Genomic DNA, 72,089 nt, shown 5'->3' on the forward strand with positions numbered 1-72,089 from the left:
CCAGTGAGCCTTCTTGCACCAGTGCTGTGCAAGGTCAGGGAGGACGAGGAGCAAGTCACGTTTGTGGCCCCCTACTGGCCCACTCGGACTTGGTTCTCGGAACTCAGGCTTCTCGCGACAGCTCCTCCCTGGCTAATTCCCCTGAGAAAGGACCTCCTCTCTCAGGGATGGGGCATGCTCTGGCACCAGCGCCCAGACCTCTGGAACCTCCACGTCTGGTCCCTGGACGGGATGCGGAAGAGCTAGCCGGCTTACCGGCGACCGTTGTGAATACAATCAACCAAGCCAGAGCCCCCTCTACCAGGCACCTTTACGCCCTAAAGCGGCGTTTGTTCGCAGATTGGTGTTCTTCCCAAACTGAAGACCCGCAGAGATGCGCGATCGAGTCAGTGCTCCTGTTCCTACAGGAGAGGCTGGACAGGAGGCTGTCCCCATCCACCCTCAAGGTGTATGTTGCCACCGTTGCTGCCCACCACGATCCTGTAGACGGCAAGTCTTTGGGTAAGCACAACTTGATCCTCAGGTTCCAGAGAGGCGCCTGGAGGTTGAATCCCTCCCGGCCAGGCCTAGTTCCCTCCTGGGATCTCTCGGTAGTCTTGGCAGGACTCCAGAGACCTCCCTTCGAGCCCCTTGAATAAATTGGACTCAGGGCCCTCTCTCTTAAGACGGCCCTGCTGATCGCGCTCACCTCTATCAAGAGGGTCGGGGACCTGCAAGCGTTCTCTGTCAGCGACACTTGCCTGGAGTTTGGTCCGGCAGATACGTCTGTGATCCTAAGACCGCGACCGGGCTATGTGCCCAAGGTTCCTACCACATCCTTCCGAGATCAGGTAGTGAACCTGCAAGCGCTGCCCCGGGAGGAGGCAGACCCAGCCCTTTCGTTGCTATGTCCAGTGCGCGCCCTGCACATTTACCTGGACCGCACACAGAGCACCAGACGCTCTGAGCAACTCTTTGTCTGCTTTGGGGGACGGCAGAAAGGGAATGCCGTCTCCAAACAGAGGCTCGCCCACTGGGTTGTCGACGCCATCACACTGGCTTATCACACCCAGGCCGTGCCCCTACCCTTGCGGGTCCGAGCTCACTCAACAAGGGGTGTTGCGTCCTCGTGGGCACTGGCCAAGGGCACCTCCCTAGCAGACATCTGTAGAGCCGCGGGTTGGGCAACACCCAACACCTTCGCGAGGTTTTACAACCTCCGCGTTGAGTCGGTTAGCGTCTCGTGTTTTCTCAGGTCCGAGCCCGTGAGAACTCGGTAATACGTGGACCGACCGGCCGGGTGGATCGCTTGCGCCCAGCGCCCTTTTCCTGACGTCAAGGTAAAGTAGTGCACCTTCTTCCCAGGGCGCCCCACTCCAAGTCGGGACCCTGGTCGATTCCTCCCCAGCCCTCCGGGTCCGCGGTTCAGCGGAGGAACTCACCGACCCAAGCCACTGCGGGTACCCTGATGGCTACCCTGTACTGGTATAGGTGCTCCACAGGTAAGGCCTCCTGCTCGGACTCCCCCTGTGTGTAATTCCACGGTTCTGTCCCCCTTACGAGCGGACCCCCGTGTCGCCCTTAGGCAGTTACAGCTGCCCCGGTCGCCGTGCTGTAGCAACTCCCCCCTTTCGAGGCTGGATCTACCACCGCACCATACTTTCCACACGAGCCCTAAGACGGCCGTGTGATGTGTCTACCACTTTTCCTCCCCAAGAAAAAGGGCAGGTGTGGTCTCCGCAGGGTCTGGGTAAGACCCCCTTCCCTATATGCGTGTAAGGGCCCCGGCCGTGATTGCTCTATGCGAGAAACATAGAGAGAAAAGAGGCCCAGCCAGGCTGGCCCGTTCCCATGTTGGCAAACATCGCCTTGTTCCCCTCTCAGGGTAACTAGAAGGATTCCGATGTACTTATGGGGCATTGGGGAAGGGTACGTGCAGCCAGGTACAGACGATGCGCGGCACGGGATGAAATCCCTGCCCGCCTCTTTATCGGCGGTTCACGTACACGGTTCAGCGCATGGCAAGATTGGAATGGGTCCCCTAGTGTCGCTTCTCCGACACAACGTGGAGAGAGCGACAGAAGGGGAACGTTTGGTTACGTATGTAACCTCCGTTCCCCGAGGAAGGGAACGACACGTTGTGTCTTTCCTCCACCATGTCGCTGAACCGAGCCACTGTTGCGGCCGGACCATTTCCGGCTCCTCAGAAAAATCCTGAATGAACTCCCGTATTTGCGCCGTTTAAATACCCGTATGTCCGGGGGCGGGATATGCAAATACCAGCTGCCAACTCTCATTGGCCTTTTTTCATAGATCAGAGGTGGATATCGGCGCTCAAGTGAGACCCCTAGTGTCGCTTCTCCGACACAACGTGTCGTTCCCTCCCTCGGGGAACGGAGGTTACATACGTAACCAAACGATTTCCTCGCCTTTGTACCGGTATGTCCGGGGGCAGGGTATGCAAATACTGGTTGCCAACTTCTCATTGGCCTTTTTTCATAGATCAGAGGTATATTCGGTGCTCAAGAGAGACCCCTAGTGTCGCTTCTCCGACTCAACGTCGAAGAGACCGACAGACGGGGAACAAAGGTTTCTAAGCAGTTGAACACCAAAATGTTCTTTGCATTTAGAATAGGTCCAAATAGACATCAGCCTAATAGCGATACTTCACTGAATGGACAATTTTGTCCCAGGCATTTTCTCTCTAAAAAATAAAGAATAAGAGAAAGAATCTATACTCCTTTAAGAGATATTGAAATCAGAAGCAAAGGCGATAACCACCCTTAACAAACAAATGTTTAACTTAGTAATTAGCGTAGTATTTAAGTGAAAGTTTAATTTGGTGGGACGCAGCTGTGTGGAAGTCTTGTTGGACGTAGTACCTGCGATGAGTTCTAAATAATTTCTGTGATGACACGTGTCTGTTAGTAATTCATTTAATTACAATTTTTTGGATAAAACTTTGATATCTTTATGTATGCAGTGTTTTTATGTATCATGTAAATATGGATATAGCCTATATAGAATATACACAGCTACACATTTTTACACAAAATTTTCAACATTGAAACTTAAAAGTTCAAATACAATTGTAAAATATATACACACACAGTTTTATGAATATGACCTGCAATCAATTATTTAACACTGTGGCCATGTGAAAGTGAACATTTACAGTGACAGCAAAACATTGCAATTCCATTTTCACGTGTTGTGCAAAGAAATAGACCAGCTTCTTTCAACTTGTTGAACATGCATTTTCATTTGGGCATTTCTAATTTGCATTGGATGATGACAGAGAGCAGCAGAGTGCGCCAGCATGTAAGTCACTGTCATGGTAACCAGATTGCTACAAAACTAGAATGAACGCATCGTCAAATCATCGTACAATGCAATAAAATATCTTCCCTTCCCTGCAATCAATACCAGACACAAAACCAAGAAAGACATTGAGGGTATTTAATTTCAAAGAAAAGAACAAAACTGTGAGCTTATCAGCTGAAACCGGGACATTATTAAATTTTTTAGAGAAATGATGGGACACCGGGACACACCTTGTAAATCCGGGACTTCTGGTCACACTAATTTTCTACCTAATTTGCTTCTCTCCATGATGTACTGTAGTGACTTCCCTCCGCTCTGTCTTTGCTAATTTAATAAGGGCATTAGACCATCTGATATTGCCCAAATATTTTTTAAGATTTTTTTTTATTTTATTTTAGATTTGTTAGAGCCATGAAATTTCATTTTAGTTTAGTTTCAGTTTTTCCAATTACGTAAATTTGTATTTTTATTACAGTTTACGAAAATGTTTTTTTTTTAACATTTAGTTTTCGGTTTCGTTTTAGTTTACGATAATAACCTTGGTGCTTGAGTGAAGACACAACGAGTTGAAGTGGTTTTAATATTGTACCATAGCTGTAATGGTGAAAGGTAGCTCATTAACTAGATCTTTGCAGGTAAATATTCCTTTCCCCTTTAAATCCTGTTGAAGGAATCTTCACTCACATTCTAAAATATTAGTCTCTTGTCATGTACAATGAGGCTGAATGAAAGTATGCTGTGCTTGTTCTTGAACTTACCGTACACTTAAAAAAGGCTAACCATGTAATGATTTTGGTAAGTTTGGTAAGTAAATTATTTTTGTTAAGGACATTGTATAGGTAATCAAATATACCAGATATACGGTATCTCACAAAAGTGAGTACACCCTTCACATTTTTGTAAATATTTGATTATATCTTTTCATGTGACAACACTGAAGAAATGACACTTTGATACAATGTAAAGTAGTGAGTGTACAGCTTGTATAACAGTGTAAATTTGCTGTATCCTCAAAATAACTCAACACACAGCCACTAATGTCTAAACCGCTGACAACAAAAGTGAGTACACCCCTAGTGAAAATGTCCAAATTGGGCCAAAAGTGTCAATATTTTGTGTGGCCACCATTATTTTCCAGCACTGCTTTAACCCTCTTGGGCATGGAGTTCACCAGAGCTTCACAGGTTGCCACTGGAGTTCTCTTCCACTCCTCCATGACGACATCACGGAGCTGGTGGAAGTTAGAGACCTTGTGCTCCTCCACCTTCAGTTTGAGGATGCCCCACAGATGCTCAATAGGGTTTAGGTCTGGAGACGTGCTTGGCCAGTCCATCACCTTCACCCTCAGCTTCTTTAGCAAGGCAGTGGTCATCTTGGAGGTGTGTTTAGGGTCATTATCATGCTGGAATACTGCCCTGCAGCCCAGTCTCCGAAGGGAGTGGATCATGCTCTGCTTCAGTATGTCACAGTACATGTTGGCATTCATGGTTCCCTCAATGAACTGTAGCTCCCCAGTGCCGGCAGCACTCATGCAGCCCCAGACCATGACACTCCCACCACCATGCTTGACTGTAGGCAAGACACACTTGTCTTTGTACTCCTCATCTGGTTTCCGCCACACGCTTGACACCATCTGAACCAAGTAAGTTTATCTTGGTCTCATCAGACCACAGGACATGGTTCCAGTAATCCATGTCCTTAGTCTACTTGTCTTCAGCAAACTGTTTGCAGGCTTTTTTGTGCATCATCTTAAGAAGAGGCTTCCTTCTGGGATGACAGCCATGCAGACCAATTTGATGCAGTGTGCAGCGTATGGTCTGAGCACTGACAGGCTGACCCCCCACCCCTTCAACCTCTGCAGCAATGCTGGCAGCACTCATATGTCTATTTCCCAAAGACAACCTCTGGATATGACGCTGAGCACGTGCACTTAACTTCTTTGGTCGACCATGGCGAGGCCTGTTCTGAGTGGAACCTGTCCTGTTAAACCGCTGTATGGTCTTGGCCACCATGCTGCAGCTCAGTGTCAGGGTCTTGGCAATCTTCTTATAACCTAGGCCATCTTTATGTAGAGCAAACTTCTTTTTTTCAGATCCTCAGAGAGATCTTTGCCATGAGGTGCCATGTTGAACTTCCAGTGACCAGTATGAGGGAGTGTGAGAGCGATGACACCAAATTTAACACACCTGCTCCCCATTTACACCTGAGACCTTGTAACACTAACAAGTCACATGACACCGGGGAGGGAAAATGGCTAATTGGGCCTATTTTGGACATTTTCACTTAGGGGTGTACTAACTTTTGTTGCCAGCGGTTTAGACATTAATGGCTGTGTGTTGAGTAATTTTGAGGGGACAGCAAATTAATATCAAATATTTACAAATATGTGATGGGGGTACTCACTTTTGTGAGATACTGTATATGAGTGTCAGATATCTTTTCTGCTGGTTTGAATGCATTGTAATTAGCAGTGTAAAATGTGAGAAAATTTGCTTTTTCAATAAGAATGATACATTGAGTCTGTCATGAATCTTGTACATTGCCTTTTATTAATTGATTATTGATATTAACGCTACACTATGTAACTTTTGGCCCTCTAGTGGTTAAAAAATGAAACTGCATGCGTCTAGCAGAAGAACATTGCTTCGGCTCTGCGCGGATGAATGTGGTTCAAGGCACCGGTGTACACATGGATACAAGACATCTGATCAGAGAGAATGGACAAATAAATAATGAATGAAAGGAAAAGGCGTATTTCCAAAAATATGTCATCTGAGCAGGTAAGAGCCATATCTTATGCTGTTGTTTTGACTTATTGTAAACGTTGATGTTTTGCAATAAATTACGTTACAAAAGTTAGGCAACGTTTGATAACATTATACACAATGATTGCAAGTCTTATAAGATAAAATGTTGTACATTTTTATAACTGCTGGATATTCTGGCCAAACAGACCACAATAGTAACTAATTTATAAATTGTCATTGGTACCAACCAGTGGTCAACATCATTTCAAGACTCACTTGTCCTTGGCAAGCCTAGGACTAAAATATGTATTTATATAAATGATTTCCATTATAAAGAAAAATACAAATGTCTGCTAGCAAGTGAAAAGTTCTGCACCTATTACAGTATAATTATTGTATTTCACTACACACACACAGACGTGTGTGTGTGTTTGTGTGATAATATTTTGCTTGTAGACTCTGCTCTGTTCAGGGTTTCTATGTTTATACAACCGGTGATTCCCCAGAGGTTTGCTATTTTGAATGATCCATGGTCAATTTTTCTTGTTCGTTGTGACAAAAAACTTTCAGGTTCACGCTACTTCCCCCTGAGGAAAGACCTTCTTTCTCAGCGAAGGGGCACCCTCTGGCATCCGCACCCAGACCTCTAGAACCTCCACCTCTGGCCCCTGGATGGGATGTGGAAGATCTGAGTTGTCTACCAACAGCTGTCGTAGACACCATCAACCAAGCCATAGCTCCCTCCACCAGGCAGCTTTACGACCTAAAGTGGTGCCTGTTCGCAAATTGGTGTTCTTCCTGTTCTGAAGGCCTGCAGAGCTGCGCAGTCGGGTCAGTGCTCTCATTCCTACAGGGAAAGCTGGAGGGGTGGCTGTCCCCCTGGTTCACATTAGTCTGTGTATGGATATGATGTCAACATGTACGGTAGAATGACGTATGTATGCAATTTCCCATGAAATCCATCCTGACAGCTCTAAAATATAAATCATTATTATAGGTTTATCAAAGTGTTTTTTTGGGTAAAGACATGGTTTGGAAGTTGGATTTTTGTTGCACTTTCTCATTAATAATTGTTTTTATTTTATTTAAAAAAAAATTGAATTACAAAGTGTATCATTAAAGCCATGCATCCTCGATTGAAACTGTCCTGTGTAAAAGACATTTTAGAAAGACTCCATACTGAGGAAAGAGATGTTCTGAACCAGGGAGAGCTAGCTCTTTTCCCAGTTGACCTGAAGCCCTAGATGGCTGAGGTGCCTGAGCACCTGGTCCTGGACTATGTACTGATATGCTCGGCCCTCGAACACGAATCGTAGAAAGGGTCGGTGTTGGGGCAAAATCGAGACGTGCAAGTACGTGTCCTTCAGGTCTACCGCTGCGAACCAATCTTGATGCCGGACACACGTTAGAATGTGTTTTTACATGAACCAGAGCCCGGTTGAGAACTTGCAGGTCCAAGATTGGTCTCAACCCACCTCCTTTTTTTGGGTACGATGAATTAAGGGCTGTAGAAACCCTTCTCCATCTCAGCTGGAGGGACAGGCTCTATCGTGTCCTTTTGCAATAGGGTCGAATTGAGCACTGAGGTGGGGCATATTCTGCTGAAACGTGGTGGACGCCTGGCGAAATGAATCACATAGCCGAGTCGGATGGTCCTGGCCAGCCAGAGCGATGAGCTGGAAAGCATAAGCCACGCGTCCAAGCTCTGCGCAAGGGGCACTAAAGGGAGGATCGTTTTTGAAATACCCGGTGGGGCTTCGCAGCGGTGCAGAGCAGGTAGTGTTGCATCGGGAGGCAGAGTTGCAACCTGAGGCATGTGTGCTGGGAAAAGTCTCAAAGCACTTCCCTTGCTCCGCGTACCCGGTAGGGGGCGGGTTAGTGGCTGAAGAGGAGATCCTGGTAAGGCGTCCTCTGGACTCGTCAGAACCGGCCGACCGGAGTTGTGAATGCTGTACAGACGCGGACGTGGATGTGAAGTTTCTTTGTCCGGGGTGCCACTTCGCCTGTAAGGTTCTGTTGCCGGGGCGCCAGGAGAACTGCGTTTGCAGCCACCGGCTATGTAACCCAGGGGATGAGGAAATAGCCCGAAGAGGGTGTGGCAAATGAAAATACGGAAACCAAGGATTCTCCACCCAGCCCTCCAACAGGGAAAGGAGTGGTCTGGCTAGCAGCTCATGAGCGAACATCTCGTGCCCTGGGCGGCCCGGGTGGCGTCTGCTTTCTGTGGGTGGCTCTACCCCGCGGCTGAGAGGTGGGCCCTGATTGCGGTGGAGCTACCTACTGGTTTCTTGTTGCCACAGGGGGACGCCCTTGGCGGGCAGACGGAGCTCGGCTGAATGAAGACCGGTGCCGAGGTAAGATATGTTGGATGGCCTCCGTCTGCTTCTTCACTGCTGAAAACTGCTGGGCGAAGTCTTCAACGGTGTCGCCAAATAGGCTGAGCTGGGAGATGAGGGCGTTGAGAAAGCAGGCTGTGTCAGTTTCCCGCATCTCGCAAGTGCAGCCAAAGGTGACGCTCCTGGACCACAAGGGTGACCATCGTCTGTTCGAATGCCCGCGCTGTGACCTTCGTGGCCCAGAGGGCTTGGTCGGTAGCTGAGCGCAGTTCCTGCAGCACATCCGGATCAGGACTATCTATGTGCAGATCTTTTAGTGCCTTGGCCAGGTGGAATTTCAGGAATTTCATTTTGTCCTGTAAATACTGTTGTCATGACAAGAACATATACATTTATATTTAAAGTGCTGTGATTTATTTGCATATCAACAGGATTTCACAGTGTCTAAAAACTCAAATGAAATGTAAAGACAATATAATTTCTAGAAAACATTGCACAACAAGGCTTAACTGCTTTGAGCACAAGCCACTATGTGTCTTGTCATATCTTAGAGGATTGGGCTTTATCCTAAAATTAAGCTAAAAATGCTCCAGATTCTCCATTGCATTTTCCGGATTCCTCTTCACCAGTTGTAACAGTCGATCCTTAAAATAGTTGACCTGTTTTCCTATGTCACTTTACTCTACACATTTGTTGCTGAGTTTTGTGAAGCAGTAACAAATTCCATTAATTCCAACAAATTCTATGTGAGATGCTTCAAATGGTTACAATGAGATGCAGTGTTATAAGTAATTGCATAAGCAGTTTACCAATATTCACCTTTCTTTCAATAAAAGCTCTGACAAATAAATTATTGGAAATAAACTATTTCTTAGCTCATCTCTTTGTGTTACAGATCAAACATGATCTTAAAATGTTCATGCTCTCTCTGCAACAGCAACTATGAGCCGACAGGGTTTTCAGGTGTGTTAGCCCTCCTGATGGCTATCCCAGTTGTTCAGGGTGGGAAAGTTCTTATCTTGTCTGTCTGGATGGCAGCCACTGGGTCCACATGAACATCTTGATTGTGGCACTTCATTCCAAAGGACACAATATTACAGTCATCCGGATGCTTGGCAAATCAAATAAATTTCATCTCTCTACACATCAATCAATCTCAAGACTGCACGAGGATTTGGTGAAGAATTCCTCAAGATGTTTACATCCAAACTTTTGGAAATTCAGAGGGACGGTTCCAACTGGGCTCAGCTGAAGCTGGAGATAGAAATGTGGCAAAGTATTTACGAGATGATTAAAACAGAAAGTGATTTGATAATCAGCATGTTTGAGGACCACCAGCTAATGCAGTACTTATAAGAGGACAAATATAATTTGGTTCCTGCTATGTTTGGAGGTATTATATTGGGTCATTATCTGAAACTGCCCATGTTCTTCAATGCGTGTTGGACGTTGTTCTGATGTTGTGATATACATTATAGCTGAAGCACAAGGTGCTTTCATGTTTGCTCCAACTTCTTATGCACTCTGCAAATTATTATTTGGCCCAGGAGCATTCTACTTTGCCTTAGTTCAGAGTGCTTATTTGTGGCTCCACAGACTTTATTTTTTAATTTCCACAGCCCACTATGCCAAAAATTATGGGTGCATCAATAATCAAAGTAAACATTTATAAGCACTTTGCAGCTATACGTAACACGCACAAAATTCCCTTTTATGAGAAATGCTTAAGGACAATTGTTTTAAAAATGCATATACCTTGTAAAATAAAGGCTCATGCAAATTCCATCCATTTAAAATATATATTCTTGCGATATATTAGTATGTTACATATTCTTGTGATCTATCATGCATTGCAGTTCAGTTTAGCAATAGAAAGCAATTTAGTTTTTTTTTTATTTTACTGCACTGAGTTTTTCATACCACATCAATTGCAAATCATTGCACATCAAGCTTAGTAAAGTACCAATATTAATGCTATCAACACTAATTAAACCTACAAACTTGATTTAGCTGGCATATATATTTGCAAAACTACTATACTGAATTTCAGCATCAGGATTTTCATAACTTTTAAATGAGAGAATTTTTATTTATTCCAGCTGTCCATCCATTTTCTATAGCTATGTGCTTGTCAAATAAAGGGTCATGGTGAGTGCTGAAGCCCACCCCTGCCACCTTTGGCCGAAGGTAGGGAAACAACCTGAACAGTGAGAAAATTTATTGCATAATTTAAACAAAGTAATGAAAACTACTCGTGCAGCTTAATGGACTGTAACTTAATAACATTTTCTATTGAAATGGTTTTTGAAATTATATTCTGCATTACATTTTTCTGGCTTTTGATAGAAATGTTTTCCTTATTTTTAAGTGTAGAAATATATTTTTGGATCATTTGATTTGATTTGATTATGCCGGGCACAACACCCACAGATTTAATGGGATTCCAGTTGTGTAGCATAACTGTAATGTTGAATAGTAGCTCATTAACTAGCTCACTGAAAGTAAATGCCCCTTGCCCCTTTAAAGACTGAATGAACCTTCACTTACATGATCAATTCTATGATCAAATAGCAAAGCCAAAAGAGAGTAATCTGTGCTCTGTAGTTCGCTACACATCTAACAAAAGTTAACCTGGTAATGATTTTAGATGTTACATATTCAAGGGTAAGAATATATTTTTGTTTGTTTTTTTGTTGTTGTTTGTTTACAGATTATAGATAACCCTACATGTTACTTTATATGCTTGATTAGCATTCAGTAAATGTGGATATTTTTTGTCTCTTACTAGGATTATGATTGTTAAATGATTTGAGTGTGCATTGTAATAAATGTTTATATTAATTACTGAATATAATCTGCATATAAAAGTGTTAATACAAAATGAAAATCAATTCAGTAATTTAATCATAGAAACGATAGATTTGGAAGCAAACACATTCCATGTGATCAATAGAATAAGTTCTAACACAATGTCCAAAATTATAAATAATTTTTATGTCAAATGTTTGTCCACAAATTTCAGGCTCAATGTTAAAAGCAACTGAACAAACTTTGTACGGTTTACCAATTGTAACGAACCCCGCTCCTCTAGTTCTCCCTATGCTTTGCCTGCAATAAACGCAGTTTGACTATACATTGTGACTGTCTCTTCTTGCGCGGGTTACACCAATATATTAGTTCTTACATTCAAACTTCTGACCAAAATTGAAGGAAATAAAGTATTTCAGCTAATCTCTTCTCTTTCGTACAGATAAAATGTTGCTATGACAAAAAATTAAATTTGGTGCTTTTAGTGATGAAGATGAGTCACGTACATATCTGATTTGAAAAAGTTTGTCAGTAATCATTCTCTTGCTTTGCAACAGGTACTATGAGTAGACAGGTTATACTGGTGTGTGGTCCAATTTTGATAATCCTCCTCATGATAACTGTCCCAGTTGTTCAGAGTGGGAAAGTTCTTGTCTTTCCTGTTGATGGCAGCCACTGGGTCCATATGAACATCTTGATTGAGACACTTCATGCCAAAGGTCACAATATTACAGTAATCCGGATGCCAGACAGCTGGTACATCAAAGAATTCTCACCTCACTACACAACAATCACTCTGAAGTCACCAGGGGGGTTTGATGAAGAATTCTTTATGGACTTAGCATCCAGACTTTTGGAAACTCAGAGGGAAGGCTCCATTTGGGCTCGTCTGAAACTAGAGATGGAGCGGTGGCAATGTTTTTTAGAGATGCTTAAAGAAGAAAATGAGTTGATAGTCAAGATGTTTGAAGACCTGCAGCTTATGCAGTCCTTAAAAGATGCCAAATATGATTTGATTCTTAGAGATCCAGCCATGTTTGGAGGTATTATATTGGGTCATTATCTGAAACTGCCCATTGTCTACAATGTCTGTTGGACATTGTACAGGGAGGGTCATTTTGCAATAGCTCCTTCACCACTTTCTTACATTCCTTCACCAATGCTGGAGTTACCAGACCGCATGAGCTTCTTTGAAAGAGTAAAGAATGTTGTGATGTACGGCATATTTGAAACACAGGTTGCTCTGATGATCGCTCCAACTTATAATGCACTTTGCAAACGTTTCATTGGGCCAGGAGTTTCCTAATTTACCTTACTTCAGGGTGCTGATTTGTGGCTCCACAGGGTTGACATCATTTTTGAATTTCCTCGACCCACTATGCCAAACATTGTCTACATAGGAGGTTTTCAGTGCAAGCCATCAAAGCCTCTTCCACAAGACCTAGAGGACTTTGTGCAGAGCTCTGGTGAACATGGTGTCATTGTCATGTCACTGGGCACTCTCATTGGTCAGCTTCCGGATGATGTGGCTGAGGAAATTGCTGAAGCTTTTGCAGAACTTCCACAGAAGATCATCTGGAGCTACAAAGGAAAAAGACCATCTGCACTAGGGAACAACACCTTAGTGATGGACTGGATACCTCAAAATGATCTTCTGGGTCATCCTAAAACCAGAGCTTTTGTTGCACATGGTGGAACGAATGGAGTTCAAGAAGCCATATTCCATGGGGTACCAATTGTTGGATTTGGGTTGATCTTTGATCAGCCAGATAATCTTTCAAAAATGAGAGTAAAGGGTGTTGCAAAAACTGTAAACTTTGGCACAGTGGATAAGGACTCCTTCCTTAAAACTGTTAAAGAGGTCCTCTATGAGCCCTCTTATCGTGAGAACATGCAGAGGCTCTCAAGGCTTCACAAGGATGTTCCAGTGAAGCCTCTGGAAAATGCCATCTTCTGGATTGAGTTTGTTATGAGGCACAAAGGTGCAGCTCACCTTCGAACAGAGTCGTACAAAATGCTCTGGTACTCTTATCACTCTGTTGACGTCATACTCTTCCTGCTTTCTGCCATGTTACTCATATTCCTGATCATATACTCAGTTTTCAGATGTTTGTGCTATAGGACATGTATGAGAAAAAAAAATAAGCTAAAAAGATATTTATCAACATTACCTCAACATGATTCTGATGGTAGCACTATCATGGCTCCTTTTTTTGTAATAAAGTCTTTTAAACTCATATGTGGTTTATTATTATAATTATTTATAATTATTTGCTATTATTCCACCATTCCCTTATATATATTTTTCTGTTTTTATTAGTGTTCCTGTTCATATTTTGACAGACCTAAAAGTTTGCATAATATACTTGGATTGAACTACTTAATTGAAATGAAGGGACTGTGAACTGACCTTGTGCATGCTGGCTGAGACTACAGAAGTACAAGTAATTTTTTTAATTACTTTTTTGTTTATGAATACAATAATTTGCAAAAATTCTGTCATTTGCATCTGTAGTAATAAAAGTAATTGTTACTGGGCAACATACTCAAGATCCAAGATTTAGAGTATATGCTGCATAAGGTCAAACCAAATCCATTTAGTTTTATCCTCACATAAATTGAGAACTGATGTCATCACTTATTATCAAATCATCATAGAATGCATTTTCTTATAACCACCAAAATTAAATATGAACACATTGAGATGCAAATTAATAATCTAATAAATATTGCCACTTGTGTATAAATTTGATATCATAGTGAAAGGGTATCACAGTTCTGTTCTGTAATATTTTTCCCAAGCAAAGTAAAAATACTTTTATAACATATTTATTGGCCCAACACCAAACGAGTTATGAGGATTCTGATTGTACCATATCTGTCTAGGTGAATGGTAGCTCATTAACTAGTTCTATGAAGGTAAATGCCCCTTGAACATATAAAGACTGTAGAATGAACCTTCACTCACAAGCTATAGTATAAATCAGTATTCAAAATGAGGCCATAGGGGAAGTTATCTGTTCTTGGAATTGTATGACTTTGGCTACACTCAACAAAAGCTGACCTTTAATGATTTTGTATGCTGCATATTAATGGGTAAGAATATACTGTAGATATACATGTTATACATACAGTACATATATAACAGGGTATTGCTCAAAAGGATGTATAACCCTTAATGTTAGTAGAGCTTTTATTATACAACATTTTATTGTTCGAAGAATGATCTCAAACCAGACTTGTGATTAATGAATGATGATATGGTGTATTGTGATACGTTTACAGTGCTTTGTAATCTATAATTTGAATGTCAAAAGTGTTATGTAAAATGATTATCAATTCAGTTATTTGATCATGCACCGAGATGAGAAGAAATCACATTCCAGATCAAATAATTACATTTTTTTTATTGCATGAAAAGGCTGAAATAAACTACAACATTAAGCACAGTGTTTGTCATGTCTTGGAGTGTTGGACTTGATTCTAAAATGTATCCAAATATACTCCAGTGTATTTTCTTGATTATTTCTCAATATTTTAACAGATGATCCTCAAAATAGTTGAGCTGTCCTTCTGTCCCACTATACTCTACAAACCCATAGATTTTGTGTTTTTTAGAGAATATGTAAAGAAGGAACATAATTTGCTTACGGTCAAACAAATTCTAAGTCTTGTGTCAAATGGTAAAATTGATCAAGCATTTACAATTCACCAATACTGACCAGTCTTATTGTACATTCAAAGCTCTGATCAATAATTGAAGGAGATAATGCACCTATTTGCTGTGGTACAGCTAAAATGTAGCTGTTACTAAAAAGGAGGTGCTATTAATGCTGTAGATGAGTCAAATTCTCAACAGATGTTCTTGTTCTCTTGCTTTGCAACAGGTACTATGAGTAGACAGGTTATGCTGGTGTGTGGTCCAATTTTGATAATCCTCCTCACGACAACTGTCCCAGTTGTTCAGAGTGGGAAAGTTCTTGTCTTTCCTGTTGATGGCAGCCACTGGGTCCATATGAACATCTTGATTGAGACACTTCATGCCAAAGGTCACAATATTACAGTAATCCGGAAGCCAGACAGCTGGTACATCAAAGAATTCTCACCTCACTACACATCAATCAATCTCAACACTGCAGGAGGATTTGGCGAAGAATTCCTTGAGATTTTCATATCCAGACTTTTGGAATTTCAGAGGGAAGGCTCCATTTGGGCTCGTCTGAAACTAGAGATGGAGCTGTGGCAATGTTTTTTAGAGATGCTTAAAGCAGAAAATGAGTTGATAGTCAAGATGTTTGAAGACCTGCAGCTTATGCAGTCCTTAAAAGATGCCAAATATGATTTGATTCTTACAGATCCAGCCATGTTTGGAGGTATTATATTGGGTCATTATCTGAAACTGCCCATTGTCTACAATGTCCGTTGGACATTGTACAGTGAGGGTCATTTTGCAATAGCTCCTTCACCACTTTCTTACGTTCCTTCACCAAAGCTGGAGTTACCAGATCGCATGAGCTTCTTTGAAAGAGTAAAGAATGTTGTGATGTACAGCATATTTGAAACACAGGTTGCTCTGATGATCGCTCCAACTTATAATGCACTTTGCAAACGTTTCATTGGGCCAGGAGTTTCCTACTTTACCTTACTTCAGGGTGCTGATTTGTGGCTCCACAGGGTTGACTTTATTTTTGAATTTCCTCGACCCACTATGCCAAACATTGTCTACATAGGAGGTTTTCAGTGCAAGCCATCAAAGCCTCTTCCACAAGACCTAGAGGACTTTGTGCAGAGCTCTGGTGAACATGGTGTCATTGTCATGTCTCTGGGCACTCTCATTGGTCAGCTTCCTGATGATGTGGCTGAGGCAATTGCTGAAGCTTTTGCAGAATTTCCACAGAAGATCATCTGGAGGTACAAAGGAAAAAGACCATCTGCACTAGGGAACAACACCTTAATGATGGACTGGATACCTCAAAATGATCTTCTGGGTCATCCCAAGACCAGAGCTTTTGTGGCACATGGTGGAACGAATGGAGTTCAAGAAGCCATATTCCATGGGGTACCAATTGTTGGATTTGGGTTGCTCTTTGATCAGCCAGATAATCTTTCAAAAATGAGAGTAAAGGGTGCTGCAAAAACTGTAAACTTTGGCACAGTGGATAAGGAGTCCTTCCTTAAAACTGTTAAAGAGGTCCTCTATGAGCCCTCTTATCGTGAGAACATGCAGAGGCTCTCAAGGCTTCACAAGGATGTTCCAGTGAAGCCTCTGGACAATGCCATCTTCTGGATTGAGTTTGTTATGAGGCACAAAGGTGCAGCTCACCTTCGAACAGAGTCGTACAAAATGCCCTGGTACTCTTATCACTCTGTTGACGTCATACTCTTCCTGCTTTCTGCCATGTTACTCATATTCCTGATCATATACTCAGTTTTCAGATGTTTGTGCTATAGGACATGTATGAGAAAAAAAAAAAAAAGCTAGAATGATATTTATCAACATTACCTCAACATGATTCTGATGGTAGCACTATCATGGCTCCTTTTTTTTGTAATAAAGGCTTTTAAACTCATATGTGGTTTATTATTATAATTATTTATAATTATTTGCTATTATTCCACCATTCCCTTTTATATATTTTTCTGTTTTTATTAATGTTCCTGTTCATATTTTGACAGACCTAAAAGTTTGCATAATATACTTGGATTGAACTACTTAATTGAAGGGACTGTGACCTTGTGCATGCTAGCTGAGACTACATTTATGCATTTGGCAGACGCTTTTATCCAAAGCGACTTAAAGTGCACTTATTACAGGGACAATCCCCCCGGAGCAACCTGGAGTTAAGGGCCTTACTCAAGGGCCCAACAGTGACAGCTTGGTGGTGCTGGGGCTTGAACCCCTGACCTTCTGGTCAGTAACCCTGAGCCTCAACCACTGAGCCACCACTGCCCCACTACAGTACTACAGTAACACAGTACTACAGTAATTACTTGTACTACAGCAGTACAAGTAATTTTTTTAATTCCTTTTTTGTTTATGAATACAATAATTTGCTAAAATTCTGTCATTTGCATCTGTAGTAATAAAAGTAATTGTTACTGGGCAACATACTCAAGATCCAAGATTTAGAGTATATGCTGCATAAGGTCAAACCAAATCCATTTAGTTTTATCCTCACATAAATTGAGAACTGATGTCATCACTTATTATCAAATCATCATAGAATGCATTTTCTTATAACCACCAAAATTAAATATGAACACATTGAGATGCAAATTAATAATCTAATAAATACTTGTCACTTGTGTATACATTTGATATCATAGTGAAAGGGTGTCACAGTTCAGTTCTGTAATATTTTTCCCAAGCAAAGTAAAAATACTTTTATAACATATTTATTGGCCCAACACCAAACGAGTTATGAGGATTCTGATTTGTACCATATCTGTCTAGGTGAATGGTAGCTCATTAACTAGTTCTATGAAGGTAAATGCCCCTTGAACATATAAAGACTGTAGAATGAACCTTCACTCACAAGCTATAGTATAAATCAGTATTCAAAATGAGGCCATAGGGGAAGTTATCTGTTCTTGGAATTGTATGACTTTGGCTACACTCAACAAAAGCTGACCTGTAATGATTTTGTATGCTGCATATTAATAGGTAAGAATATACTGTAGATATACATGTTATACATACAGTACATATATAACAGGGAATTGCTCAAAAGGATGTATAACCCTTAATGTTAGTAGAGCTTTTATTATACAACATTTTATTGTTCGAAGAATGATCTCAAACCAGACTTGTGATTAATGAATGATGATATGGTGTATTGTGATACGTTTACAGTGCTTTGTAATCTATAATTTGAATGTCAAAAGTGTTATGTAAAATGATTATCAATTCAGTTATTTGATCATGCACCGAGATGAGAAGAAATCACATTCCAGATAAAATAATTATTTTATTTTTTTATTGCATGAAAAGGCTGAAATAAACTACAACATTAAGCACAGTGTTTGTCATGTCTTGGAGTGTTGGACTTGATTCTAAAATGTATCCAAATATACTCCAGTGTATTTTCTTGATTATTTCTCAATATTTTTACAGATGATCCTCAAAATAGTTGAGCTGTCCTTCTGTCCCACTATACTCTACAAACCCATAGATTTTGTGTTTTTTAGAGAATATGTAAAGAAGGAACATAATTTGCTTACGGTCAAACAAATTCTAAGTCTTGTGTGAAATGGTAAAATTGATCAAGTATTTACAATTCACCAATACTGACCAGTCTTATTGTACATTCAAAGCTCTGATCAATAATTGAAGGAGATAATGCACCTATTTGCTGTGGTACAGCTAAAATGTAGCTGTTACTAAAAAGGAGGTGCGATTAGTGCTGTAGATGAGTCAATACTCAACAGATGTTCTTGTTCTCTTGCTTTGCAACAGGTACTATGAGTAGACAGGTTATACTGGTGTGTGGTCCAATTTTGATAATCCTCCTCATGACAACTGTCCCAGTTGTTCAGAGTGGGAAAGTTCTTGTCTTTCCTGTTGATGGCAGCCATTGGGTCCATATGAACATCTTGATTGAGACACTTCATGCCAAAGGTCACAATATTACAGTAATCCGGATGCCAGACAGCTGGTACATCAAAGAATTCTCACCTCACTACACATCAATCAATCTCAACACTGCAGGAGGATTTGGCGAAAAATTCCTTGAGATGTTCATATCCAGACTTATGGAAATTTTGAGGGACGGTTCCACCTGGGCTCGTCTTAAGCTTGAGATAGAGATGTGGGAAAGTAGTTTAAAGATGATTGAAACAGGAAATGAGATGATAATCAGTATGCTCGAAGACCAGCAGCTAATGCAGTCCTTAAAAGAGGCCAAATATGATTTGATGCTTACAGATCCAGCTATGTTTGGAGGTATTATATTGGGTTATTATCTGAAACTGCCCATGGTCTACAATGTCCGTTGGACAGTGTTCAGTGAAGCTCATTTTACAATCGCTCCTTCACCACTTTCTTATGTTCCTTTGCCAATGCTAGAGTTACCAGACCACATGAGCTTCTTCGAAAGAGTAAAGAATGTTGTGATGTACATCATAACTAAAGCACAGGTTGCTCTGATGATCGCTCCAACTTTCAATGCACTTTGTGAGCGCTTCATTGGGCCAGGAGTATCTTACATTGATTTAATTCAGAGTGCTGATTTGTGGCTCCACAGGGTTGACTTTATTTTTGAATTTCCACGCCCCACTATGCCAAACATTGTCTACATAGGAGGTTTTCAGTGCAAGCCATCAAAGCCTCTTCCACAAGACCTAGAGGACTTTGTGCAGAGCTCTGGTGAACATGGTGTCATTGTCATGTCTCTGGGCACTCTCATTGGTCAGCTTCCTGATGATGTGGCTGAGGCAATTGCTGAAGCTTTTGCAGAACTTCCACAGAAGATCATCTGGAGGTACAAAGGAAAAAGACCATCTGCACTAGGGAACAACACCTTAATGATGGACTGGATACCTCAAAATGATCTTCTGGGTCATCCCAAGACCAGAGCTTTTGTGGCACATGGTGGAACGAATGGAGTTCAAGAAGCCATATTCCATGGGGTACCAATTGTTGGATTTGGGTTGATCTTTGATCAGCCAGATAATCTTTCAAAAATGAGAGTAAAGGGTGTTGCAAAAACTGTAAACTTTGGCACAGTGGATAAGGACTCCTTCCTTAAAACTGTTAAAGAGGTCCTCTATGAGCCCTCTTATCGTGAGAACATGCAGAGGCTCTCAAGGCTTCACAAGGATGTTCCAGTGAAGCCTCTGGACAATGCCATCTTCTGGATTGAGTTTGTTATGAGGCACAAAGGTGCAGCTCACCTTCGAACAGATTCGTACAAAATGCCCTGGTACTCTTATCACTCTGTTGACGTCATACTGTTCCTGCTTTCTGCTATATCACTTGTAGTCCTGACTACATATGCAGTCATCAGATATTTCTGCATAAGAATATGTATGAGAACAACAAAAAAGAAGCTCCATTGATTTGTGTTGTAATAAATGAATTAATACAGTGTATTTGTTGTTGTTAACTTAACTATTTCTTGTGTTTTTATAGGACTATCTTGTCATTTTTTTACAATATGGTATAAACATGTCCCAAAAGGTATTTTCCATCAATGCAAAAAGAATCAATTTACTCCTTTGATTACTTGATATTCAGCAAACATGGTTTATTTGAAACAACATAAGATGTAGCAATCTGACCCACTAGGTCAACCTGTATTTCTCAAGAGGACAATGGTAGTAGATCATATTCCTTTTCCAGTTTATGATTCACACCTGCCAGAAGGGGCAAACCTTGACCTTTCTGTTATCAGTCCAGATGGGAAGCAAAAAAAAAAAAAAACGACAAGGTATAATCTTAGATCCCCCTAAGGAAAATGATGGATACATTACTTCATGTATATTTTTTGTTATATCAGATAGATACATGCAATACTTTTGGACATGCTATACTCCATCTAAAACTATTTACTAACAGCCTTTAGTTTTTCATTCTTAAATAATGTAATTCTTTCATTATTTTCTTTTTAATTTTATGCATGCAGATTATATGACCTCAAACTAAGATACTACATGGAATATGAAAAAAAAAAAACACTTTATAAAATTAATTTGTCACACCACGAGACCATTAAAAAATAACGAGTAAAGAGTAGAGATTTAAATGGGTGAAAAATTGTTGCTCAGTTGCAGGACCAAATAAATAAACTTTGCCTTATACTTTCATATCGATTTTAATGTAAGCTCTTCATGTTCATTAAAAATCCTCTATGGACAGAATGTCAACTACCCATTATGCTGTACACTCTACCCATTATTTATCTATACTTTCTTCCATTTTGAGCTGATCAGAATGTTTTTCATATTTAACAGAACATTAATAATAAACAATAAAGAAAATATTAAAATTGTGTACATTAGATGGTCTTCTTAATGGGCTGATTGATGCTAAATGTAACACAAAAGGAATGGATTGGATAACATTTGCCTTCTGTGTAATATGCAGCTTCATTTATGTACTATAGTTTTATAGACTGCCTTACTCATCACACTAACCACTGAGCTGAATCTCCATGCATTTTTTTGGCAATATACTTTATCTGTGCCTCTCTCTCTCTCTCTCTCTCTCTCTCTCTCTCTCTCTCTCTCTCTCTCTCTCTCTCTCTCTCTCTCTCTCTCTCTCTCTCTCTCTCTCTCTCTCTCTCACACACACACACACACACACACACACACACAGGCACACAAATGCACTCTTTCTTTTGCACACAATCTGGAACACACATAATCTGTGTGCGTGTTTGAAAATGTTCTGCCTTCATGCTTTGTGCTGCTTTTGTACTTTAAAATGCTGCTGAGCTGCTGAAAATACAGCTGTAACTGAAAGCTTTTATCCAAGCAGAAATAGAAAGCATTTTATTCAATGTTTTTGACATCATTATACAATATAACTAATGTTTTGAATAATATTAGTTTCCATCTAATGCAGTGGGTGTGTGTGCAAACATATTTTTGTGTGTGTTATAATTTAAAATGTATTTTAAGGATTGTTTGTCATCATACCCATTATCCTTCACCTAGACAACATGCAGGCTATTTCTGGCATACATCAGAGAGGGAATGACAATGTCTGAACATTAGCAGTCTCGGCTTGTGCGGTATATATGTTTAGGCATTATGTCAGTGATGTTCACACATTTTTATTATGCTCTCTGATATATATATATATATATATATATATATATATATATATATATATATATATATATATATATAGTTCTCTTTGTACAAACCCTAAAGTCATTTGTTCCTGCTAAAATATTGGCTCATATAGGTGTGTGCTTCTTTAAGGACACCATACTCATTTATTTTTCAAATCACATATTTTTACAACCCAGGAGTCCAACATAATAAGACTATCACAAAATAAAATAATCACACATGCAATGGCCAATGCAAATGTGAAATTTACACTTAAAACAAAGTACCATAGTATTTAAAAGTTTTTCTTCATTCTTTACACAGAGCTTAAAAGAATGTCGAAACAGCTGAGCAAAAGTATACTGTTTATATACTGTATGTTTGGACACCAGCCATACTGCACCCTATCCTGACAACATGTAAAATATTAACCAATGTGACATAGAACTGTGTTCTCAATTACTATATGCCTCGTTCTATTAATAGAATCCAATTGAGATCAGAAAAAGATGCTGTTTTAACTATGCGATGATGATTTAAAGTAGTATGCAGTAGATAACTTGTAATTAGTCATGTTTACACAATACATCAATTGTGCTAAATGCTAACACTAACACACTATATGTGGCCACATGCACCGTTTACCATCTCTCATTGTATTTATTGAATAATTTTGTTAAATTAATCCACATAAATAATGATTTAAAGTAATATGCAGTAGATCATTTGTAATTTGTCATGTTTACATACTGCATTCAAGGTGCTAAATGCTAACGCTATCACACTATATGTCGCCATATGCGCCATTTATTATCTCTTACTGTATATCTTGATTCGTTTTGAAAAATGAATCCACATAAATTATTAAAGTACTACAGTAGATCGTGTGTAATTTGTCATGTTTACATTCTGTATTAATCATGCTAAATGCTAACACATTATGTGTGCCCATTTGCACCATTTAAAATCTCTGATTGTGTTTTTTGAATAATTTTGTAAAAAGAATCCACATAAATTCTAATTTATATTTTACAGTACATAATTTTTATTTTGTCATGTTTACATTCTATATTCATTGTTCTAAATGCTAATGTTAACATGGTATATAATGCCATATGCACCATTTATCATCTCTTACTGCATTTGTTTTTATTAATCTTTTAAAAAGAATCCACGTAAATTATCATTTCAAGTAGCATGCAGTAGATCATTTGTAATTTGTCATGCTTACATACCGCATTCATTGTATTAAATGTTAACGTTAATACGCGATATGTGGCCATAAGCACCATTTTCCATCTCTTATTGTATTTTTTTTTTTTTATGTATTTTGTAAAAAGAATGCATGTTAATGATGATTTTAAGTAGTATACAGTAAATAATTTGTAATTTGTAATGTTTACGTCCTGCATTCATGGTGATAAATGTTAACGCTAACAGGCTATATGTGGCCATATGCAATTTTTTCTGTCTGTTATAGTATTTTTTTATGAATTCTGTAAAAAGAATCCAGGTTAATTATGATTTAAAGTAATATATTGTAGATCATTTGTAATTTGTCATGTTTACATTCTGCATTAGTTGTGCTAAATGCTAATGCTAACACGCTATATGTGGCCATACAGTATGCATCGGTTACCATCTCTTATTATATTTTTTGTGGAATTTTGTAAAATGAATCCATGTAAATGATGATTTAAAGTAGTATGCATTAGTTGTAAGTGTGATTGGCTGCAGACGAAGACATGAACAAAGCAGCTAATCAAACAAAAAGTCCTTTTGTAGACTAATCTAAAATCATGTCATGATCTTGTAAAATGTCTACACTAACATTCGTAAAGATGCAGGTAAGTTTACAACAGTCCAGCAACTCTGTATGCCTGTGTGTTCATGTTGACTGAGTAAAGAAATTAACCAAAAATAAATGTTGCCAGCAAAGTAGGTGGAGCACCATGTTACACTGATCAATTAAGATGACTAATGGCAGTAAGATGGTGTTTAACAGACAGCACAAAATTTTCCTCAAAGTTCATGCTGGCAAGCCACTTCGAACCACCACAACAAACTCACAAACTCCTTCATTTTGGCCAGATTTAGGTTAACAGGGACATCACACCTGTTCATCTTTAAATTTTCCTTGAAGTATATTGGCACCTTAACATAGCTTCTTGGACATGGTACCATGGTAAATCCATGGTATTCTTTGTAGTATCCTGGAGTTCCATGTAAATTTAAGTTCATCATGATATTACCTTCACATCACTGTACTATGATATGGCCACAGTACTCTTTTTAAATGGGATTTACAAAAACATTATAATAAATATGATACAAAAGGCTTTTAGTTAGCTAGCTAAACATTAATTATCTAAAAATAGAGCAAACATTCCTGTATCCCACAAAATAAACTCTTTCAAAATTCTTTATTGAAATCATATCATTATGTGCAATATAGTATGATAATTTCATGTTAATTTGACCAAAAAAACTCAACCACTCCAGACTACAATAAAGCAAAATAATCCAGGTGACCATGACAGCCGAAGAGTAGCAGCTCCTTTAGTGTGTATATGTGTGTTGTCCTTCAAAGGGTGCTCTGTCCACTTTAATAGGACAATCTACCCTTCTCTCTCTCTTTCTCTCTTTCCTTGAAAGGCACCACTTTCACTCCATTACTCATTCAAAAAAATTAGGATGTTATATTTGTGAAAACTAGGCTAAAATATCTGGACACATTAAACTTTCCCCATCGCATGTATGTGTTTGTGTGTGTGTGTGTGTGTGTGTGTGTGTGAGTGTGTGTGTATTTTCAGAAACAAGGCAGCTGCACTGTGTGAAATGCTGCCCTCCAAAGGATGACATGCATTTGTTTATATTCAGTCTCAGAGCTGTTTTTGTATATGCTTGCATGCTTGTTAAAGTGGGTGTGCATCTAAATAATAGCGTCTGCCGGAATATGGATACACAGCATGATATAGCCCTGGGTCTTTGATAAATGGCGTTAAACTACATCGAACCAAGTAATTACAACTGTGTCCCATTCCCCTCAGTTTAAACCATGTCACACACACACACATCATTCAGTTGTTCGTCATGCTTTTCTGACCAACTAAAAAGATTCAGCAAGGGACCAATGAGCACAGGAGTATAATTTAAAATGGGTTAGGAATGGGTTATGGAATATCAAGCTTGAATTGAATAAATTAATGTGTGTATGTGAAGGTAAAGACTAAAGCAATATACTCTAGATATATTTTAATTATTACGACCAATATGTCTAGCCATTAAGCCATTAAGTCTTGTTTTCAGAGAAATCAAACAAAATTTTGTGTGGTTTATGTTTAAAATTAGAAAATGTCTTATTGCTTATAGCTAGAAAAATATATTTTCCAATGGGGTAAATATATTACCCCATTGGCAAATATTTTTTTTCTAGTTATAAGCATAAACATTTTCAGTTTTGTTAGATTTCTATGAAAACAAGACAAAATATCTTGTATCATTTTGCTATTCAATTAAACTTGTCTTGAGGTATGTTTATTTACTGGAAAACAAGACAAAATTAGCCAAAAAGAAAATTTGTTTTTGCTGAGTAGAAATAATAATTATAAATTCTTAAAGGGGTAGAGGGCACTATATTTGAATTGAATGCAAATGTGAACGAGATTTGAGAACAATTATGGTAATTATCACAAAACCTGTCGAGAAAATGCCCTGGTCCTATTTTACTCAAAAGAAAAAAAAAAAATAATAATATATATATATATATATATATATATATATATATATATATATATATATATATACAGTGAGGAAAATAAGTATTTGAACACCCTGCTATTTTGCAAGTTCTTCCACTTAGAAATCATGGAGGGGTCTGAAATTGTCATCGTAGGTGCATGTCTACTTTGAGAGACATAATGTAAAAAAAAATCCAGAAATCACAATATATGATTTTTTAACTATTTATTTGTATGATACAGCTGCAAATAAGTATTTGAACACCTGTCAATCAGCTAGAATTCTGACCCTCAAAGACCTGTTAGTCTGCCTTTAAAATGTCCACCTCCACTCCATTTATTATCCTAAATTATATGCACTTGTTTGAGGTCGTTAGCTGCATAAAGACACCTGTCCACCCCATACAATCAGTAAGAATCCAACTACTAACATGGCCAAGACCAAAGAGCTGTCCAAAGACACTATAGACAAAATTGTACACCTCCACAAGGCTGGAAAGGGCTACGGGGAAATTGCCAAGCAGCTTGGTGAAAAAAGGTCCACTGTTGGAGCAATCATTAGAAAATGGAAGAAGCTAAACATGACTGTCAATCTCCCTCGGACTGGGGCTCCATGCAAGATCTCACCTCGTGGGGTCTCTCAATGATCCTAAGAAAGGTGAGAAATCAGCCCGGAACTACACGGGAGGAGCTGGTCAATGACCTGAAAAGAGCTGGGATCACCGTTTCCAAGGTTACTGTTGGTAATACACTAAGACGTCATGGTTTGAAATCATGCATGGCACAGAAGGTTCCCCTGCTTAAACCAGCACATGTCAAGGCCCGTCTTAAGTTTGCCAATGACCATTTGGATGATCCAGAGGAGTCATGGGAGAAAGTCATGTGGTCAGATGAGACCAAAATAGAACTTTTTGGTCATAATTCCACTAACCGTGTTTGGAGGAAGAAGAATGATGAGTACCATCCCAAGAACACCATCCCTACTGTGAAGCATGGGGGTGGTAGCATCATGCTTTGGGGGTGTTTTTCTGCACATGGGACAGGGCGACTGCACTGTATTAAGGAGAGGATGACCGGGGCCATGTATTGCGAGATTTTGGGGAACAACCTCCTTCCCTCAGTTAGAGCATTGAAGATGGGTCGAGGCTGGGTCTTCCAACATGACAATGACCCGAAGCACACAGCCAGGATAACCAAGGAGTGGCTCTGTAAGAAGCATATCAAGGTTCTGGCGTGGCCTAGCCAGTCTCCAGACCTAAACCCAATAGAGAATCTTTGGAGGGAGCTCAAACTCCGTGTTTCTCAGCGACAGCCCAGAAACCTGACTGATCTAGAGAAGATCTGTGTGGAGGAGTGGGCCAAAATCCCTCCTGCAGTGTGTGCAAACCTGGTGAAAAACTACAGGAAACGTTTGACCTCTGTAATTGCAAACAAAGGCTACTGTACCAAATATTAACATTGATTTTCTCAGGTGTTCAAATACTTATTTGCAGCTGTATCATACAAATAAATAGTTAAAAAATCATACATTGTGATTTCTGGATTTTTTTTTTTAGATTATATCTCTCACAGTGGACATGCACCTACGATGACAATTTCAGACCCCTCCATGATTTCTAAGTGGGAGAACTTGCAAAATAGCAGGGTGTTCAAATACTTATTTTCCTCACTGTATATATATATATATATATATATATATATATATATATATTGCATATAGAAAATGAACACCATTTTTAGGGCCGTTAAGATTCTTTTAATGACAGTTATGCACATTTTATGCACATGAGAATGATAATTATTTATACATATTATTTATATTTATATTACTTACACATCATATTAGTACTCTTTTGGTACTGACTTTAATTTTCACTCATTTTAATTTAAAAATAATTGTACAAAAGCAACTCTTTTTACTGTAATACAGTCAAAAAAAATTACTGTTACGGTATTGAGAAAACAATAGGAATAGTAAAATTAAAACGTCCAGACTCATTATGGTATTGAGAATTGGGGGGTATAATGTACTTATGTGTCCTGAAAATAATGTCACAATCACTGTTGGGTAAGTTACTAAAAAAGGTAATCCACCAAATGTCAATCAGATTACTTCATTTTAAAAGTACTTTTAAGTTGCTTTCTAAAACATTTAACAGAAAAGTTTTTCTGCTCAACAAATTTAAAATAATATATTTATTATATTTCTTTATTTTATTATATTACTATATTTCCTCCATGCTTATCATCATATGCAATTAGTACACGCATCACCACATGTTCTCACTTACCAGAGGTGTAAAATGTACTCAGAAATTATACTTAAGTTGGATGGATATTGAGTGAAAATTTGACTCTGACTTTTTTTAATACTTAAGTTCTGTTGTTTAAATTTAATATGAATCCTTTTTACTTTTAATTAAAGTCCAAGTATCTAGCCAAAAACATAATTGAAATTAAAAATATTCACATAAAATTTTATTTAAGTATTAAAAAAGTATTAAAATTCCAAGCTAGAATTATATCAAGAGAGGAGATTGTGTGAGATAGGATGTTGTTTAATTATATTATAATGTTGTTATTATAACTCCTTATAACAACATGGCGCCATGGATGGCTTCTTCGGTGTGGAGCTCTCTAGTGTTTTTGTTACTTTTGTCATGTTTTTTTTGTCACTCTTTCCTGATCAGTTTCACCAGGGATGAGTTTTATTATTCGGACGTTTAATTCAAAATCTTAGTTGGAGGCGCAGAGGTGTTCCAAGGGAAGATGCAAGGGAAGCATGTCGGCGCGCTTGTGAAGCATCATCAATGCGGTTTTAGGACTCCGCTGTCGAGTATTCACCTGGTGAATGTCCACTCCCTCGCCAACAAAAAATACAAACTGCTTTTGCTCACTCAAATAAACAAGGACTTTTCTAACTCCGCTACTCTGTGTTTCACGTAAAGCTGGTTAATTAAGCCATCCCGGACAGCGCACCACACCTGCTGGGCTTCTGGCTATTCAGAGCGAATCATCGGGGAAAACCAGAGGTGATGTACATGCAAAAGAACAAAAGTTGGTGTACAGATGTTACAGCATTGAAGAAGATGTGCTGTCCTCATTTAGAGGAGACCTTCATCAACTGTAAGCCTTTCTACTCAACGCATAATTTTTCCTTGTTTATTCTGGTGATTGTGTACATCCCGCAACAAGCATGTGTGTACGCAGCGTTGCAACAACTGGCAGATCACATCACAGACATGGAGCAACAACACCCGGACACTCTTATCATTATTCTGGGAGATTTTAATAAAGCTAACCTCACCCGTGAACTGTCAAAATACAAACAACATATCACATGCCCCACCAGAGAAAGAAATATACTGGACCACTGCTACACCACTGTAATGGATGCAAATTGCTCTGTGCAGCTTTAGGACTCTCTGATCACTATCTGGTTCATCTTCTCCCAACTTACAAGCAGATACTAAAATCAGCTAAACCTATAGTAAACTCTGATGACTGTAATAAAGAGATGGACTAATGAAGCAGAGCTGGAACTACTAGCCTGCTTTGACTTCACTGATTAGAGTGCTTTTGAAGCTGCAGCCACAGACCTGCCATGCTCACAGATACTGTGATATCATATATCAGTTTCTGTGAGGATATGTCCATCCCTACTAGGACATTTTTATCATTCAATAACTATAAACCATGGTTTACAGGAAAACTCAGACAGCTTCATCATGCCAAAGAGGTGGGGATACAATCTTGTACAACCAGGCCAGAAACATACTGACTAAGGAAATCAGAGTGGCTACTCGGAAAAGCTGAAAAAAAATGTTTTCAGCCAATGATCCTGCGTCCTGTGTGGAAAGGCATAAAAACCATTACCAAGTATAAGACACCTCTCCCTTGCTCTGTAGAGAATCAACAAATGGCTGATGAACTGAATGTGTTTTAATGCAGGTTTAAAAGCCCAGTCTCACACCCCTCCCCTCCCCTGTTCTGATATTCACTACACACACACACACACACACACACACACACACGCACCAACACCTCCTGAAACTCCAATTCATCCCCCTTCCTGCTACTCAATCTGCACATATGGTATGTGAGGAGGATGTGCGCCAGGTCTTCCAGAAACAAAAGACTAGGAAATCTTCAAGCCCAGACAGTGTCTCACCTGCCAGTCTGAATGTCTGTGCTGACCAACTGCCCCCCTCTTCACGCATATCTTCAATAGATCACCTGAGCAGTGTGAAGTTCCCTGCTGCTACAAATGTTCCACCATTATTACAGTCCCCCCAAAAAACTAAATCGCAGGACTTAATGACAACAGACCTGGTGCCCTCACCTCTGTGGTCATGAAGTCATTTGAGAGACTGGTTTTGGCCTACTTGAAGGACATCACTGGACCCATTCAAGTCCCCCTTCAGTTTGCTTACAGAGCAAACAGGTCTGTGGATGCTGTCAACATGGGTCTTCATTACATCCTGCAACACCTCGACAGACCTGGGGCTTATGCAAGGATCCTATTTGTAGTCTTCAGCTCAGCCTTCAATACCATCATGCCTGATCTTCTCCCAACCGTACTGACCCAGCTCACTGTGCCAACCATAATCTGTCATCTTTCTGACAGGTAGGCAGCAGCAGCTATTGAAACTGGGGAAAATCACATCCGGGACTCTCACTATTAGCACTGGTGCTCCTCAGGGATGCATTCTCTATCCACTGCTCTTCTCCCTGTACACCAATGAATGTAATGCAAAGGACACCGCTGTCAAACTCCTGAAGATTGCAGATGACTCCACAGTCATTGGCCTCAACCGCAATGGTGATGAGTCTGCATACAGATGTGAGGTTGAACAGCTGGCTGTCTGGTGCGATTACAACAACCTTGAGCTGAACACGCTCAAAACAGTGGAGATGATAGTGGACTTCAAAAAAACTCTGGACCCCACACGCCCTGCCCTCTCCCTTTTTGAACTGTTGCCCTCTAGCCGGTGCTACAGAGCACTCAGCGCCAGGACAACCAGGCATAATAACAGTTTTTACCCTCAGGCCATTTACCACTTGAACAATTAAACTGCTTTCAGGACTCCCATAGTGCAATAATGAACAAATATGTCATGTACATCTTGTACATACCTCTACCTTGCACATATATTACCACTTGCATGTGTACACATGCCATTCTATGTTGTATGTCCTATTTTTTGCATGTCTATTTATAGTCTTACCGTTTTATATTATGTCTCAATGTAATTTTATGTGTGCACTTGCTTATTTCTCCTATCACCAAAAAATAAATTCCTTGTGTATGTGAACACACTTGGCATTAAAGCTCATTCTGATTCTGATTGGTTTAAATCACCTTTTTACTGTCTCTGAAGATATTTCTCCCCCAGTGGCATTCACAACCTGATCATAGAATCATGTTACAATAACTACATTTTTTCTATTTTTATGTGGCCTGTTGTACGAAACACCACAGTTTCCTGGTAGAATGAACACTAAAGGCACTAAAACAATGACTTTTATCCCCTTTCACTAGAATCAGGAGTAAAACGGCACATTATCAGTTCATTAACACTTACTTTTCAATCTGTTCATTACACAGTGCTGCCTTATGACATATTATCACTCCTACTATAGCACATGACTAATTTTAGCATTTGTATTGAACAACCAACTACATTTACAAGCTTGTTTAAGTGGGATCAGTTTGTGCAGTAGCTCAACTTATAGCGTGTGCGAGTCTACTTGTGAGCCGGAAGTGTCATAGAAGCACCACAAAATGATATGGTTGTGTATATAATTGCTTTTATGACACTATCGAATAGATTTAAGGTTTAGGGTAGGGAGTTTTGTTTTATTAAAATCTCGATAGAACATTAACCTTAAAAACTCCATTTTAGCGCCACACAGAGGACATTTTACTTTTGAACTGCCCTGAGATGTGTAATGAGCCTACCTAAGGTTTGCTACCAAACCTTGCTGTTGAGCAGATGGATGAATTCAATAAAATTCATAATTGATATATTCCACAATTTTTTGTTATCATTATTAGTATCATTATCATTGCTGGTTTTATAGTTTAATTATAATTAACTGTTGCCTAATAATTCCACTGAGCAATTGAGCAGCATATGCAAAGCTCAAATCAGATACAAAATTCCACCTCTGCAGATGGTTGGAAATCCACACATCCACCATTCGACACTCCATTAAAAATGACTGAATTCTGGTCTGTCATCATGTAATTTGTCGAATGCTGTGATACAGCAGATTCAGTCCAGTAAGATGAACGAAAATGATCTGCAAAATGTAGTTCTTTTCAAGAGTAAAAATTACTATTTTTTTCTTTGGAAATGTAATTAAGTAAAAGTACACATATTCTGCTTAAATTGCATTTGAGTAAAGTACAAATCCCCCAAAATAATTCTTATGTATAATACTTAAGTATTTTTACTCAATTACTTTTCACCCCTATCCCATACAATGAATCGTAAGGACAACATTCAGTTCTCATAGAAACAGAAACAGATATACATATTAACATAATTCTTGCTTAAAAAGTATTTTATGTAAATCATTGTATTTAACAAAAACTGTAACCCAAGTAATGCAATTTAACTTAATTGAATGTCAGTAACTGCAATCTAATTTCAAGAATTTTAATGATAATGCACTACACTTCTTTTCATACTAAAAGGTAATCATATTACAGTAACTAATTACATTGTAATCCGATTACACCCAACACTGTTCACAAAAAATCTAAATTGTCCTAAATGTAGGCTTCAATTTCTTTATGCAAAATACAATTTCATATAAATTTTTCTATTGATTTGGGGGTTAAATATGATCAGAGCATTTTATTGACAGTTTTATGAGATTCACCCTAAAAGTGAGGGCAAGAAACATACATGTAGGTCAGTTCCTAAATTATTGTTTGACTTAACATGACAGAATATAGTTCACAATATTTCTTGACTAATTGTTTGTTAATTTTAAGGTACTTTTTTGTTCTTTTTAGAGCTTGACAATACAAATCACCATACATTTAAGGTGGAAGGAAAAGAGCAACTTTGGCACTCACTTTGCAAAACTTCTCCTTTTAGGTTGCGTGGAGGACAGAAAGTCATACGGTTTGTAACGAAATGAGAGTAAACAATTGTAGAATGTTTGTGTTTGAGTAAATTATTCCTTTATCAACATGATCTTGTCATTTGTTCATAAACTCAGGGGGGGGTTAAAGAACTTTGATGGTTTGCTGGCACACACACACACACACACACACACACATATATATATTACTCACCTCTCTGGCACCACCATCAACTTCAGCTACATTTGCATCTCATTAATTATTCATAAGTATGCAAACACAATTCTTACTCTAATTCATTTGCTTTATGCCATCTGGCCATTAAACAACTTCTAAACAGTTCCTTTAGGGAGCCACTCACACACACACACACACACACACACACACACACACACACTCAGGCAGACAGACAGGTATCTTCCTACATCGAACAACACATTTACATACATGAACACAGCCACACACAGACTTGCTGATCAAGCTGAATAGAGGACCACCATGGTCAAGGTGTCTTTTCCATAATTCCCACCATCTCTCTCTCTCTCTCTCTCTCTCTCTCTGTCTCTCGCTCTCTCTCTTCTCTGTCTTGTTATTTTTCCTTTATTTTCTATCCTTCTGTTTTCAAAAATATTCATGGAGAGTTTGAATCTCTTAAGCCAAGCGCAAATAACACGACTGTCGGTGCCCTGTGCAAACTAAATGGCTCACAGTCTTTTGTTTTTGTTCATGGTGTTGTGTACACTACACGACTGGGTCTATCAACTGCACAACAATTTGTCCCAAACTGAAGCCCTGTTTACACCAGGTATTTAAAGAATAGTTCACACAAGAAAAAAAAAATCTCAATTACTCACCCTCATGCCATCCCAGATATGTATGAAAGTTTTTCTTCTCCTGAACACAAACTAAGATTATTAGATTAAAACTATTTTAGCTCTGTAGTTCCCATGTCTGTCACTCACTTCGAAGTTGTGTTGAGTGAAACGACACTAGGGGACTTTCTTGAAGGCCTCGGTTACCTCTGAACTTGAGAAAAGGCCAATGAGAATTTGGCAGACAGAATTTGCATGTCCCTCCCCCGGACATACGGGTATAAAGTGAGGGAATCATGCCTCTGTTAATTCAGAGTTCTTCTTCGTGGGCGAGCGGTTGTTCGATCAGCGAGCTGAGATCACTTACTGTTCCACTCACCTCTGCAGAGCTTATGCTGTTGGATATACAGCGCATATCAGCGGCTCTCTCCTTCTCTGCACGGCAGTGCAGCTTTGCCCCTGGGCACTTCGTCAGCACTGCTAAAATAGAGAATTTGTTCTAAAACAGTTTATTTCTCTAAAAGATACGCAGCTGCCGTTGAATGCAGGACACGTCTTTATAAAGATGCCCTTCTGCCCCTATGTAGTTCCTTATCATGGCAACTTTGCGGTCGCTGCTTTCCTTCTTAAAGAGGAACGCCACTCCAGCCGCCCCCCGCATCGCTCCTTCTTCTCACGGGATTGAGGATGACCCGGCTGGCGATGGAGGCGATTTGGGGATTGCAGCGGCCTTGGTTTCACCGAGTACATCCCCACGAACCACCCGCCCCCCGGCATGCTCGTTGAGAGTGGCTCACCTCACGGCCAGTCTGTTTACTCCCTCAAGCCCTCCGAGCTGGATGATGTGTTCGCCGCTGCATCAGAGAGTGTTCCGGCGTCTGACGTGGAAGACTCGACTGGACTGCTGCCTTTGGGTCAGCACGCCCAGTCTGAGGCTGACCCCCAGTTGGCCGACATGCCTGCCCATGCCGCCATCAGTGTGGGGTTGGACTGGAACCCTCTGTCCTCCCCACAGCCTTCACGGCTAGACGATTGTTCCCGGTTCCTTTCTTCCCGGAGGTGCACGATGAGCTGACAAGGTCATGGAGGGCACCTTTCACTGCCCGCAACCGACCTCCTCGCTCATCCATTCTCACTACCCTCAATGGTGGGGTGGCCCACAGGTACTCGGAGGTCCCCCAGGTGGACAGAGCGGTTGCGATCCACCTGTAGCGGTTGCGATCCACCTGTATCCACCCGAGAATGCCACCACCTGGTGGGATCGACCGTGCCCCCCTCCAAGGTCTGTAGGATGACATCGTCTTTGACTGCCAAAGCCTACAGCGCCACTGGACAGGCCGCCTCCGTCCTGCATGCCATAGCCCTCCTGCAAGTTCACCAGGCCAAGGCACTCAAAAATCTGGTGACTGACCTCACCCTCCGGGCCATGAAGGTCAAAGCGCGGACACTCGGACAGGTGATGGCCACCATTTGTGGTCCAGGAGCGTTATCTATGGCTGAACCTTGTCGAGATGTGGGAAGTAGACAAGGCTCGCTTTCTCAACGCCCCCGTCTCCCAGTTTGGTCTTCTCGGTGACACCACTGATGCCCAGTAGTGGCGGTGAAGTGACAGACGGAGGCCATTTCCCAAATCATTCCTGCAGTCCTGCCAGGTGTGCAGAGCAAGGTAAAGCCTCGGGACGCACTTCTGCCTCCCAACGCCACACTACCTGCTCCACCCCATTGGTGAAGCCTCGCCAGGTACATCAAAAACGATTGTCCCCTTAGTGCCCCTCGCACGGAGCTTAGACGTGTGGCTCTCATTTGGGACCCATCGCGCTGGCTGGCCAGGACCATCCGACTCGGCTACATTATTCAGTTCGCCAGGCCCACGGCCACTTTCGCTGGTGTCCGCTTTACCTCGGTATACGGCGAAGAGGCCAACACCCTGCGTGACATGATGGAGCCTGTCCCTCCAGCAGAGATGAAGAAAGGTTTCTATAGACCTTACTTCATCATACCCAAGAAAGGCGGCGGCTTATGACCAATCTTGGACTTGCATGTTTTCAACCGGGCCTTGCACAAACTCCCATTCAAAATGCTCATGCAAAGACACATTCTAACTTGCGTCCGGCATCAAGATTGGTTTGCAGCGATATACCTGAAGGGCACGTACTTCTACATCTCTATCATGCCTCGACACCGACCCTTCCTACAGTTCGCGTTCGACGGCTAGGTGTATCAGTACAAGGTCCTCCCTTTCGGCATATCTCCCCTTTGCTGTGCAAGTAAAGTATATTTTTCCCCAAAAGTTACTCAAGTAAATGTAATGGAGTAAATGTAGCGTGTCACTGCCCATTTTGACAAGAACCACACATTTTCTTTAAACAAAGTAAAATATATTTAAAATGACACACTGCAGACTTAAGAAACGCTTGAGAGTGAGTGGGTGTTACACCACTTATTTACAACCTCTTAGGGTAGGTTTGTCTTTAAAGGTTTGTAAGTTATTGTATAAAATCAATTCCCCAATGGAAAAAATTATGGGATTCTTACTTTCGGTACCAGAATGATGCGCTCTATAAAAAAGGTTGGCTCAAAAAATTGCACATCAAGAGAGGTCTTTTACACCGTAATGTGTAAAATTCAAAGCTAGTTATGCACACTGACAAATTCTTCACACACACACAGATTTTGGCTGTTAATTAGGTCATAAAGGAATGAGATATGTAATTAAGCAGCACCATCCTGTTACCTTTAGCCAGTTCTGTGCCTGTCAATAAGATCACTGCCTTCAGTACAGAGACAACAGATGGAGAACAGGTGCATGTTTGTGTGTGTTCACCTGTGGAAACAAGAAAAAATTGCATTTGTGTGTGTGTGTGTGTGTGTGTGTGTGTGTGTGTGAGTGAGTGAGGAGAGAGAGAGAGAGAGAGAGAGAGAGAGAGAGAGAGAGAGAGAGAGAGAAAATTGGTCAAGTGGTAAATGGACAGGTGTTCATGTAGACAGAGAGCATGTCAGATGCTGTGTCTAAACCCCAGGCTTTTTTATTTATTTTTTTATCAAAATTGACTGTTTTATGTCTGGCAGCTTTTTAAAAACATGTTAAAGCTCATAGACCCCAGCCACGGGCCTGATGTCACTTTGCTTACATTCATTTACATTTACTATTCAGTCTACTGTCCAAAATTGTTAATAATGTTAACAAATTAAACAACTGTATATTTGTCCACATTATTAAACTTTTTGAACAGTAGACTACATAGTAAATGTGAATGAATGTAAGCAAAGTGATGTCAGGCCCAAAAACAATTAATTAATTAAAACTGTAAATACAAAATAAACTTTTTAGTTAAAGAGGTCATCAAGTGGTATTTTTTTTAATGTTATTGTCTTCCCTGAGGTCCAATGATAATGTTATAAAAGTTTTTTGCACCACAACCATCACAATTTAGTAATATATGATAATTTTCCACCCTGGTTTTGGCCCTCTGTCTGAAACGCTCGGTTTTGGCCTGAGCACCTCCTTAAATCTTCAATGTAAACGTTAATCGTAAATCTTCAAATTATACGTTATACTGTTATAATTGGCTAACATCATGTAGCCCAATCGAAAAGAATGTACAAGCCCCTCAACTTTATAAAACAAAATGGCAAGGTTTACACTTAACGCACATCCAACAGTCATGACATTTGTAATATTCATGAATGAAATGGTTAACTTAAGTTTTTGAAGTGTTTTTAAAGGGTTAGTTCACCCAAAATGAAAATTATCTCATCGTTTACTCACACTCATGCCATACAAAATATGTATGACATTCTGTATTCTGCTGAACACAAACAAAGATTTTTGGAAGAATATTTAAGTCCTGTAAGTCCATACAATGCAAGTGAATGGTGACCAAAATATTGAAGCTATAAAAATCACATAAAGTCAGCATAAACATAAGACTCAAGACTAAAGTGATCCAATCAATTGTGGGTGAGAACAGACCAAAATGTAACAAATTTCTTACTGTACATCTTGACATTTAAGTCTCTAGGCATGATCATGATTTCAAGATCAATTACACTTCCTAGTGCTTGATGCAAGTGCAGAGCGTTAGATGGTGCTAGGAAGTGTAATCGAGCTTGAAATCATGATCGCCAAGGAGATTGCTGATGTCAAGATTTATTTACATTTTGGTCTATTTTCACCAAAAACCAGATTAAATCTCTTCTGAAGACATGGATTAAACCACTGGATTACTTTTATTATAACTTTGTAAATTTATTGAAGTAAATGTATTACTTCAAATGAGCAATGTTTCATGATTCATGAACAGACTGATTTCAAAATGAGAAGTTTTAGCAGGGTGGCAACTATAAATGCTCTTTTTAGATGGGGAGGAAGTTTTGAGTTCAGATATATACAGTATGTTTTTATAATACAGTTACCTATTACATGTCTAATATCAAGGAAATTTTGATTCTCCATTTCATGACCCCTTTAAAATATGGAATTATCTTATTATTTGGTAACAGAAAGCTGATTTCAGCAAATGCAATACAAACTGCTTTTCTAAAATAAAATAAAAATAAAAAAGATTTGTTATAGGAAACGTTAAGGAATTTGTATAGTTAAAGGTATCAAAACCAGAATCATTAAATTCCTTATGATTCCCACTGCTAATCGTCAAATGTGTTCAAAATTTAAAACTAAGTGACTTTAAAAGTTTCCACTGCCATGCAAAGATGGTTGTAGCATTACAGAATAACTCCTTTCATCCCACTTCCAAATTCAGTGCTGTTTCTGTGGTATTTCCTTACCCTTTTTACTCAAACCATTTATGCTGTTTTTTTGTGCTTTTTACACATTTGATGTTGAAATATGTGTCCTAAAAGAAAACAGTTTCAAAGGAGTATGGTGTCAACAGTCCCTGATAGCATGCTGGTTCCATAAAACAAAATAAAGGACAAAAAACATGATGCTCAAAGATATTTGTCACAGTGGAAAAACTTGCACTGGGGTAACGGATCCACATGTGCTTAAACCGAGATGAGAAAGTCTTGAATATTTTGACAGTTGTAACAGCTCACTCCCATAGCTTTCATCAAAGCAGAGCTTATCATGCTTTATCTATGAGGTACCTTAGATAAATGTGTTTGTCTAGCACTGCAGACTTTTGCCTGGAGATTCACTGGCAAGAGGTCAACCAACTGGCTGTCAATGCACTTTATGGCTCCAAAATTTGGTTTACACAATGACATACTTTAAAGAAGTGTTTTAAACCAGAGGCCATTCAACTACACAAAATTACCCTGAATATAAATTATGCTAATCATATCATGTTTTTTACAGTCAACCATGTTTTTATTCCTCTTGCAACTACAGCCGTGGTAGTGACATAAATGACAAGTGACATGAATGAACGAGTACTAGTCAGGTGAAATCACTCTATCATTCTGATTGGATTATAAGAGCAGACTGATTGCTATAAAAGGAGAGAAGAAGTGCTTCCAATCATTGTGTTCTTGTTCGCAATGGCTACCTCTAAAGAAAGACATGTAGCCATCATCTCTTTGCATCAAATTGGCCTCAGATGCAAGGAAATTGCTGCTAAGAATATTGGACCTGAAAGAACCATTTACCGGATCATCAAGAACTTCAAGGAGAGAGGTTCAACTGCAGTGAAGAAGGCTTTAGGACATCCCAGAGTGTCCAGCAAGTGCCAGGACCGTCTCCTTCTGAGGAGTCTGCTACACAGTCGTGTCACCACCAGTGCAGAGTTTGCTCAATATTGGCAGCAGGTTGTGTGAGTGTATCTGCACGCACAGTGAGACGAAGACTTTTGGACAATGGCCTGGTGTCAAGAAGGGCAGCAAAGAAGCCACTTCTCTCCAAGAAAAACATCAAGGACAGACTGAAATTCAGCAGGAAGTACAAAGATTGGACAGTAGAAGACTGGTGCAAAGATATTTTCTCTGATGAAGCCCCCTTCCGACTATTTGGGATATCTGGAAAATCGATAGTCCGGAAAAGAAAAGATGAACACTACCATGAGTCCTGTCGTGCCAACAGTGAAGCATCCTGAGACCATCCATGTGTGGAGTTGCTTTTCATCCAAGGGAGTGGGCTCTCTCACAATTCTGCCCAAAAACACTGCCATGAATAAAGTATGGTATCAAAACGTCCTGCAAGAGCAACTTCTCCCAACGATCCAGGAGCAATTTGGTGATCTGTGCATTTACCAGCATGATGGAGCATCATGTCACAAGGCAAGAGTAATAATGAAGTGGCTCGGAGATCATTACATTGAAATTTTGGATCCATGGCCAGGCAACTCCCCGGATCTTAATCCCATAGAGAACCTGTGGTCAATCCTCAAAAGGCGAGTGGACAAGCAGAAGCCCACAAATTGTGATCAACTCAGAGTACTAATAATGCAAGAATGGATCGCCATCAGTCATGATTTGGCCCAGAATCTGATATCCAGCATGCCAGAGCGAATTGCAGAGGTTATGAAGAACAAGGGTCAACATTGTAAATATTGACTCATTGCATATATTGAATGTTTTTGCCAAGTAAAGCCTTTAAAACATATGAAATGCTTATTATTGTTTTCCAGTATACCATAGAGACATGTGAAAAAATAATCTACAAATACTGAAGCAGCAAACTTTGCAAAATACAAATGGCTGTAAATAGCCTACAGCTTGATTAAATAAATAAGAAGCCATAAAATTACATATTAGGTCAAATAAATTGCATCTGAAATGAAGCATAATGTTCTGAGTCTACATATGTTGAAATAAAGAAAGTACAATTATTTATACATCCAGTGTTAGGAAGCTGCATGGATACCAAAGTCTACAATCAATAGTCAGGGATTTCAAAATTAATTCACATTTAAAAACAAAAGATCTTACTTATGCTGTTCACACCATGGGAATTTTACAGTTCTATGCTCTTTCTGTGCATCAAAAGTTGCCTCATGTGTGTCTATTTTTAATTGTCCAAAAGAATTTAACGAACAGCACCAGAGACAAAGTAATGCACAAGTAAGAACTCCATTAAAGGCTCCAATACACTCACGGCGAAGTCCTTCTTCGTTCTTCGCTATAAGCTAGAAAGAAGGTCGAACAGCTGAGCAACGGTCCACTGTTTGCCAACATTAGAAAGCTGCCCATGTCATTGTGGGAAGTGTTAAGTAGAGCATTTAAATATGAGACACACACAGTCCTGACAATTCAGTAGCCACTTCACATATGAAACCCGTTAAATTAATAAACACAAATCGGCACCATGCAGAAAAGGACAGCGAATGGGCACACGTACCGCTTATCGTGTGAACCAATGGTAGTAAGAAGTGGTTTAAAATCCTGCTAAGTTTTCTTGAAAGTTTGTTTCAAAAGTTTCGAACCAAAGCAACAAATAATAATAAAAGGAAAACATAATTTTGGTCAGATTTTGTTTGAAATTATGTCACACCCTTTCTTTCTTTGATTTTGCAAGGCGTATATTGGCGACAGACGTCTCCTGACCTCTGAAAGAGTAACTTTTGAGCAATACATTTTTTTTTTGTCTTTTTATTCATGAACAATACTCTTCTAGAAAATCAACTAGATTGTGATTGAAATACTTTGTCTTCTTTGTGCAAATATAAATTGAGTTCATTCCTGCCCCATTACTTCTATTCTAAAAGCCTGTAGATTTTATCAGGGCTGATGAGCAAACACACATTAGATTTATATTTATTTGATACCATTTGTCCATTATGGTGAAATTTAATCAATACTGTGATGAAGGCTCTGCATTAAACATAGCTGAGAATGTAATAAAAGCATTCACCAGCATTCTTCATAATTAATTATCAAGCACACTAAACGATGACTGGTTATCAGCCCATTATCAGTGCATAAGCTTAATGTGGATCATTTATTAAACTTGGGCTAGCCCAGGGGACTGCCATGGCTCAAGCAATTATTGCACCTGCGGCCAGGCTATAAATGGATACGTCACCAGGTGTCGTCAGATACTTCTTTTTGAAGAGCAGTCCTAGGACGTCCCAGTGCTGCAAAAAGCGCAGCATCTCGTTCCGCTTTTTTCAGGGAACAAGGGTTACACATGTAACCCGAGAAGTTCCCTTTACAAAAAGCTTCACTTTGATGCTGTGCTTTTGCTATGGGGAACGCAATACCCATGCCGCCGCACTGGGGCTGTCCAGACCCCTACGGTTGTGGTGTGCTCACAAGGACACGAGAGGTCTCAGACATGAGCTTGAGATGTCGATTCAAGGGCGTAAGAACCCGGAGTAGCATAAACATCTAAACCGTAAAATTTTAATGAATGTGTGCGGAGAGGACCAACCTGCCGCACCACAAACTTGCTGCAGAGGGAGACCTCTAGCCAAGGCTTTAGAGGAGGAGAGCCCTCTGGTAGAGTGCGCCCTAAAACCTACTGGCGAAGCTTGACCGCGCGCCTCGTGAGGCCCGGGCAGTAAGGTCCCTCACCCAAAGTGACAACCCGGTCCACGGCTTCAAAGTGAAGAACTGCTGCCCTGACTTTATGCCACTAGCAAATGCGGTGGACATAATTCTGAAGGGCACAGACTGGACAAAGTCTGAGTAGTCTTTAGCTGCTCGGCATTACAAACGGCAGGGAGCAGAAGGCTTAGAGAATGACTGGCCAAGGGTCGCGAAAGGCACCTTGGGCAGGTAGTCAGGGTGAGGGTGCAAAGAATACTTTTGGTCCTACCTGGGGCAACTCAAAACAGGCCGGCAAAAGAGACAGAGCCTGTAGGTACCCAAGTCTACTTAGAGACGTAATTGCCATATGAAAAACCATCTTGAGAGTCAGAAGTCTACCAAACGCTGACTCTAGAGGTTTTAAAAAGGGGGGTCTTACCCTATGAAGAGGTCCTAGCAAGGATGCCCACCCACCCACCGAGGCATGGCAAACCGAAGTGGAGGCCACATAGAACCTGGCAGTGGTGAGGCAAGTGCCCGCTGACAGTTCTTTCTACAGAGACTCCAAAACTGAAGCAAACTGGCAGTTAGCTGGTTCTGTAATATGAACTTATTAGAAGGAAACGCATGCAGGCACATTAGTGCCATTTATGCGCCACCACGATCAGCCTGAGTTATTGACTCAGAGAGAAGTAGAGGAGACATTGCGCTATCAACATAGGCGAAGAGGTCCTCTTCTGCCCTGTAAAATCTACCCAGATCAGTTCCAAGTGGAGGGAGCCCTAGCACTTGAAATGGTCTCGATAACCTCAGGAGAAAGCCCTGCGGACCTCAGTTGGTACTCTACAGGTGCCAAGCATGAAAGGTTTCACAATTCGGGCCGGGGTTATTGACTCAGAGAGAAGTAGAGGAGACATTGCGCTATCAACATAGGCGAAGAGGTCCTCTTCTGCCCTGTAAAATCTACCCAGATCAGTTCCAAGTGGAGGGAGCCCTAGCACTTGAAATGGTCTCGATAACCTCAGGAGAAAGCCCTGCGGACCTCAGTTGGTACCCTACAGGTGCCAAGCATGAAAGGTTTCACAATTCGGGCCGGGGTTATTGACTCAGAGAGAAGTAGAGGAGACATTGCGCTATCAACATAGGCGAAGAGGTCCTCTTCTGCCCTGTAAAATCTACCCAGATCAGTTCCAAGTGGAGGGAGCCCTAGCACTTGAAATGGTCTCGATAACCTCAGGAGAAAGCCCTGCGGACCTCAGTTAGTACCCTACAGGTGCCAAGCATGAAAGGTTTCACAATTCGGGCCTGGGATGAATATATCCCCTGAGCCTGAGAAAGAAGGTCCTCCCTGTTCGGAATCGACCAAGGCGAACCGTAGAGGAGAGATATTAACTCAGAGAACCATATCCTGTTCGGCCAGCGCAGCGACATAAGTATGAGGCAAGACCCTTGCTGGTGAACATTGGCCAAGACTCCTGGGAGCAGAGAAACCGGGGAAAGAAATGCATACAGATGCGCTGTGGGTCATGTATGTGACTTAACTTCCAGACCCAAGGGGGGGCTGGGTGACTCAGGGAGAAGTAGAGGAGACATTGCGCTATTCATAGAGGCAAAGAGGTTCTCTTCTGCCCTAAGATCTCACCCAAACTTGTTCCAAGTGGAAAAAGCCCGACATTTAAAATGGTCTCGATAACCTCAGGAGAAAACCCTGTGTCCTTCAGTTGGTACCCTTAGGGGCCGAACATGAAAGATTCCACAATTCGGTGCATGGATGAAATATTGCCCTGTGCCTGAGATAGAGGATCCTTCCTGTTCAGAATCGCCAAGGCGAGCCGAAGAAGCGTCGAGATCATGTGAAGGACCAGCTGGGTTTGGGGAGAGAGTGAGAGAAAGGGATCAACCCGTCTCTTGCTCCTCAGCCAAATCCATGCAAGAGCCCCACGAACGATTATTTTTTATTTTTTTTCCGTGAGTGCTGACTCCCGGAAGCAAGCGAGGCGAGCACGACGCACTCTGCCTGTTAAAGCAAATCGCAGTGCTCGCACCCACCCTGCTGCAACGCGCGAGCAGCGTGCTCTTACCCCCGAACAAACAGAGCAAAAACTGATATGTGTCGTCTTCAGCTATAGAGCGAGAAGAGGGAACACGCACCGCTTATGACTTTCAGTCATTCTCTTTTTTTAGAAATATATATATATAATATTTTCTAAACAGAAGAGAACAACGTTCACTGCACACTGCCTAACTGATTCTAACTTCTAACAGAGGAAAGAAAGTTTTGACAGGGTTTGTGAAACACACAGAAACAGAATCACTCTGAAAAAAGAGTTTTAGGCCATTTATAGCCTGGCCGCAGGTGCATCTAATGATTACATCAGCCGAGGCTATAAATTCCGGTCAATGTTCATTGACGTGTTCCACACATTATTCAGCTCGGTTCACAGCTAGAGTTGTTCCCCCGTAGTGCTTAGCAAAAGCGCAGCATCAAAGTGAAGCTTTTTGTAAAGGGAACATCTTTGTAAATGTAAATCAGCATGAAATTAAAACTGACCCTATTTACTTTCTTAATACACATTCCTGGTCTTACTGTGAAGAATTAATCTGTGCATGTAATTCCAAAACAAAAATGTCTTCATAATTTTGTAATATAATAATTTGCTCCGCCTCAGAAACAACATTCCTTTTTGGCTCACCTCACCAAGGAAATTTTTTTCAGCCAACAGATGCCAGCAGTGTTTCAGAAGGGGAGTAGACTGCAAAATCGGGTGTGAACCGCCCCCTTTCCAGGAGCCAGTCAGTTCTCAATGGATAAAATTGACCACCATTTTTCTTATTGAACATCCTGTTTGACATCCTTTGAAACATGTTTCAGGTCACGTGGGAACCAGGAAGTAATTGCAATCACATAACCAGTGCTGAGCTCTTCTGAACTCACAATTCTGAGGCTGCATTTTCACAAAATATTACCATTTTACTCGATTGACTGTTAGGTTAAGGGTTGGGGTTTGTGTTAAGGGGTAGAGTTAATAAAAAATGCAATCGTGGTCACTGTATTACATCATTTACAACTAAAAATACAACTCGCTTTTGGTGCTACTCTGTGGACATTTTACCCAGAAACTGCAGCTCACGTGAGCCCATACGTTCAACAACACTTCCGGCTTCGGCCACTGGGGGGCTGTGATTCTAATTTTGGTAAGCACAGACTGATTTCAGAAGCAAATTTTTCAACCTACTGTTAACAAATTCACAATGTGATCAGTTTGGAAGATAATGTAGTCTATACAGAAAATGCTTACAGGCTGGATGTAATGTTAAGTATCAAAAATAACAAAAATGTGGATTTTATTTTAAAGTATTTCTCAGAGCCAAAATTATTTTTAACTCACACACACACACACACACACACACGCATGTTGGGTTTTCATGTTTTATGAGGACTCTCCATAGATATAATGTTTTTTATACTTTACAAACATTATATTCTATCCCCTAACCGTACCCCTAAACCTAACCCTCACAGAAAACTTTCTGCATTTTTATATTTTCAAAAAACATAATTTAGTATGATTTATAAGCTGTTTTCCTCATGGGAACCGACTGAATGACAAAGTCAAACATTTCAGGTTTTACTATCCTCACACACACACACACACACACACACAGGTACGTATCACATGAAATAGGGTCTGAAGTGTAGGTCTGACACCTTCTATCTTTCTCTGTTTCTCTCTCTTTCCATCTCTCTCTCTTTTCCTCCCTGAAATTTAGCAGGAAAAAGATGATCCGCACCCCAACTTTGTAATATGAAAAAAAATTGACTTTTTTAAAAAGCTTTTTTTCTAGCTCTATCTTTTCCAATCACATGCAATAACCTCTCCTCTTCTCTGAAAGAGGACACCTTGCAGGAATGAGGTTCATCACGAAGAGTTCTCTGTCTCTAGAGTATTCCGGCCCAGGGCAGGTTGAAAGAGAGAGAGAGAGAGAGAGAGAGAGAGAGAGAGAGAGAGAGAGAGAGAGAGAGAGAGAGAGAGAGAGAGCTCATACCGATAGAATTCACATGCTTCTTGTGTTATAAAAAAAATTCTAAAATTCCACTCACTCACATCACTGTAATGCTTTGATTTAAGATTAAAATACTGTAGGAATATGTAAATATAGTGCTTATGGTAGTAACAAAGCCTAAGGCTTGAATTAATGTGCTCATAAGCTCACAATGGAGCACAAGCACACACACATATGCACAGACACTGCGGAGGGTGTGAATTAAAGTGCTTGAGTAAGCTTATATATAAGCTTTTCTAAATTCAGATATGAAGATGTGTGTGTGAAATAGATAGTTTCAGAATGAATGATTCAATGCAAGTATGAATCTCACAAAATATTCACCAAGAAAATGAAAATATTAATAATATATATATATATTTACATATATATATATGTATATATATATATAGAGATTTAGACTATTCAGCCATATATATATATATATATATATATATGGCTGAATAGTGCTAAATGCTCTTTAAAGAAAATGTGCTTTTTTTCCTGGTCCTGAAGTGAAAGGAAAATAGATTTGTTGTTATAAAATATTGGTGGAGCAACACAATTTAGGTGAAAAGAACAATAGGGGCAACAGTGATAGGGCAATACTTGTCACAAAAATATTATGTGTGTGTCTTACCTTCATTCATCATTTTACTCTCTCTCTCTCTCTAACTGCTGTCTCCGGCTCCCCTTTATCTTGCTCTCCTGCTGATCAGCTGATTCGGTGCGGGCCGTACACGGCCCAGCCACACCCTCCTCCTCGTCACAACATTTAATGAGTGTTATGCTCTTAAGTAAAAAGGAGGGTATCAATAATTATATAATTAGGGGTTCAAGTCTGAAGGGTTGTCAGGATTTGTATTATAATTATTATTTTTCTGCCCTAAAACTGATCGTGCAGACCAAACCATATAGCCTAGAAACTATGGGGAATAGTAGTACTCCGGCAGACTGCCCATACACATGGAATCGACCTGATTGGCAAATAGGTGGCACTATAGTGAAAAAAAAAAAAAAAAAAATCGCACATTTTGGGTCATATCTTTTGAACCATAAAGACTAGAAACAAAAGTATTTTCCTGTGATTCCTTGAATTATGTAGAATCCTAAAACTCTAGACAAAATTTTTGCTCCGCCCTTTTGTTTTCTCGATATTTTGGATTTTTTTATATGTTTTTATAACAAACAAGTCCTAGGCCGTTCGCCTGATCGGAACCAAACCAGTGCAGATAGAGTCTCAGGAGTCCCAATATTAATAATTATCAAAAAATAAATAAAAAATTAAAACAAATTATTTACTTTCGATTCATTGTAGAAAAGGTAAGCCAAAACGTGCGTAGCGTGCGTGGCCACTTTTACAGAAAATGTTATAACTCTTGAACAAAATTAGGTATTATCACCAAATTTGGTACACTTAAATGTTTTTTTTTTTTTTAATTGCAAGCCTCTGCCGTTTGGTGGCACTATAATAAATAAAACCTAAAAATGGCTCTAAATGAAAACCATTGGTCCAATTGACCTATAAATTTGCATGCAGTGTCTTTGTCCAAGGTGCCATCAAGTTCCATCAGCATAGTTGAATATCTCGAAAAACATGGCCAATCAACTTTCAGCAGCTTTTAGACAAGGTTAACAGAGGCCGATCAGAATAAAATGCTGTGTGCATATTTGACACTTGGACCTAGAGGTCTGTGCAAAATAAAAATAAATTACCACCGGGAGTCGCTATCGCATTTTACATGCATTAAAATGGCTGAATATTATGAGATGTGTCACACAGACACACATAAGACATATTATATGATAGATCTCCACTTTCTAAACAACTTTGCCTTAAGGACCATTAGTGTCAATCAAATTATTCGTTAAATATTTTAGATTATTTATAAAAACTACTTTTGCAAACTAGTCCTAGGTTTTTTACGTAAGATCAACAAAACCTGTACAGGAAGAATCTTTGGACAGGTTAGATCAATAATTATCAAAAAAAGTTGAACTTTTTATTTGGCATGGCTATAACAGGGTAGTTTAAACATATATGTATGGCCTAGATTACACAAAGGCCAATAAGTCCTACATGAACAGTCATGTTTTCATCAAACTTAGTATGCATAAGCAAGATATTATTTTGAAGAATTAGGCAATAGGACAATAGGCAATAAAAATTAGACAATAGGTAGCACTATCAAATTTATGAATGTTTATGCTATCACATATACTAACACAAATCACATCACATTGGTGCCAATCAAATTGTTCGTTAGATATTTTACATTATTTAAAAAATATATATAGATTTTTATGAACTTGTCCTAGGTTTTCCACTCAACCTTGACAAAACCAGTGCAGTATAATTCTCTGAACTTCTATATAACTAATTATTTAAAAAAAAAAAAACATAGAAATGTTTTATTTAGAATGGCTATAATAAGGTAATTTAAACATACACTCACCTAAAGGATTATTAGGAACACCATACTAATACTGTGTTTGACCCCCTTTCGCCTTCAGAACTGCCTTAATTCTACGTGGCATTGATTCAACAAGGTGCTGAAAGCATTCTTTAGAACTGTTGGCCCATATTGATAGGATAGCATCTTGCAGTTGATGGAGATTTGTGGGATGCACATCCAGGGCACGAAGCTCCCGTTCCACCACATCCCAAAGATGCTCTATTGGGTTGAGATCTGGTGACTGTGGGGGCCATTTTAGTACAGTGAACTCATTGTCATGTTCAAGAAACCAATTTGAAATGATTCGAGCTTTGTGACATTGTGCATTATCCTGCTGGAAGTAGCCATCAGAGGATGGGTACATGGTGGCCATAAAGGGATGGACATGGTCAGAAACAATGCTCAGGTAGGCCGTGGCATTTAAACGATGCTCAATTGGCACTAAGAGGCCTAAAGTGTGCCAAGAAAACATCCCCCACACCATTACACCACCACCACCAGCCTGCACAGTGGTAACAAGGCATGATGGATCCATGTTCTCATTCTGTTTACGCCAAATTCTGACTCTACCGTCTGAATGTCTCAACAGAAATCGAGACTCATCAGACCAGGCAACATTTTTCCAGTCTTCAACTGTCCAATTTTGGTGAGCTCTTGCAAATTGAAGCCTCTTTTTCCTACTTGTGGTGGAGATGAGTGGTACCGGTGGGGTCTTCTGCTGTTGTAGCCCATCCGCCTCAAGGTTGTACGTGTTGTGGCTTCACAAATGCTTTGCTACATACCTCGGTTGTAACGAGTGGTTATTTCAGGCAAAGTTGCTCTTCTATCAGCTTGAATCTGTCTGCCCATTCTCCTCTGACCTCTAGCATCAACAAGGCATTTTCGCCCACAGGACTGCCGCATACTGGATGTTTTTCCTTTTCACACCATTCTTTGTAAACCCTAGAAATGGTTGTGTGTGAAAATCCCAGTAACTGAGCAGATTGTGAAATACTCAGACCGGCCCGTCTGGCACCAACAACCATGCCACGCTCAAAATTGCTTAAATCACCTTTCTTTCCCATTCTGACATTCAGTTTGGAGTTCAGGAGATTGTCTTGACCAGGACCACACCCCTAAATGCATTGAAGCAACTGCCATGTGATTGGTTGATTAGATAATTGCATTAATGAGAAATTGAACAGGTGTTCCTAATAATCCTTTAGGTGAGTGTATGTGTGTGGCTTAATTTACCCCAAAGCCAATAATTCCTAAACAAAGGCTCTGATTTAAATCAAATTTAGAACAAAAATGAAGATTTTGGTGTGGACTGGAAAATAGGTGATGCTATAACAGTCAGACATGTAAAAAAAGAGAAAGAAAATCTCTATGTTTGTTTACTTGTGTGCTGAAAATGATATTGCTTTATCTCTATTTTAGGTCTATTAGTATATTTCTTAAATTCTTAATGGCCCTATGCCACTTGAACCCTGGTAATTGCTGCTTTCAGCTATATTTATTATTATTATTATTATTATTATTATTATTATTATTATTATTATAATAAAAATGAAATCAAATTTTTTTTTTAATTTTATTCCCATCATGAAATTATTTCTGTAATTTGCCATTTTTCACAAAACCTACTTTTGCGAACTAGTCCTAGGCCATTTGAGCGACCAGAACCAAACCAGTGCAGAAAGATTCTCTGGAGACCCAATATCTTTCTATATTTTTACATTTTCAATAAAACATAATTTAAACATCTTTTAAGTTTTTAGAAACAACACTGCATAGGTATTCAGGTTTTTCAGAGAATGTATTTTTAACATGTGTATTTTGTCTTACTGTACTGGCAGAGTTTTTATAGTTAAAACAAGTGAAAAAATCTACCAGTGATGAAGAATAATCCAATGTATTTACAATACGTTACTGACCATGAGTAATTTAATGGAATACGTTACAAATTACATTTTACAGCATGTATTCTGTAATCTGTAGTGAAATACATTTCAAAAGTAACCCTCCCAACTCTGCTCGTAAACCACCCAATCCCGCACACACACACAAACACACACACACATATTAAATCGCAAATATCTCTTAAGATAAAACAAAGGATTTTGAGTGTGTCTGAGAAGTAATACAAGAGAAGCGGATGAGAGAAAAGAGGATTAGAGAAACAGAGAGACAGCGAGAGCAGTGCGAGATCTCCCATTAAATAAAGGCTTTAGCGCTCTGGTTATCTCCAATGCTTTAATTGTTCTGGTTTAATGGCTAAAGACCAAAGGATCAACACTTCATTTCAAACAGAAATAAATGTTCCCCGACGTTATTCTAAAAACAACTACTCCAATGGTTCCTGTTCATCATATTTATGGACTTTCATAGTTTTTCCTCTCAGAGTTGGGTGAAGTATTTTGACTAAGTGCGGATAGACCTAAAATCAGTATCCACAGGGTCATAAGAGGAACAGTGAAGAAACAGAATAAGTTTGTGTATGTTTTGTAAGACAGAAAGACAGTAAAAGTGAAAGTTTGTCTGCACAGTGCATATATAATGAAGAAAAAAAAAACTTGAAGAAATGCATTTTTTTTGTGGTATGCAGCACCTCATATGTTTGAAATGAAAGGGTTAGTTCACCTCAAAATAAAAATTCTGTTAGCCTCAGTCCCCTTCATTTTCAAGCGAAAAAATTCAATTGGGACTGTATTTGTCAGTCTTCAACATTCTACCTAACATTTCCTTTTGTTTTCTGTAGAAGAAAGAAAGTTATACAGGTTTGGAACAACATCAGTGTGAGTAAATGATCACAGAATTTTCATTTTTGGGTGAACTATCCTTATAAGGCTCAAAACACAAGATGCAGCACATGAACATAAATGTTAAACTTATTTTCAGTTTCTATTTTTTTTTTTTTTTAACAAGGACCCTCTCCCCATGAAATGAGATCAAAGTGTTCAAAACTCAATTATCTTCCTTAAGAATCAGATTAAGACACTGAAGTCATGGCCTCAGAGACAAATCTCCCTTCACGATCACAAACTTTACTACTTCAAAGAGAGCTGTGAAACTAGTGCCATTTACAGAGACTGTAATTGTGTGTTTGTGTGTGTGTGTGTGTGTGTGTGTGTGTGTGTGTGTGTGTGTGTGTGTGTTAGCTTTTTCACCAAAAATGACTTACATTTCAGGTTGCTCCTCACAAAAACCTATCGAGTTGGAATATGTCCAACAAGTCACATGGACTACTTTTAATATACATTTGGGTCCTTTTTAAAGGGATAGTTCACCCAAAAATGAACATTTTCGAATCATTTACGTACCCTCATGCCAGCTCAGATGTGTATGACTTTCTTTCTTCAGCAGAACACAAATTAAGATTTTTAGAAGAATATCTCAGCTCTGTAGGTCCTCAAAATGGAAGTGAATGGATGCCAAAATTTTTACACTCCAAAAAGTACATAAAGGCAGCATAAATCGGTGGTTACACTACACTTTGCACTCCATTTCCTCCCATTCAAACGCATCCAAATACAGCAGAGTGGAAATGTAAGCTCATGCAAAGAAATTTTGTACTACACAGCGTACCAAAGTTCAAGCTTGGTGAACTCTGAATCAAGAATTCGTATGACAAGAGGATGCGTGAACAATTGGAGAATGAAATGTCACACGCTGACCTCTTGACTCAATTCAAAGGATACATATTTCAAATATGTGAGATGTATCTTCAGAAGTGATATGATAGGTGTGGGAGAGAAACAGATCAATGTTTAAGTCAATGTTTATTTTCTCTGCCCAGTAGGGGGTGTGTGCATGAATAATGTGAATCACCAAAAACACAAGACGAAGAATGTAAAAGTGAAAGTTAAAGTGGAGAGTGACTGAGCAGGGAGGAGAGTTTATAGTACAAATTGACTAAAAATATTGATCTGTTTCTCACCTATCATATCGCTTGAAGACATGATTAAACCACTAGATTACTTTTATGCTGATTTATGTGATTTAAGTGATTCCAACATGTCACAGATGGAAAAGAGTGAAATTTGTTTTGACACATATCCATCAAGAGAATATAAACGATGACAAAAATGACAGCAAAGGCCCTCATTACCATTCTCTCCAGTGGAAATATGTAAATTACATTTCATAAGGGGAAGGTATTCATGAAAACGCCCTGTAAGGAAAATATTGATGTATTACAGGATGCACATACACAAACAAACACCTTTCACTCTTCGCGGGGTGTAACACCTTTGCTCACAAGTACATGAAACCATTGAACAATTAAAAAAAATATATTTAAAACATTTTAGGATATGCATGTTGATATTCTCATCAGAATAATTGCATAACTAAACTCGATTTGTACATTTTTGGAAGAAAATATGAGTGGTGCTAGCCCGTGCTAAAGTCTCCACAACAATGCAAGTGTGTTTTGAGTAATTGCCAGGGCATTGTTATGTGGTTGCGAAGGTATTCTGAGTGGTTTCTAGGCAGTTGCTATGGTGTTGCTTACTGGTCCAGGTCAAAAGAGCCCATCTTAAAAGAGCCCATATTATGCTCATTTACAGGTTCATCATTTTATTTTGGGGGTCTGCTAGAATAGATTTACATGCTTTAATGTTCAAAAAACACATACTTTTTCTCATACTGTACATTTCTGCAGCACTTTTCACCCTCTGTCTGAAAAGCTCTGTTGTAGCTCCTGTCTCTTTAAAGCCCCCCTTTCTGAAAAGCCCAGTCTGCTCTGATTGGTCAGCTGGCCCAGTCTGTTGTGACTGGTCAACCGATTAGAACATATGTCGAAAATGTAACGGCCCTTACCATAACCGGAGTTTCAGCTACCGAGGCTTCCTGAGCAGTGCATTCCTGAGGCGGGCATTATGCATTTGTCTTACAGAGTGACATAGCAATGCCACGGAAGTAATGGCTGGACTGCAAACCAAGCGTTTCAGGCAGTTCAGGAGCAGTGTTTTCTGTGGGAGAGAGTGACTACTTTTGGCGTAGCCTTTGTGCTTTGTAACTTTGCAGACCTTTTACATGCACAAACAGCTATGTTACACACTAAAGGAAAGGTAAAATCCCAAAAAGCATAATAGGGCCTCTTTAAGTCTCTATAATAAACTGGTACCTAAATATGATCGATCCTTTAATATAATTCTATGTTATTTTGTCACCTGTTTAATCAAAAAGACAAAAAATTCACAAGTCTGATCACTTAGAAAAGTAACAGCACACCTCTGTTGTTGCCCTGGGCACCTATAGACAACATTGGACCATATGGAAATGACAGTACAAATATAAACATTCCCATTAAAAATTAAAAGAGTTTACGTTTACACTTATATCGGCCTGTCTCTCTGTTTAGAAACATCTTTGTGGTTACACAGTAAGACATCATTAGTATTGCACACACTCCTGCACTTCAGTAATGGCCTGATGTTGCTGATGCTATCAGATTCAAACACACAATCTGATTGGAGAATACCACCCACACTCTATACAGTACACTACACCTATTGGCTGGTGTGGAGTATAAATTAATTCGGTCATGGCAATGCGATAAAAGTGTCTGAGTGAGTCGTGCAATGTCAGATGATGCACTTTGATTTTTTAAGACTTGCATTTACTCTTTCAATCTAACTAAGTCATAAAATAAGAGAGCAGAGCAACAGCATGAAAATTGATGCAGCTGCTACTCTGTTCCAGGCTGTAAAGTTGCAAAGATTTTATAATACATTTTCTGTGTGGCAGTCTTTTTTAAAGAGTAAGTAAAGATCTACACTGGTGGCCAAAAGTTTGGAATAATGTACAGATTTTGCTCTTATGGAAATAAATTGGTACTTTTATTCACCAAAGTGGCATTCAACTGATCACAATGTATAGTCAGGGCATTAATAACATGAAGAAGTACTATTACAATTTGAAAAAGTGTTCTCATCAATAAATCCTGCACATGCAGCAATTTGCAGATCCTTGGCATTCTAGCTGTAAGTTTGCCCAGATACTCATGTGACATTTCACCCCACACTTCCTGTAGCACTTGCCATAGACGTGGTTGTCTTGTCGGGCATTTCTCATGCACCTTACAGTCTAGCTGATCCCACAAAAGCTCAATGGGGTTAAGATCCAAAACACTGTTTTCCAATGATCTGTTGCCCAATGTCAGTGTTTCTTTGCCCACTCTAACATTTTCTTTTTGTTTTTCTGTTTCAAAAGTGGCTTTTTCTTTGCAATTCTTCCCATAAGCCCTGCACCCCTAAGTCTTCTCTTTACTGTTGTACATGAAACTGGTGTTGAGCAGGTAGAATTCAATGAAGCTGTGAGTTGAGGACATGTGAGGTGTCTATTTCTCAAACTAGAGACTCTAATGTACTTATCCTCTTGTTTAGTTGTACATCTGGCCTTCCACATCTCTTTCTGTCCTTGTTAGAGCCAGTTGTCCTTTGCCTTTGAAGACTGTAATGTACCCCTTTGTATGAATTCTTCAGTTTTTTTGGCAATTTCAAGCATTGTGTAGCCTTCATTTCTCAAAACAACGATTGACTGATGAGTTTCTAGAAAAAGCTGTTTCTATTTTGTAGGGCTGCACAATTAATAGGTCCTACAAATTTTTAAAAAAGATACCGTGATATGAACTTGTGCGATTATTAAACTGGAAGGGCTGCTATTGAATTAAATAAATAAATATTCTGCTCCCTTCAAAGTTTATTTGGGCTGCTCTGTCCAGTCTATATTAAGTTAGAGCATTGTTGGTGTTTTCTGAGCAGTTCTGTGCTCACAACTCCCTCTCATTCTTGGAGTAACAGAAGTGCTCTGAGTTTGGTTCCGTTTGCTTACGTGTGCTAAACGATTTATTTACACTAAACTGGAACATCCTGCATGGAGCGTTTTTTATTATTATCTGCGGTAGCAGCATCTCAGTCTCCACAAGGCACAGGTATCATAATAATAACGCGGAATACAAGATGGGGTATATTTCAAACATCTTTATTAAATGCTTGCTAAGCAGATGGCATTAACAGTAACAGCTGCAGAGTCCAAAAACTTCTCTTCCTCCATTCTCCTGTCATTTAATTACCTCACGAGAGAACGTGTCACCCTTATTACTCTCCTCACGGAAACATGTAAAAGAGGAACTAATATTATCAACATCCAACAAAATGAAAAGGATGGAATGTACATATAATAAATCTCTATTAAATATTTAGTTACTATACTATAATGCATTGCTAAATTAAATATAATAAAATAATGAATACAAATAATTTAATGAATATGACAACATTTTCACTTTATTTTATTAATTACACTAATGGGTTATCAGTTCAACTTCAGTTTAACATTAAGCCTCATTCTTTAGGACTATCTTATATACAGTACAGATTAATTTGTATAAGCCAAATAATTTTTAAGGCCTAGAATATAGAGTAATATTTATATTTTAAAATTATATTTTGTGTCAACCAACATTATATTTGACAGCAAAAACTAGGCAACAACTATGGTTTTACCAACAGGGAAATGTAGTTAACAGTGACATTGAGCAGAAAGCTTATATATAACCAGTTTCGACAGAGCTGCTGATAAAAAGTTAAATGATCAGCATAAACTGATGAGATGAAAAGAAAATTGGAGATCGTATGTTAAAATCCTGATTGGAGTATCCTAATGATGATGATCTAGTGTGCTGAGACCCTATCACAAAATGGACAAAAACAGGTACACGGTGGATGGCAACATTTGAATATGAAGAAGACTATGTTTCACTGTTTATATATTCTTTTTTGAAAAAAGGTCTCAAGCGCATATGTGTGTATGTGAGCGTGTATTTATCACTTTGTGGGGACCAAATGTCCCCATAAGGATAGTAAAACCCGAAATTTTTGACCTTGTGGGGGACATTTTGTCGGTCCCCATGAGGAAAACAGCTTATAAATCATACTAAATTATGCTTTTTGAAAATGTAAAAATGCAGAAAGTTTTCTGTGAGGGTTAGGTTTAGGGGTAGGGTTAGGGGATAGAATATAAAGTTTGTACAGTATAAAAACCATTATGTCTATGGAAAGTCCCCATAAAACATGGAAACACTACGTGCGTGTGTGTGTGTGTGTGTGTGTGTGTGTGTGTGTGTGTGTGTGTGTGTGTGTGTGTGTGTGCATGTTTTTGTGATTTACAAGGACAATTTTGTAAGTTACAAATTAGTAATTACAAGGGTATTATGCTATAAATGTGATTTATGAGGACATTTCTAGTGTCCCCATAATTTAAATCGCTTAAAAATCATATTAAAAAATGTTTTATTGAAAATGTAAAAATGCAGAAAGTTTTTTGTGAGGGTTAGGTTTAGGGGTAGAGTTAGGGTTAGGGTATAGAATCTATAGTTTGTACAGAATAAAAATCATTATGTCTATGGAAAGTCCTCATAATGATAGGTAGACCAACGTGTGTGTGTGTGTGTGTGTGTGTGTGTGTGTGTGTGTGTGTGTGTGTGTGTGTGTGTGTGTGTGTGTGTGTGTGAAAACCCCAGCAGCCTTTTTGCATTAGAACATGTGGAAAACATTACCATCATAATCGGAGTTCAAATCGCTATCACAATATTTTTCAAAATCATCGCAATATGACTTTTGTCCAGATCATGCAGCCATACTTTATTGCCTTTTTTGACCTAATATTGAGCATAAGACATGCCAGTCTACTGCATACTATGGAAACTCAAAAACAAACACAAAGACAGTGTTAAACTTATGAACCAAATAGCTTTCAATGTTGAAACTGCTCATTTCTAGTACAAAATTAGCAATTTAGCATGATTACTAAAGGATAAGGTGTTGGAGTGATGGCTGCTGGAAATGGGGCCTGTCTAGATTTGATCAAAAATTACTTTTTTCAAATAGTGATGCTGTTTTTTACATCAGTAATGCCCTGACTATATTTTGTGATCAGTTGAATGCCACTTTGGTGAATAAAAGTACCAATTTCCTTACAAAACAACAAAATCTGTACATTATTCCAAACTTTTGTCCACCAGTGTATACACACACACACACACACACACACACACACACACATATATATATATATATATATATATATATATATACCTGTATATATTGCTTATATACAACAGTTCAAAAGTAAATACATTTTTTTGGGGAAAAACCGAGTACCTCATAAAAACGCATTTGTGCATGGAACTACTTTCTTACACTACGAATCAGAATCAGCTGTTGCTGGTTCAAAACAAATTATGGGTCCAAGCCTCTGTTTGTAATTCAAAAAGTTCACTTCAGAAATAGTATCACAGCTTGTGCTGTTTCTAACAAGTTATCGGATAAACAAGGATAGATGGCTGGATGTGTGTGTGTGTGTGTGTGTGTGTGTGTGTGTGTGTGTGTGTGTGTGTGTGTGTAGAGAGAGAGAGAGAGAGAGAGAGAGAGAGAGAGAGATGGAGCGTGTGCAATCACCTGTTGCCACACCCAATCAGAGATGCGGTCAGTGTCGGTGAGGGAGAGTCATTCACTATAGAAACAGCGATGTCCTCCGCCATTTTAAACAGTATGTATCCAATGTGGAAGCCCCGATAAAAGGTGAGCATTGAGTTCTGTAATAAATCAGACTGTTGTGTCTCTCAGCATGAGCCTTAATCCTGAAGTTGTCCATTTAAAACCGTGTGTCAGGGCGGAGGGCGGGGCCGGGACGTGCGGGAGAGAGAGATCGTTAGCGGACATGTCCGTCATGTGTGTGTTTGTGTCTTCTTTTAAGTTTACTATTAAACTATTATTTATATCGTCAAGCCGGTTCTCGCCTCCTCCTTTCCATTGCCCATCCTTTACACTGGTGCCGAAGCCCGGGAAGGAGAACGGATACACCGTAGTAGAGTTCTCGCCACTACCGTCCACCCCAACGGAGCAGACGCGGCCATCTGCCGGGGGACGAGGAGCCCAGCCGCCTGGAAAAAGACGATGGCCGGCGACCGCGAGGGGAGAAGGGGCTCCTAGCCGACCGCCTGGAGCGGTCATTGCCGCTGCCAGGGGCGCAGGAGTCGCCTACCGGCCGCTGAAACGCACCGGGGTTTAAGACCGCCGACCGCGAGCGGGGAGGGGCTCACTGGCGGACGCCTGGAGCGAGAGAACCGCTGCCAGGGGCGGGGGAGACCCCTTCTGTTCCCAGAGAATGCAGCGGGGTGTTCCGTCTGCCAGGGGCTGGAGGACTGCCTCGGATCCACCCGGAGAAGCGCGGCAGTTGTCCGATAGAGGGTGGAGGAGTGGCCAAGGAACAAGCTACGGCGTATCGGAGAACTGGCGAGTAAGAGTTTTTTTTTTTTTCATCTCTCTCTCACTGTCGCTCTGCGTTGGCCTTTACCCTCTTTCAAATTTTACAGTGTTTTGGGGGGGTACTACACTGTTACAGGAAGTACCCCCCATTTTAATGATTTCTGTTTCCCTCCCCTTGTCCCCTCCCTCGTCCAGGTAGATGGGGATGACCTGCCGTCAGACAGCGCGGAAGGCGCGCCATCCCCCAGGGAAAATGGGGGGTGTACGTCAGGCCGGGGGCTCCCCAGCCTGAGAGAACGAGGGAGGAATGTGGCAGGGTGGAGGGTGGGGCCGGGTCGTGATCCTACACACCCGGTCCCGTATTAGGCTAATTATGCCTCTGTGAGGTTTAAAGGCTGACTGCAGAGGGCCGTGCGGGAGAGAGAGATCGTTAGCGGACATGTCCGTCGTGTGTGTTTGTGTCTTCTTTTAAGTTTATTATTAAACTATTATTTATATCGTCAAGCCGGTTCTCGACTCCTCCTTTCCATTGATCCCTTTACAAACCGTTTAAAGCTATTTCCTAGTTTTGGTAATGTATTAGTAATACGAGTGATCACGGAGCACAGTTCTAGGTAAACAATGACTAACGGATTCACTTTACGTCACCAACTGGCTCATATTACACACAAAAATTATCTTTTGCCACCACCTGCTGGCTAACACATGTAATTTCAAAAATAAAACCAGTAACTCCTAACAGATACACTTTAGTATAGAACAACATGAACGCACAGTGATACACACACAGTGAAGCGTCCAAGTGCTGATTATATATATATATATATATATATATATATATATATATTGGTGCCTCAAGGCAAAACCTTAAACCAGAAATTGTACAGAACTTAAAATACTGTGCACATAATCACACCGGCACATATACACATGCACACACACTGGAGGGGTAAATTTAATCAGTGCACTCTCCCAGGGGTTTATATATCTTTCTTACTTTCTCTCTCTCTCTCTCTCTCTCTCTCTCTCTCTCTCTCGTCACTCTCTCTATCTATCTATCTATCTATCTATCTATCTATCTATCTATCTATCTATCTATCTATCTATCTATCTGTTTCTCTCTCACCATCTCAGACACATAAGCTCGCCCAAATGCTTGGACGCACTCTGAAGTTTTCTGATGCAGTTTGTTTCTATGGCAACAGGAGCCCTTGTTTCCCCAAGGTTGACTAGTTGGAGTTTTTCTGCCTTTAATTATGAATGGAGTGGTTTGATAATCAGAAACATATACCGACAGATGCAGAATAAACAAGTCAAACCTTAAATTCCTGTATTATTTCCTCAAATTTATAAAAAAAACAAAACAAAAAAAAAACAGCCATAGATATGTCTGACAAAACTGAAATGGTGCTCTTTGTGCAAAATATATTTATTTAAAACATTATGTAAAACTAACACAAAACTTTCAAGATCCAAAAATCACATAATGGCAGCATCAATGTAATCCATATGACTCCAGTGGTTAAATACATGTCTTCAGAAGTGATATAATAGGTATGGGTGAGAAATATTATTTTTAATCCTTTTTACTATAAATCTTCACTTTTACTTTCACTTATGTGAAAGTGGAGATTTATAGTAACAAAAGGATTGAAAAAATTTATATTTTTTCACAACCAAAGTGATTGCATCACTTCAGAAGAAATATGCATATAATAAACCACTAGAATAGTATGGATTACTTTTGTGGTGCCTTTATATGATTTTTGGAGCTTAAAAACCCAAGGGGAAAGACACCGCAGAGACCACACCCTGCCCGAAGGGAAGGTAATTGTGTGGAAATACGTCACTTGGACTTCTATCTCACTACATACTAACGCATGTGGAGGAAGTCCCCATGGTAGGCCATACCCGGAGGGGACGGAGATCTACAAACACGGCAACCGGTAGCAGAGGGAACTCTGCCCAAAGAAGACGCGGGTTTACTAACGGGGAAACCGTACCGTGGAAGATACATCACATGGGGTTACTCACGAGCAACCAGCACATGTGGAGCACCTACCCCAGTACAGGGCATACTAGCATACGTACTGGGCCAGCATCTAATTTCTCAGCTGAATTCACCTGCCACAGGTCTAAGGAGGAAGGATATCCAGGGTACACAGTCTCATGAACTCGGCTGGGGGGAAAAAGTGCACGTCTTCCCCTCCAGGAGGGGAAAGGCGCTGTATGCAAGCGGTACACCTGGCCAGCTGCCCAACATACTTAATTGTTCATACCTGACAACACACGGGAGAAAACCGGCTCAACCCGGAGATTGTAGAATTTCACGAAAGCATTGGGTGTTGCCCAGCCCGCTGCTCTACAGATGTCTGCTAAAGAGGTGCTATTGGTCAGGGCCTAGCAGGCCGTCACACTCCTGGTGGAGTATGCTCGAAGCCCCAAGGAGGGCAGCATGTCCTGGGCCTGGTATGCTAAAGCGATGGCATCAACGACCCAGTGGGCGATCCTCTGTACAGAGACAGCCCTCCCTTTCTGCTTTCCTCCGAAGCAGACAAAGGCATACAGTTATAATTTTATAACAAGTACCTCTTGATGAACACCATTATTTTCACTAGAGGATACAGATACAGAACCCCCTCTATACCTCAACCACATCTGAGCATATAAAAAAATCAATTACTTTAAAAAAGCATTTATAGCGAGATAGTCAGGTTAAGTATAAATATAGAACAGAAGACCAAGTAAACGCAAGTATCTCATCGACCGTTAGAGCAGGTAAATACAATTAAGATAAATGCAGGCTTTATGTAGCAGTAGATATTTCCCCTGTGGCCACCAAGAAAGGGAGTAGGTTCGTGACTGAGAGAGAGTTTGCTTTTTAAAGAGGCATCTGGGAGAACTCAAAAGACAAGGATTAGACAAGGCCATAAATTTATGATGTATTACTGTATACGATTTTGCACATTAAAACTCTAAACCTCATGAAACCATTACTGCAGTGTTTAGTTACAATGCAGACACCATTAGTACATTGTATTGACTTTTACTATAATGTTTTCTGACAGTCATATAACCAGTCATTACTATAATTGACAGTGTTCTCTTACTGGAGCCATAGTTGCCGTTTCAAATAATACAAGTAGGTTTTTGTTTCTGTAAGAATCTCTGTCTTTGTTTCAACAAATATAGAGTTGGGTCCAAAGGTCTGAGACCACTAGTGAAAATTCTTCTATTTTAATGCAGTTTTTTTTTTTTCATTATTAAAAATGTGATAAGCATATCAATTTGAGATAAATTTAATTTTGTAGTATTTGGTATGTCCCCCTTTTGCCTTAACCTCATGAGACCTAAGCATGACTGCTGCGTGCATTTTCTATTTCCCTATTTGATTTGTATCAAGTAGCACCTTGAAATCATATAAAATTACTGGCAACATATGTGGACAGCGGGACTAAGTTGTGAAATGTTAAATAATACCAAACTATAGAAAGTCAGATTTTTTTAATCAAATGATTTATGTTTCCAGGAGTGTTGGTTATTGAGGTTTTTGAGACATTACATCAAAAATTTGCATAATTAATTCTGATTCAAAGTAATGGCCAGCATCATCCAATCACTGGCAACCATGTTAAAATATAATTATACATCATAAATTCTAAATCTAAGTACTGATTTCCATTGTTCCATGTCAATCATGTTGAGTGATTCAAACATCATCTGCAGCCTGAAACTGAACTTTTGATGGGAAGTTTAGATTGAATGCACCTATCTGCATAGGGAGCTCCCTATTCTGTGAATGACTTACCTCCAATGTGCTGACTGTGTGCAATGTACTGCTCCCAGAACAGTTCAAAATGCACCTTATTTTAATCCTAACCCCATATAAAGACTCTGAAATAAAAAAATGTCAGCTTTTTTTAGGAACACATTGATTCTCAATTTGATAATGCACAGTAAATCTAGGATTTCTAAGGGGAAAATGTGCTAAATTACACATTAGTGTACATTGTGTTTAAAAGGGGTCGCATGAGGTTAATGACAGCATGCACACAAGCTGGGATGGACGCCACAAGTTTGTGCAAAACCTATCGATGCATCTTATCTCAGAATGATTTGAAAATGTTCCCTAAAGCATCTTGTGTGCTTCAGTGGAAGCAAGGAACTATGACCTTTAGTACAAGGAGTTAACATGCATGGACAATGTTGCAAATTTGTTTATATGATTGTTCACTGAACAATTTAAGAATCCTAAATATTTCTTATACATTTTACATCATAACATCTCTTTGTTTTAAAATGTTTCAAATCCAATTTTATGTTTCTTATTTCCCTGATTTTCAACGTTGTCTCAGACTTTTGGACCCCACTGTAATTACTGTAAAGATTTTCACTCATCACTTTATGAATTCATCATTTTTACAGTCTTTCGCAAGAACATTTACATGAAAGACAAGACAAATAGAATATGTATAATGCCATATTCTACATGCCCTTTACATACTCTAATAAATAAGATGAAAAAAACTAATGTTAATCTTAAATTGTTATTTTTCTTGTGCAAACACACATTTATACACTAACACTATTGAATTAACAATGCACAAAGTTCTAAAGGCAGTCAGAATAATGCACACAGAGGAATGAATTGAGGATGACAACTCTTTCAATGTACATGATTTAAAAAATAAAAAGAGAGGTAAAGAAGTCAAAGAAAGGGCTGCTCATGTTGGCGACAAAAAAACAAAAACATCACCTTCTGTTAAATGCAGTGCAAAACACTGCAATTGTTTTACAAGAAAATCAAACAGCTTGTGTATGACTTCAGTAGGTAGTTTAGTAGTACACTAGAAAAGAAATTATCAGGTAACCTAATATTTAGTGCTGCCAGATGATTAAATATTTTAATTGTGATTAATCTCATAATTTTTTGTAGTTATTCGCGATTAATCACAAATTTTGAAAGTGTTGAAATTTGACTCTAAATATACTTCTTTCCTTGTCAAAATGCATTTATTTCCTTCTTAGGAAAGAAAACAAAACAATATGTAACAATATAATGCTTTATTCACATTTTCCAAACAAAGCATTCCACAGTATAAAGATAGATATGCACTAAAATAACACATTTACATTTACGCATTTGGCAGACGCTTTTATCCAAAGCGACTTACAGTGCACTTATTACAGGGACAATCCCCCCAGAGCAACCTGGAGTTAAGTGCCTTGCTCAAGGGCCCAACAGTGGCATCTTGGTGGTGCTGAGGCTTGAACCCCCAACCTCAGGGTCAGTAACCCTGAGCCTTAACCACTGAGCCACCACTGCCCCCTTGGTATAACACCAACTCCCAATTTAGAAATTTAAAAATAGTAAATTAACAAACACCATCAACACACATACACAATACATTTTAAAGCATTATAAAGCAAAAAATAAAATAAAGCTGCATATACAAGATGAGATCAATGTCAGAGCAGGTATCTCCAATACTCAGGATTCCCCCAATTCAAAATAAAATGTAAAAAGATGTGTTTTCAGTCGACACTTAAAAATCTCTATAGATGGGGCCGAACGAATATAAAGGGGAAGTTTCCATCTGGATTGAGGCGAGTCACTATGCCACCACGAGGACTTAGAGCGCATTGGGAATTGGGCATTCCAAATTGGGTAGAAAAGTGGAGAATTTTTTGTTTTAAATAAACAAACAACAAAATCTTAAACTCAATCCTGTACTGAAACGGCAGCCAGTGAATAGATTTAACACAGGGGTAGTAATAAGCTTCCTTTTTTTAATGCCAGTCATTAGCCTGGCTGTAGCATTCTGTACAAGCTGCAGGTGGTACAGAGTCCCGCATAAAGAGAGTTACAATAAAGATTTCTCTAAATCTTTGAAACTAAGATTGAGTTTTAGCCTAGAAATCATAGTCCCCACATAGTTGGCATTTTAATGAGAATGGGCATTAAATCTTTTAAACTCTCATCCTTTACAATATTAATCTGCTGGCAGACTAGGGCTGCTTTGTTACAGCAATCGTGAAGCCGCATTCATGATTCATGTCAGGGCATCATCCAGTAGCTGTTTTAACCACCACACAAACCATGCAATTGCATACACTAGAGGGGTGACATGGTGTTCTGGGTACACACGCAAATACACTGTTGTGAGTGCTCTTAGAGCGGTCCATGTTAAAAGCTGCCGGGGTCGGGACAGTTGAGTTTTTTTAAGTAGGGTTTGGGTTTGTTTCGTGTACACACTCTCACTTACAGACACTCGTGAACGGATGTGTTAGGGGCCGTTCACACCGAACGTGTTTTTGCCCTGCTCTGTGTCTGCTCTGTTTTTCCATTGTTTTCCTGTGTAAACACACGCTGGACGAACATCCATACCTGCTGTACCATGTCTCGCTGTTTCATTAATGTCTCATGGAGGACTGGCACATTTTTTGACACTGTGTCAAGTTAATAAAAGCTTCAGGTTTCAAATATGCATGCCGAGACGCTTGCGTTCTGTTTCAGTTGTTGCACTGTCTAGATAGATTTTTTTAGCGCATGTGTCACAAAGACTTAATGTTCTGAACAAGTTCAGGTTGCAAAGAGGTGACTGTTACATTGTTTAACATTATTCCAGATTGTTCTGCAACAAACAAAGTTTCAGCACTTGATAAACGGCAATGTTTTTTTTTTTTCTTCTACTCTAGTGTGCTGAGATGCTGCCATGCCTTGTATGATTATTGTTACAGTTACGAATGTTGCTTAAAATGCTTACAAAAAATACAGCCTCAGCAACAGAATATAAGCTCCAGGTGAAAGTAAAGTAAATAAGACAGGAACATATTACTATTGTATACAACAAATCCTCAAAGTAATAATAGTACAGTATAATATTATAATGACAAACTGGACAATAATAAATAATTGTTGGGTTGTAATAGTCATAAATAACAACTGAATTCCAAAATGATACTGGGTGAAGTAGTACTCTCAAGACTTGTTGTGTGCACACAGGGACCTCATGCTTGGGCACCTCAGACGGTTGGGGCTTCGGGTCAACTGGCAAGCTCTCCCCGGTTCAGAGCATCTCTTTTCTTAGGATGGAATTAGACTCAGTATATAGCGCCCTCACAAGCAAGCGTGCGCAGTCGGTGCTGAACTGCCTGAAGTAATTCAGGTGGAGAACAGGGTCCCACTGAAACAATTTCAGAGGCTCCTGGGGCATATGGCATCCTCGAAATGGGCATGGTGCCGCGGCACACATCGCATGGCCATCAAGCCGATCTACAGCCACTTGTTCAGCCCTTGGATGGACCTTGCATTTCTGCAAGCAAAACTTTCTTAGGAGGAGGATATCCTCACTCAGGGACAGGGCACCATCTGGCACATACGACCAGACCTCTAGAATCTCCATGTCTGGCTCTTGGACGGGACACGGAAGACCTAAGTGGCCTACCACCGGCTGTGGTAGACACGATCATGTAGGCCAGGGCTCTCTCTACGAGGCACCTGTATGCCTTGGAGTCAACTCAAAAGTGGTGGCACTACTTTAATAAATTTAATATAAAGAAAAGAGTATGACTTCATAAAAGAGGGAATTAAATCTTGTCTTTAAAGAGATGGTGAAGAGGTTGAAATGTTAAAACTATATACTGTATATTACAATATATTAATATTTTTTCAGGAAAATCAATAATAATGGGTTTATATATTAATTAACTATATTTTAATGTCTACTTTGGAGAATCCCATTAGTGAATTAAGTACTTATACAAGAAAACTACGTCCTTTAATCTTCCATAATGCTGAATTTCATATTATACACATTTCAGTCTGATATGTTGTTGACCAATATTATAACTATTATAAACTTTCCTCAAGAATCTCAAGATGTTTTCAAAGCAATGCAACAAAGAAAATATTACATATGTACACTGACGTGCGGTCTGGGTAGGCAAACTAGGCACTGCCTACCCTGCCAAAATTCAAAAATAAAATGTTTATTAAATAATAAACTTGTATTTGGATTTTTACTTTTTATTCTTGTGATTTATACATGGAATATGTGTGTTATTCCAATTGTTTAGACGTTATGAAAAACAAATGGTAGAATAAGCAGTGCTTTTACGGTCCATTCATTGCAGACGACAAGCGGAAAACCCATGTTGCGCATGCGCACTTCGATCCTGTATTCTTTAACATGTACGGCAAAAAGCACAAATCTGCTGTGCCTTTTGACGTAAATATGTTATGCCCGTAATCATCTCCGTTACGTATCAGACATGGACCAATTAAAATCGAGATATTCCTGGACATTTGCGTAGCTAACGTCATTACATCACAGCTAGCGTACATGCCTAATCCCCGCCAAATTCAAAATGACAGCACCGGCCGTAATCACGGAATTAAGAAATTTTTTCAAGCTCGATTTTAATTCCAAATAGGAGTTAATTGCAAGAGGGAGGTCTACGCCAGCCTTAGATGGACTAGTACAGCAAAAGGGCCCAAAAAGTATCCGATCATTTGAAACTGATTGGTATGTAAGAAAAGATTGGCTATGTGGCTGTGCTAACAATCAGCGGCTGTACTGCTATCCCTGCCTGCTTTTTTCAACCAGTCAGAATGTTTGGACTTCAGCGGGATATTGTGATTTGAACAACCTGCCCGCAGCTTTAACCAAGCATGAAAAGTCGTCAGCTCACATCCAGTGTCAAATTACACTGAAAACCTTTGGAAAATCTCGGATCGACCTTGCACGAGCAAAGGAAGCTGAATATAACCTACCACAATGAAAAGGTAAAGGAAAACCGAGAGGTTTTGAAGGATCTGATAAATGCATAACGTTCACTGTTTACGCACTTGTGTGTGTGTTTGTGTTAGTGATGTGTCGTTCATGAACGATTCGTTCATTTTGAACGAATCTTTAATATGACTCGGGACTACCAAGTTGTCTCAGAGAGTGATTCGTTCATTTTGTGTTGACCGCGCATGCGCGCAACATCGCATAAGGTACATGAAGTCATAAATGATTAGTTCATCTTTCGCGAGTCTTCGGGTTCGGCCGGGTCCGAGTCTTTCGTTCTTCCTGTCAGTCCCATAGAGACTATGCTGCTGTCAGTACCGGAAAGAGAAATGATTAGTTCGTCTCTTCGGTTTCGAGTCGTTCGTTCTTCAAGTCAGACTCACAAACCCATAGCACTATGCATTTTGCATATTGTGATTTAAGTTATATGGTTATGCTCTGTGGCTTTATAGTGTCCTTTTCATTCTTATTTATTTTTTATTTATTTTTATTCAATTCCTTTTGGATAGTTATCCAATTTTTTTTAAAGCATTGTTGGCAAAAAATAAACAAACAATAAACATCCAGTCAATATAGTGTGTACAGTGTTGTAATAAGCTATGTTACAAAGGTGTAGGTTTCATAGGTTTATTAAATAACTGCATATTTAAGTTATATACTGTGACTTTTCACAAAACAACTCGTAGACTTTTTAGGTGATTTTTTATGGACTAAAAAACATAGTGAATGGAAAAATGCATGAATACTACATTCTACATTACTACATTCAATGTTATAGAAAAGAATCTTCATGACAGAAATTCACAAATACATATGAAAAAAGATACAATTTGAGACCAGAAACGTAACATGTAACTGTAAAAGTAAAAATCAAATAAAAAAAACTAACTACAACATGTTTGTAAGAATGATGTGAATTATGAACTAGGTTAAGTATTTAATAGGGCTGTCACGTGACAAAAGAAAGAAGGACTCAGACTCGAAAGATGAACTAATCATTTCTGTCTCTGCAGTGCTGTGCTATGGGTTTGTGAGTCTGACTTGAAGAACGAACGACTCGAACCGAAGAGACGAACTAATCATTTCTCTTTCCGGTACTGACAGCAGCATAGTCTCTATGGGACTGACAGGAAGAACGAAAGACTCGGACCCGGCCGAACCCAAACCCGAAGACTCGAGAGTCGAGACTTGAACTAATCATTTATCATTCCGGATCCGGACCGGTATGCTGCATGTGCATGCAGTCAGTGAGTGCATTGGCTGCTGTGTCACACCACACGGCCCACACACAGACACTGACGAGTCGACATCGACAACTTTTTAACGTTTTGAAGTTCGAACCCGATGACACAAGAGGCGGAGAAAAAGGAGGTGAGGTGAACTAACTGCAATAGCTTAAACTTAAGACCCAATTAATAAATTAACATTTCGGTTTCTTATAAATTGGCTTTGGCTGCATTACCCTATAGTTTATTTTTATTTATTTATTTCAAATTGAATCTACATTTTCTAAGTAGACTACTTGATGTTTTGGGCTATTTAACATGACATTTAATTATATTCTGCTGAAATGAACGAAATGAACGAAATGACTCGAAAAAAGATTCGTTCATTTTGCTGAACGAGACTCAAAGATCCGAGTCAGTAAAATGATCCGAACTTCCCATCTCTAGTTTGTGTGTGCGTGAGAGAGAGAGAGAGATAGAGAGAGAGAGAGAGAGAGAGAGAGTGAGTACACGATATACATCCTGATTTGTACATTTCTTGATATGCCGCGCTTGTGTTTAACGTTCACTGTTATTACGTATTATTAGCTTAAACAATAAATCAGGTAATCTGGCTTTCATAACTCAGTGCCTAGCCTCTTTAAGACATCACCGCACGTCACTGCATATGTAATTACAAATATCCAACAAACATAAACACTTCTTGCAGAAAATATCCAAAACAATGTAAATGCTTCTTGCAATAAATATAAAATAAATCTACACTTCTTGCTAAAAAACAAAATTGACTAAATTAATGGAGAGCGCATCTTTTGGCTTTCATAATTCTTTAGTGTGCTTAAATTTGAGCTGGTAAAACAGATTGCTTGTATCACCACAAGTGATTATAGTCACGCAACACAGTTTCTAGATTACATTTTTCAATAACACTTTACAGTAAGGTTCCATTTGTTAACATTAGTGAACATGAACTAACAATGAACAATACTTTTACAGCATTTATTCATCTTGGTTCATTTTAATTTCAACATATACATGTTTAAAATCAAGAGTTGTATATATTTGTATGAATTGTATTTGTATTATATAGCATTAACAAATATTAATAGATACTATAAAAAGTATATTGTTCATTGTTAGTTCATGACAACTAATGCATTAACAATGCATCAAAGTTCAAAGGAGGTTTTAATATCATGGAAAAAGTTTACTCTTAAAGGTTAAGGCTTCTGTATACATAAGTCAGGCATGTGAGGTATAATTTGAAAGCATAGACTCTGAATTTTTAACTTCTGCATTTATGTTATTTAAAATAACAATATAAGGCTTCAAATTATTTGCATTAATAATAAGCACCCCCTACAGGTCCTGGGGTAGAAATGTTTATATGAAAATAAACGTTCTTCATGTAGCACCTAAATATCAAATGAAAGCTCTCATTCTTAGGAATGTGACTGTACAGTTTATTTCGTTGCCCATTGTGGCAGCGGGGGCGTGGTCAAGCACCGTCAGGGGGAGAAAGTGATAAGGTGTAACACCTGAGCTAAATTATGTCTAACACCTGTCTATAATTTCAGTGAGCATGGGGAGAGCGCCATAAAAACAGCCACAGAACCGCCAGTCTAGGAGAGAGACACACGTCAGTCCAGTGTTGGCGTATACAAGAAGCTACGAGAGAAGCACTAAGAGAATTGAAAAGTTTATGTTTACTGTTGTGTGTAAAGCTGTGAGCACTGCTGTGGCCATTAAAGATACATACTTGGGAAGAACAATTGCCGTCGCCTCCTCCTTGACCATCAAACTTCGTTACACTGGTGCCGAAACCCGGGATTGAACCAGCCAAGTATGTATCTTTAATGGCCACAGCAGTGCTCACAGCTTTACAGAATTTTAAAGTACCTTGGAGAAGTTCATCCATGTGAAACATCTTGACAACGCCGACATTCTGAACAGCACTAACGTGGGAAAGAGAACACCAGCTCCACACTTAAAAATGCATGAATTTAATTCAATGCTTTAGATAACAAAATGTCTAAGCAAGTGATCTCTACAAATTATTTTTGACCCTTAACATTTTTGTATTTACTTTTTACCAACTGGTCCCGATGATTTTTTTATATATTGCTCATTAAGTGTTCTATCTTTCTTTAAGATAAAATTTGACTTGGTTTGATATTTTGTTATGAATGACATTCATACATCTGTAAGTGTGGCTAAAGTGTCCAAATACATCTGAGGACACTATTCATATTCTGTGGTAAATATGAAATTTTTCAGCGAAAACTCTTCTGGAATCGGTACCAGTATTGTTTAGGTGTGGTTGAGGTTAGAGTGTTGACTGGGACATTGTAGAATATTCATTCATTCAGACTGCTTATTTGCAACTGGGTCAATAAAATGCTCTGTATATTGTGCCCTATTTGTGCCTATATATTCCAGGCTATATATATATAAATGTTATTTAAGTATTTGTATTTTATAGTTAGGGTTTCTATTTAACGTGCTAATTCAGTGCGATTAATTATATAAAAATCACATTAAAACAAATATTGCAATTAATCATGCCATATCACAATATCATAAATAAAAATGTTTAATAATAATACATCCTTAATTATAATGGTTAAAAAAAACTTTACATTACTTTACAGGTTCAAATAAATTAATTGCAAGTACGCCTGAACAAAACATGTTCCATTAAAACTTTACATCACCTATTTCCCTAGGTTATTAATATTCAGGATGAATCCTACTGTCATTGGCCTGAATAAGACATTGGCGGGAAATGAGGCTCAAGAGACCATTTTCTCTGAGCATGATGAGTCATTCCCAGATATTTTTTAATTAGTCAGCGCCGGAGGCTCAAACACACCTCTCTGACCTCCCACTGTGAAACATTCAAAAAAGGAAAAGAAAAAAGTAAATTAATTTATTGAGGTTATTGAAGGTTCATTTTCATAAGGTAAATTAAATCTCCCATCAAAAAGGTATTCATTAGATTTTCATTAATGGGGTCATAGCATGCATTTCTTGTTTTCTCTGTGCCAAAAACAGTTATATTTTAGTCTTTCATGTTGATTTTCAACCCTAGCTCTGGCCAATAGAATTATGTTTGTTTGCTGCTGCACCTTTAAGAAATGCCCCCTTCACATGAACCATAAAATGAACAACAGCACTGAGTGCTGTGCTCCGGCTGCAAGCTTGCTGCAGTGTAAAATATAGTTCCCCGTCTGTCGCTCACTCGACGTTGTGCCGAATGAAGCG

General features: G+C 39.3%; 2 protein-coding genes and 1 pseudogene across 3 annotated transcripts; all 3 read left to right on the top strand.

The window, feature by feature from the left end:
- Positions 1-10,961: 10,961 nt before the first annotated feature.
- LOC127643556 (UDP-glucuronosyltransferase 2A3-like) lies at positions 10,962-13,543 on the top strand (annotated as a pseudogene).
- Positions 10,990-16,727, top strand: LOC127643947 (UDP-glucuronosyltransferase 2A2-like). Of its 2 annotated transcripts, XM_052126892.1 has the most exons (3): positions 10,993-11,050; positions 13,515-13,638; positions 15,082-16,727. In XM_052126892.1, the coding sequence occupies exon 3, from the start codon at positions 15,087-15,089 to the stop codon at positions 16,674-16,676; it is 1,590 nt and encodes a 529-aa protein (XP_051982852.1). In that variant the 5' UTR covers positions 10,993-11,050; positions 13,515-13,638; positions 15,082-15,086; the 3' UTR covers positions 16,677-16,727. The 2 variants fall into 2 exon arrangements, with proteins under 2 accessions (XP_051982853.1, XP_051982852.1); XM_052126893.1 differs by lacking the exon at positions 13,515-13,638 and having other exon boundaries at positions 10,990-11,050.
- Positions 16,728-18,655: 1,928 nt separating this feature from the next.
- Positions 18,656-20,251, top strand: LOC127643946 (UDP-glucuronosyltransferase 2A2-like). The gene has a single exon (XM_052126891.1). It carries the CDS (start codon positions 18,656-18,658, stop codon positions 20,249-20,251), a length of 1,596 nt encoding a protein of 531 aa, XP_051982851.1.
- Positions 20,252-72,089: the final 51,838 nt, after the last annotated feature.

Source organism: Xyrauchen texanus, chromosome 5 (assembly GCF_025860055.1).
Source record: "Xyrauchen texanus isolate HMW12.3.18 chromosome 5, RBS_HiC_50CHRs, whole genome shotgun sequence".
NCBI classification, from domain to species: Eukaryota; Metazoa; Chordata; class Actinopteri; order Cypriniformes; family Catostomidae; genus Xyrauchen; species Xyrauchen texanus.

Bases quoted from the DNA above. Each gene is read 5' to 3' on its own strand.
- LOC127643946 (XM_052126891.1), top strand. From the start codon at position 18,656: ATGAGTAGACAGGTTATACTGGTGTGTGGTCCAATTTTGATAATCCTC.
- LOC127643947 (XM_052126893.1), top strand. From the start codon at position 15,087: ATGAGTAGACAGGTTATGCTGGTGTGTGGTCCAATTTTGATAATCCTC.